Source organism: Spinacia oleracea, chromosome 3 (assembly GCF_020520425.1).
Source record: "Spinacia oleracea cultivar Varoflay chromosome 3, BTI_SOV_V1, whole genome shotgun sequence".
NCBI lineage: Eukaryota > Viridiplantae > Streptophyta > Magnoliopsida > Caryophyllales > Amaranthaceae > Spinacia > Spinacia oleracea.
In genome coordinates, this window is record NC_079489.1 from 159,466,433 (window position 1) to 159,538,521 (window position 72,089).

The window sequence follows — 72,089 nt, forward strand, 5'->3', positions numbered from 1 at the left end:
GGGAAGAGAGGGCGGGGAGCCGGCTGGGCAAGGCAACAACCGCGACACCAGTGGTGCAGCGCGGGGTGGTCTCGGCTAAGCGACGGACTGCGCAGGTGGCGGTTGCGGCTCGGTGGTGGCTGCCGAGTAAATAGAACAGCCAAGAAAAACACGGTGAGGAGGAGAGAACAACAAGAAAGAAAAAGAAAAACTAAAGAGAAGAGGGAGGAGGAGAGAGTACCGGAAAAGGGGGAGCACGTCGACGGTGGTCGACGACGGCGTCCGGGCGGCAGCAAGTAGTAAGCAGCAAGTACAGCAAAGGGTTGAGGGTGTTCACGTGAATAGTGATGGAGAAAGAGGGTTTGCTGTGATTTTTGTTTCACGTGAGATAGAAAATAGAGGATTGAGTTTTGGGTTTTAGTGTTTGGGCTTTGTCAAATGGGCTAGGATTAGAATTGAGTTTGTTTGAATCCAAAAATGGTTAGGATTGTTTTCTAAATTCAATTGTGTTTTCATAATCCAAATTCTTTTCGACATAGAATTCTAAAATTATTTTAGATTGCATAAATCGTTAAAATATTTCAAATGTAATAAAATAAATATACGTTTAATTATATATTTATTTCTAAAATTCGCGAATTCTATTTAAACATAATTAACTATACGTTAAAATATATTAATAAAATTTATAAAATTACGGGGGATTACATGCGTGCTGGGCGATGGCCCGGCTTCGTGCTGGGCCTTCGTCCGCCAGGCCTCGTCCGATGCTAATTCGTACGATACGCTTCCGATTAAGTTCCCGGTTCCGGAATTCATTTCCGATACGAACAATATTTAATATTTCCGATTCCGGAATTAATTTCCGTTTCGAACAAATATTCAATATTTCCGTTTCCGGAATTATTTTCCGATTCCGATAATATTTCCGATTCTGACAATATTTCCGTATCCGGCAATATTTCCGATTCCGGCAATATTTCCATTTCCGATAATATTTTCCGATACGTACCATGTTTCCGTTTCCGGCAACATCTACGACTTGGATAATATTTATATTTCCGATGAGATCCATATTTCCGTTTCCGGCAATATCATCGTTTCCGGAGTATTCATTTCTTGCTTGTGACGATCTCAAATCCCACTGAAACCAAGATCCGTCGATTCCGAATATCCATAGATAGAGTATTTAATGCCATTAAATACTTGATCCGTTTACGTACTATTTGTGTGACCCTACGGGTTCAGTCAAGAGTAAGCTGTGGATTAATATCATTAATTCCACTTGAACTGAAGCGGCCTCTAGCTAGGCATTCAACTCACTTGATCTCACTGAATTATTAACTTGTTAATTAATACTGAACCGCATTTATTAGACTTAATATTATATGCATACTTGGACCAAGGGCATCATTTCCTTCAGCTTTTTGGTTAGCTGAAAATCCAACTTATTCGCCAAAAATAAAAATCTAGTCATACTAGCTTTTTTGTATGGCTTTTGGCTTTTCAATCTCCAAATTACTTTTCAATCCTTAATTTTTCACTAATTAACAATGAATAATGATATTAATAAGTACTCCCTCCGTTCCATAATGTTCCTCACTTTTCCATTATGCGTGGTCTCCAATGCACTACTTTGACCATTAATAATTTTAATTTCGTATTAGTAAAAATTATAAAAAATTGATACTTAAAAAATTTATATTGGAACGAATCCAATGATATCCCACAAGTTAACATTTATACTCTTAATCATACTATTTAATTACGGTTGAAGTTTTTAAACTTTGACCATATGAATAGTAAACATGAGGAACATTATGGAACAGAGGGAGTAATTAGCAATTAAAAAATTAATACGGACTAATCAGTTATTAATTATTTAATTATGCATTAGAACTATTAATTACTAACTCATATTTTTAATTACTACTAATTTATTAGAGTGGGATTAATTACTACTAATTAAGAACTAATTAATCAGTGCTTATTTAAAATACAACTAATTAATTAATTAATTTAAATAGTAATTTTAATTAATATTTTTTATGAATAAATTATTTTTTACCACCTAAAAAAATCGAAATTATCTTTTTTACCACCTACAGTAAATAACTAAAACTTTTATTTTACCACCTAAAAAAAATTAAATTTTGTTTTTTACCACCTGAAAAATGGAAAAATAGAAGAAAATGTTATGTAGGGGGCATATATTCTATTCTTTCATGATTTCATATATTTAACTCTCTTATTTTCCTTTACTTCCTTATCTTCCATGAATTTTACATAATTTTTCACCATCATTACTTCACAAAATTGACAAATTCAATGGAAGTAAAGGGAGAAGGGTGAAAGAGTTTAAGAAAATCACACAAAGAGTGTAAAAAATTGAAGTGAAATTGAATTAGGTAGCCATACATAGAGGTTTCATCTATTTTTTCGTATTCACGTGGTAAAAAACAAGACCTAATAATTTTTTAGGTGGTAAAATACAAGTTTTAATTTTTTAGGTGGTAAAAAACAATTTTTCGATATTTGTAGGTGGTAAAAACAATTTGTCCATTTTTTATTTACTAATTAAATTATTTAATAATTTATTAAAGAATTTATATAGAGTATTCAATGTTTAACCATGCATTAACAATGATTAATTAATAACTCATAATTTTAATTAATACTAATTACTCCCTCCGTCCCAGAATAGTTGTTACACTCTCCTGGGCACACAGTTTAATGCGATAAGTAGTAGTGTGTTATCAATTGTTATTTTATTGAAAAAGTAGATGTGATAGGAGTTAGTGGGGGATTTTTTTTAATTCAATGAGAGAGGGGGTGGGGACAAAAACAAATTTAGTGGGAAAAGAGAGACATTATTATAATTGTGGGGTCATTCCTAATTTAGAAGTGTAACAACTAATCTGGGACGGACGAAAAAGGAAAGTGTAACAACTAATCTGGGACGGAGGGAGCAATAAATATTTAAGTTAATAATTCTTTGAACTAGAAGTAAATAATAGTTATTTTTGTTATTCATTTATTTTATTACTAATTTTATTATTTATTAATTAGATTATGTAATAATTTATTATATTATTAATTTAAACTAATTAACTTGGTTAATTAATTACTAAGAATGTAATAAATGGTTAATAAAACATAATAGTGTCCATAAGTATCAATTTACATAGTCACAACCAACCGCCAACAAATGAGTTTCCCAAACATCTTTATAAGTCAAACAACCAACTGAAAAGCCACAACCAACAGCCAGTCAAACCAGCCAAGAAAAACAGCCGACAGCTAACCGCCAACAGCCAATTGCCAAACAGCCCCATTATCCTTTCGAATTAATTGTAACACCGACTTAATCGTAAATTTACCTTTAGGGGAGTTACCTCAATAATTCCTATAACGTATTATATACACCCTGGTGCACGGTGTACACTTTTAAATTTACTTCTTACATGAAAAAAATGTGATAGGGACCAACAATTGACATAAAAATACCATTAGATATCAGTGCACCCGTATACATCTAATAATTTTAGAATAGTTCAGGTTCCGCCTTTAGCTCTTGGGCTTGAATTAATTTGAGGACATATGATATGATTATATGAATGAAGAAACGGGCCGGGAAAAAATTTCTATGGGTCGGGAGCTAATGATAACTGATAAATGAAGTAGGTGGTATTCTCTATACTTAACTACTCGAATGCCATATATAGGCCCATAGTAGAGTAACAAACTAACAAGTAAGATATTTCTTATATAATAATAGGAATATTTGTCAGAAAGGACATTTTATAATCAAAAAATTGTGATAAAGGATCCTTTTAAAAAAAAGTTGTGAGATAGGACCCAAATCAGATTTTTTGTTGTGAATAGGGACCAAGACCCATTTTCCGGCGGTCAAAGCCATTTTTCGGCGTTGACCTCCACGTGCACGGCACGTGTCCCATATAAAGATATATTTTTTCAGGTTTTCCCCCTTATTCCCCCTTTAACTAATTGAGAAACATTAAAATAAAAAAATTGGATTCTCTCTCCTCTTAACTGTTTCTTCGCCATTTTTACCTCAATTTTTTTCTTCCATTCGTTTTCTGTAGTGTAACAAAAAAAAATTCGCTCAATCCCCTTTGATTTTCGTGGATATTCGTATAAAGTAACCATGAAAGCCCCAAATTTTTGGGTCCAATTTCTCCAATTTGTGAACTCTTGAAATTAGGGTTCATATGCTAATTATTTTCTTGATGATTCTTTTATACAAGATGAATTTCTTGTTGATTCTTTTATACAGGAGTAAGTCAGAGTATGAAACGGGTGGAAGATCTTATGCATTCTCAACTCATGACTCGTTAAATCCTGAGGGTTACTTTGTCCCCGCTGCCTAACTTTGGAGCAAACTTTTACATTCATTACTTGCAAGTTTTATAGAATAGGAATTTGCTATCTCTGTCAATTTGAATTAGGCGAAAGGTTTTGGAAATTGTTTCCATGAGCTTTATTGAAATTGTATAAAAGAATCAGCAAGGTAGTGTCCTAGTAAGCGCATGAAATGCCACGAAAATCAAAGGGGATTGAGCAATTTTTTTAATTATACTATAGGGAACGAATTGAAGAAAAAATGGAAGAAGAAAACTGGTGAAGAAGACAGAGTTAAGAGGAGAGAGAGTAAGTTTTTTTTTTATGTTTCTTAGTTAATAAATGGGGAACAGGGGGAAATTCTTGGAGGGAAAAACTGGAAGAAAAAAAAAACGTTAAATGGGGTCACGTACCGTGCACGTGGAGGTCAACGCCGAAAAGTTGGCTTTGACCGCCGGAAAATGGGTCTTGGTCCCTATTCACAACTTAAAACCTGATTTGGGTCCTATCTCACAACTTTTTTTTTAAAAGGTCCTTTATCACAATTTTTGGATTATAAAAGATCATTTCTGGCAAAAACTCCATAATAATATTAACCATCATTAAATAAATGGTTGTTATAAGATGGATGTAAGTATGTAACACTTTGATGTTACTCTACGAATTAAAGCATCTTTATATACACTATATACTGTAACTTTCTACTTATATGATATGTTACGTTATGAGTAAGATAATAATATTAAATGGATATTTATTGACCGATCCACCCACAACTGTTAAAATGATGGACACCCGAATTAAATGGATGAGATGCGTGTGATGGGTGAAGCTGGTGACTGATCGTGTTAGATTCGGACGACAATTCACTCCATCCTGTTTAGTACATCTCTTCGTCCAAAAAGTTAATAAAAATATTCAAAATTCAAGAAAATAGATTATTGGTATGCTCGTTGGTACAATGTGCATCAGATGCCAACTAAGTTCACTCAGGCACACCCGACTAACAGGGGTACCATAGTCCCTTTACCTTCTACAACGACTATTTGAATGGACATTTGTGTTATATTATATGATATGGAGCTTAGAATAGTTAAACCAACAAAGTCGGGGTAGGTTAGGTGCTTCAAGACCCATCATCTTCTTCTATTATACCTCTTTACTTTGCTATATTATTCAAGTAGAATTAACAATTTGTTGGTTGGGCATACGGATGACAATCAGACAAATTATCACTAGGAACCTTATTCAAATTGACTCTAGTAAAACCTAAATTATACTTCAGGACCATCTTTCTCCTCCAAATGATGTCAAATGGTTGCTATCACAACTCAAAAGCTTTATCTTGTCTTCATAATTTGTTCGGGTGTTAAAAGTGTTTAGGACTAGAATTCATGTATCTCACAACTAGCTTTTTATGCGAGTGACAAAAAACTTATGTCGTACCATTTAATTTTTATTCTTATTTTATTTATTTGTCCTTGAATGAGATTTGATAATTTTGTATGGCCCAAAAAATAAAAAAGAGTGGCCACGAGGGGGAGGACGAAAACGTGTAGAATAAAAAGGGGGGGGGGGGGTTTGCTTATAATAGGAAAAAGGGAAACGAAACTTAAAAAAACGGACATCAATCAATCAGTGATATATAAATAAACCCAGCACCTCTGCACCTGGCATACCTCTCCTCATTCGTCGGCACAGACTCTTTTCTCCGTTTCTTCACCTCTCCTCTCTGCTTGTCCTCCTTCTTCTTCTTCTTCTTCTTCTTCATTCAATCTCTCAGATCTGTTCTCTTTCCTCTTCTCACCTTTATTTTCTTCTCTCTTTTCAATCACTTTGCAACTCTGAAACATAAGGTAATCTTTTTACTTCTTCAATAGCATTTGTTTTTTTTTTTTTATCTCTTTCACTCCCCTTTTGCTTAATTTTCGCTTTCAATTTCATCGATTTATCTGTTTTTCTATTTCTTTGGGTAATGCTTCAATTTGATCATCAATGTCTTAATTTTTCTGGGTGTCGGTTATTTTTCCTAGCATTGTTGGAATTTTGGCGATTGATCTGAATTTTGGCAGTGAAAATGACTGGTTTTAATTTGTTTATGATACCCAGATCTGGTGGTTGCGTAACTTTTTGTTGATTGTTATTGCATAATTGTGTTAATGACTTATTGGTTGTCGTGATTATGGCTTTCATGAGATGATGGTAAAAAATTGCACCCATTTCATAAAAAAAATGATATTTTTATTTGTTTGTTTCACATTTAGATCCTTGGATCTGGAATTACGATGAATCTGGTGGGAATTCTTTTCTTAGATCTGATTCCATTTTGTTTAACGCATTCAGCTTTACTTCAATAGTAAGATTTTATCTAACATTGGGTGTAGAAAAAGTTAAAGGATCAACTTTTTGTACTCCATTTAAAGGCAAAAGACAAAAGGCAAAAGAAATGAAGAACATTTTGTTGTTGTGAATTCAAGGCAAATCAATGTTCCACTTTGGTCATCATATCAAATCGTGTTATTACATAACTTTTATAGTGAGATTTGTAGCTAAAATGGTGCTTACATATTACACCCCTTAACTTTATTAATGTATTTGCAAATATTAAAGGTTCAACTTTGACAAGTACTAGAGTTTTCACTCCTCGACGGATGATGGGAGTATTGTTGCTTGATACAATTAAAGTTTTTGGTTGTTGTGCATCTTAACTTGTGTTGTATATTACTACAATTTTGTTATCATCGTTTCGCATCGAGAACTAGTTCTTTTGTGAAAGATTTGTATTGTGATAGGTATAAAATGAGATGAAATATGGTCATTTATAAGTAAATTTGAAGCATGTCCTTGATCTTTCTCTGATGCAGCATCAGGCTATTTGTTTTCTTCTGTTAGTTTATTTATATTGCTGTTGAAATGAAATTCACTCCTAACTATGATTAGAGAATTATATGATACGCAGACTTGACTTACGTAAGCAATATAAAAGATGGTGAAGAAACTGAAGATTTGCTGCATTGGTGCCGGCTATGTTGGTGGGCCTACAATGGCTGTGATTGCACTCAAGTGCCCTGAAATTGAAGTTGCTGTTGTGGACATATCTGTCCCTAGGATCAATGCTTGGAACAGCGAACAGCTCCCCATCTACGAACCTGGTTTGGATGATGTAGTGAAGCATTGCAGAGGGAAGAACCTCTTCTTTTCCACTGAAGTGGAAAAGCATGTTTGTGAGGCTGATATTGTCTTTGTTTCTGTCAACACCCCTACCAAAACTCGGGGTCTTGGAGCCGGAAAAGCAGCTGATTTGACCTACTGGGAGAGTGCTGCCCGAATGATTGCTGACGTGTCCAAGTCAAGCAAAATCGTTGTTGAAAAATCAACTGTCCCTGTTAAAACAGCTGAGGCCATAGAGAAGATCCTGTCACACAATAGCAAAGGCATCAATTTCCAGATCCTGTCAAACCCAGAATTCCTTGCTGAGGGAACTGCCATTGAGGATCTTTTCAAACCTGACAGGGTTCTTATCGGAGGACGAGAAACCCCCGAAGGTGCTAAGGCAGTCAAAACACTGAAAGATGTTTATGCTCATTGGGTTCCTGAAGATCGAATAATTTGCACCAATCTGTGGTCAGCTGAGCTCTCAAAACTTGCTGCAAATGCTTTCTTGGCTCAGAGGATATCCTCTGTGAATGCCATGTCAGCACTTTGTGAGGCAACTGGAGCTGATGTGACAGAAGTATCTCATGCTGTTGGTAAGGACACGAGAATTGGATCGAAGTTCCTGAATGCTAGTGTAGGGTTTGGTGGGTCTTGCTTCCAGAAGGATATATTGAACTTGGTTTACATATGTGAATGCAATGGACTACCAGAAGTGGCTCACTACTGGAAACAGGTAATCTTGATGAATGATTACCAGAAGACACGTTTTGTTAACAGGGTAGTTGCTTCAATGTTTAACACAGTAGCAAACAAGAAGGTGGCTATACTTGGATTTGCATTCAAGAAAGACACAGGTGACACTAGGGAAACACCAGCAATTGATGTATGCAAGGGGCTATTGGGTGACAAAGCAAAGTTGAGCATATATGATCCACAAGTATCAGAAGATCAGATAAGGAAGGATCTATCAATGAATAAGTTTGATTGGGATCATCCAGCTCATCTTCAGCAACCTTCAAGCCCAACTGCAATAAAAAAGCAGCTTAGTGTTGTATGGGATGCTTATGAAGCAACTAAGGATGCTCATGCTGTTTGCATTCTAACAGAGTGGGATGAATTCAGAAACCTTGATTACCAGAAGATGTTTGACAACATGCAGAAGCCTGCATTTGTGTTTGATGGCAGGAATATCGTCGATGCAGAGAAGCTCAGGAGCATCGGTTTTATTGTCTACTCCATTGGTAAGCCGCTTGATGCTTGGCTTAAGGACATGCCTGCCGTAGCTTAAAAACAAAAGTAATTCTTTATTGGCTTTCTCAGAGTCTTATTAGTATGGGGTCGTATCGTAGAACAGGAAGATTTTGATGTTCTATATGTTATGGTTTTTTTTTATTAGCTTCTCTATCGTATCTGTGTTGGCGGTTTACCGTTAAATTTAAAAATGTACTCTGGGATCACAGTATTGTATGTAGTTCAGAATCTGAAATTTGTTATTTAGTTCTGCTAGTCATGATATTAATAAATTTAAGCTCTAGTTGAATTTAATATAATCAGGGTTTGACCTGGTTTTTTCTTTATATTTTGCTGCATTTTGATACTATATTCTAGTAAGTTGGTAAAAGGGTATGGCTGCTTGTTTTTCTGGTTAATAATTCAAGTAGATTATTGTTTGTGTAATTTCAGTTTTTGGTTTGCATTTTGGCTTGGCTTGGCTTGTTGTCATCCCATAACAACATAATCAATCACAAACCAAAGTGATTAATGATCTGATGACATTTACGCCACATAATAATATTACTAAGATTTGATGTTCTTCATTTTACTACCTCAAATATCGACACGACACTTCATATTGGACCAAAATGGTTCAGTTTTTTTCCACAAAATAGATGTGTCGAACACTTAGCTTAGACATGATACATGCACCCCCAGCCAAAGCGATATTTTTAAAAAATGTATTCTTTCTACACAAACAGCAACTTAATTGCAGGTTTCCAATCAAATGGAATGTTGGTGATATAACCAAAACTAACTAATTTGAAGTTTTGAACTTGTATTAATCTATTAGTTAGGACTTAATTAGGAGTGTCTGTGTCTCTTCCAAATGCCACGCTGACATGACTATATGTTACTATACAAGTTGGTGTAGCAGAATATCGGCTTACAACAAACTAACACTGAGTATGTATACAGTATACTCCTATCACATTCACATATGCTTAATTAAATAGAACAACATAGTGCTCCTCTCCAGTTGAGTGCTTTTGTGCAACATTGCTTTCAACACCACATACTCTAGCTATAGACTATAATAGACTATAGACTATAGTTGTTGAACGTTTCTCATTATACATTCTTCACATCCAATATCGACACGTAAACCCGAGCTCATTATATAGATAAGTATCATTTCTTTGACAATAACAAATGGCTAAACATTCTTACACTTTTCCATTCCTATACCAACAAGCAAGAGTGCAACCAAAATTCATTGAGCTCTTTTTTGTGGGGTAGAACAAATAACGTAGGTAGGTATAGGGACTAGGGAGGGGTGTCTGCCTCAGACCAAGAACTCCGTGTCTGATACTTCGAGTACTTTATGAAACCCAATAGGGTTTACACCTTGTCTGAATGCATTGCTTTCAATATACCTGCATAAATAATGCATCACGCAGCAAATGGTTATAGCCTTACTTACCAGGTTCCTTATAGTAAGTACATTATATGGTTTTAATCATTTCATTACAAAGGTAAGGTTTTAGAGAACCCACATTTCTTTCAAGAATGAGTGCTTATAGAATGCATCAGGAATTCTCCCACTAAATTGATTGTGGTCCAAGTACCTGAAAATTACAGACAACGATTTTAATGATACAATTCATAGCCTCATACGATCTATAATATATTATAACTCAGCATGCCAAAAACTCAATCCAGAAATAGAATATAAAAATTATCAAACAGCTATGACAGAACAGTATCACCCCTCCTCCCCTGACCACAAGGTAAGGGGTTCATTCATGTCCCCTCTTCTGCAATGACCACATGAAAATACTATGTCTCGTTAGGCTTCAGATCTTCCGCAAACTATGCTTAAAGATAGACAAAATTGGTTTTAGTCGACTACATCAGAATCCTAGACCCGGCTCAAGAGTTGAGTTAAAATTAAGATCCATAATACTCAGAAGCATGAGTTCACAAAGATAAGTCTCAAAATTCAGGCGAAGATTACAAATTTACCACTACCAAGGATTTCCTTTCCATAATTTTGTGTTCCATATTAGGCAAGTCAGTCACATCTATCTAGGTGACAATGTCCAACATATTTTTTGTCTTTTGAACAAGGGATAACAAAATTGCATTCATTTATAGAGAATTCAGCGGCTTACATCTCCGAGTATATAGGTAGTTAAAGTTAGAGACTTACAAATATGTCAATCTAAGAAGACGAGCAACGGCAGATGGAATTATTCCAGTCATTTTGTTGTGAGACAGATGCCTGTGACAAATGCAGCACATGAAATTTCTCACATGATTCAACAGAAAAAGAATTCAGCTTAAGGGAAAAGCCTATGCATCATATCAAGGGGGGAAAGGGTTACTTACAAGATCTCTAAGTTCGTTAAGTTTGCTAGCTGAGCAGGAATTCCTCCAGTCAAATAGTTATTATTCAGATAGCTAGATGGCACGTCAAAGAAGTTAGTAGAGTTAACAACACAAACAAATGATGCAGGCAACTGCTATAGAGTAGCTTACAGGTTACGAAGGGCAGGAAAGCATCCTTCAATGCGTATGAGTTCCCTGATTGTACCCACTAGATGATTGTTACCAACATCCCTAAAAATTATGTGAATAATGTCATTTGAAGGGTTGACATTCATAATAACATTATTGATCGCGAAAGCTCTATAAGAGCAATGGAGATTCGAGAACACAAAAACTAACACTTGGATTTAAAATCTTACAAATGTCGAAGATTCTGCAGAGTGCCCAATTCTGCAGGAATGCGCCCAGTGAAACGGTTTTCATGTAAGTATAAATATCGCAGAGCAGGAAGATTTGCCAGTTCCCTGGGGATTTCCCCCTTGAAACTATTGAAGCTCAGATATCTGTGGAAGTAGAGTTTAACATCTTCCATTCAGAAATAATACAAAGACCAAGCAACAAACACAGGAAATCTACTTTATTAGTCAAGATTGCTTACAGGTGTGTCAAGCTTTTCAGTTCACCTATTTCAGGGGGTAGGACATCCTGTAGTTTATTCCATCGCAGATTCCTACGTACAAGGCAGAAACACCAAGTTAAAGAACAATCTTGAATTGATGATAAATGTCGGAAAATAAATTTTGATTAGGTAGTATTATATTGGTAATAAGGCCAAGAACCCAAGACTCTCCGCAAAGGTAGCATTTTGATTTGATTTTCTCTTTAAACACTATATGATAGAAAAATAGAAAAAAAATCAGAATTTTGTTTGTTGTAGTTGCTTTCCACGCAATTTGTTCCTAAAGGGAAAGTTGCTGTCTGAAATTCTGAATGAATGGCAATTGTATTACTCTTTCTAGTTTCTATTAAGAGGTACCACAACTTGCTTACAGGGGTTGATTTTTCTGTAGAAAATATATGGAGATCTCAGACTCCTTCTAAAGCCCATTTCTTATCTTGGAAAGGGGATGAAGGAAGTTCATACTCCCTTCGTTTTTATAATGATGTTCCAATTTAGACTTTGACACTATTCATAATTGAAAAAGGATCTTCTAAATTATTTCCAATACATAAGAAAAAACATATTCATATGGGGTCTTGTTTGATTCATCTCAATGGATACTTTAATAATATCAACGTTTTATATTTTTGTTAATGTATAATTAGAGATATAAATGATACAAAATGTGCATTGGCAAGTATGAAAATTAGAAATTGGAACAGCATTATGGAACGGAGGGAGTAGAATGTTATTCAGTGGGTTGTCACCTTGGTTGATTGAAGACCCTAGTATTTGTTAATTACAGCAAAGGGGAAGATTCCGATGAAGGAATCTCATAGGGTAAGAATTTTCTGAGTGTGTAGACTAGGTATAGTGATTCCTAAAATTCGCAATAAAAGGAAAAACCAGTTGACTAATATGCTTCTTTGTCTTTAAATACTCTCCTTGACGTATCAGAGCTTATACTTATTTATTTGGGGTTTGATCAGTTTAACGGTGATGCGTCAATTGTGTGTTGTATTCTTGAAAGATAAGGTTAAAACTGAAAAGGATGCGTGAATTAGTGAGGTGTGGAAGCTGGATTCTTCAGCAATTTAGTGACACGGAAGGAAAGGAGCAGCAGACATGGAAGCTTGCTAACACAATGATTCCATATCTCCTTCGTGATGCTTTTGTGTAATGGACCCTAGAGCTTCATGTACACCATTTCTTATATATTTCATGTGTGTTTAGGTGACTTGTCGAAGTTAGCAGCAGGAACGTTGGATTTTTTTGTTGTTAGCTCTTTAACTGTAAACGGTAACACCCACTTGGTGGCGATTTAAAATAATTCCTTTTATATGTCATCATAATGACTTAAGTTGCATAAATAAGTTATGTAAAGGGTAACAGATGATAGAAAACACAGGCAGAAACATATAGACGCAATGACTTTATACAAAGGGGGGAAAAAAGGTTAGATCGACACGACTTGAAGAGCCTTCCACTATAACAATTGTAGCAATATCAGCGTCGCAAAAAGTCCTATGAAGGGTCATGTTCTAGTTCATATGTAAGTGGGCTAAGGACAACTTGAAATAACCACAAATTCTTCTGGCTCCCTCTAATTCTGGTGGGTATCTAATACTCGACATCTCCTCATGTAGCATTAGGGCATCACATCTATACGTTCCAAGACCTTTAAATTTTGCTTCCCTCAACTTTCCTTCAATTGAGGTCATGCCCATATCAAATATCAATTCATGTTTGTACCCATGTTCTTAGTATCAGGTGAAGCATCTTCATCTAATTATCTTGTGTCAAGTTGACTTGCCAATTCCCTTGCCTACTAATATTTCTCTTAAAATGTACTCTTTAAGTAGAATATTTCCTTGCAAAACAAAATTCATGAGACACCCTTCTTCCCCCCCCCCCCCCCCCCCCAAACACACACACACACACATTTTGCTACCAAAACTTTGTAGGAGGGGCTAAATAGTTTTCAATGTCTCCATAAACTAATACTTCTACACTAATGTTCACTTCATTACAGCTTGACATGCAAATCTACAGCATCCCTCATATTTTGCTTTCAACTTTTTTGTTTCTACTTTACATAAAATGAAGCCTCCTACTCTACTCCCAAATTTCCAACAAAGTGTAAACACAACCACAAACCACTTTGAAAGATTATCATGATTGTCACCCAAATCACTTTTAATAGTTTTCATGATTGTCTGCTAGTATTACCTAGTTCACAGCACATTGTGATACATGCAACGGGTACGAGAATGCAATTCTTCAACTTGTTTTGTTAAACTAATCCAAAAGTGTACCACTTTGCCATTTTCATATCATAGTTTGCAGCAGGAACTAGCAAATTAGGTAACACTGCCTACAACAGCAAAAGAATTGAAGTCGAAATCTGAACACTGCTAGGGAAACCAAAAGGATAGTTACACTCTTAGTTTAAAAAAGCGCGCCCAAGGCGCGCCTAGGCGCAAGGCTCACCTAGGCTCAGCCTTCGGCGCCTTGAGCTCTCCAGGCTCACTGATGTCAACCAGGCGCGCGCCTTCGTGCGCCTTAGGTAAGGCGCAAGGCGCAGCGCCTTGTGCGCCTTCAGTTTTCAGGCGCAATAGGATGACGTGGATCTTTTATTTACATTTTTTTTCTTTTTTAATGATATAAACACACCCCATGTGACCTATTAACAGTCATATCTCTACAACCTTAGCTTTTTGGGTAGTGGAAGTAGCATAATATGAGTTAATTTTCATATTTCTAGCTTGTAATTCCATGGAAGGTTCTAATTCTGGCACTCATTGACGGGATCACGCAATACTTGTGAACCGGCAAGAAAATATGGCACTCCAATAGAAATATGTTGTTTTGAGTATAAATTGTGTTAATTTTTTTCTATACCGAATTTAAGGTTTATTAGAAAATTATGTGCGCCTTGTATCCAAAAGGCACGCGCCTGAGCCTTGCGCCTTGCGCCTAGGCTCCATGACCCTTGTGCGCTTTAGTGCGCCTTGCGCCTTTTTAAACTAAGGTTACACTTCGTATGACAGTGTAAACCATCAAGTAAATTGAAGTCTTCTCATCTAGAAGTCATGTAATTCTTAATTCATACACTCACATAACATCAAAACAATCGGAAACCAAAATTATTAAATTAGGACATAAGGATCGTACAGAATTTTCAGACGCTTCAGTCGTCCGATTTGAGGAGGAATAGGTCCTGTCAACTTATTGTTGTGGAGATCCCTGGCATGCAGGTATGTTCATATTAATCAAAGTTCCAAAGTATCAACACCAAGGGATGCTAAATTGCTAGTACTGTAAACCAACGCATTAAAGACACTTACAGCCTCTGAAGATCCAACAGATTAGTAACAGCAATGGGAAATGGCCCAACAATTGACACTGCATAAACTTCCCTGCCAGTTGAATAAGCAATGCAAATCCGTAAAATAATCAATTCATCCCTCTACCTTTATTGTAAAATAAAAACATTGCATAACCCTAAAAGTAAAATACGATAAAGCAGGAGAAGTTTGACATACAGTCCAGTAACAACTCTATAATCCCCTTGAACAGAACAAGTGACACCAGACCAAGGAGGCAAATCACCATCTCCACATGGATCATCACCAACCCACGAATAAACGACTCTCCATCCAAGCGATGACTTTATTTCATTTAATGCTTTCACTGCAAAACATAACTCATAAGTTAACCTCTGGATCCAGAAACCTTAAACAAACAACCCAATTTGACCAGGCAAGCATATAATAAAAAATGCAAATACGGTGCCTTTTGAATCAAGAGTCTAACATATTAGGTTCACTGTGGTAGTACAATACTAAGAAAGCCTCTTTGCCAATGTATATTCTAACCCCCTATCTTACCCTAAGCAGAAGCCTCATTATAAGCATTGGGAATTTTGGGATAATCATACATGTCCGTATGGTAATGTAATAATAGGTGTTCCAAATTAACCCGGAGCGAATTTCAAACACGCCATGTTGTTATTACATTGATAATTCGGTATCACCGTGTTCCAAATCAACACTAAACGGTAACTCAAGAACATGGAAACCACAACTAAACAACAACCACTACACTGGATTTCAACATTTTATCCCTAATTAGTAAAGAGTAACACAAACGTACATCTCAAATGTAAAGAAGGGGATTAGTTTGAAATATCAAATTGCAAATCCAACTGATTAAATACTTCATTTCCACACAAAAAAAAAGCATTATCTTGGAATTCTATCACCCAAAAATGATAAAATCCCTTTCCACAAACCTTCAAATATAGATCAAACAGGCAATAAAAAGGAGATCTTTCCAATTCAGTAAGCATCAAACAGTTTATTTTGTTGCATATTAGATTCCCAATAAAAAGGATAGGTAAAATAACCATAATGAGCAATTGTAAAACAAATTACAGATCAAAACCTAGAAATTAAAAACCCAGAAAAGAGAAAAAAATACCATCACGTTTGAGGGTTTTAGAGAAAGCGGCATTGAAGATCAGCGGAATTAACAGGCCCAGGAGAAGAATTGCAGGAGGTGAATGTGCCATTTTTCCCGATAATCAAAAAATTGATTAAAGAAGAAGGTGTAGATCTTAGGGGAATTAATTGGAAAAAAAAAATGGTAAAAAAGTTGGGAATTTGTGCTACTGCTGTAGCTTCTTGTACTTCCGCAATCTCGACGCTCAGAATGGAGTGAGGGGCTGTCGGTGTGGTGACTGTGGTCTCTCTTCAGTGTCCACTCTGCATCTCCACCCTGTGTGCAAAGTGTTATGGGCATTCACATAAATTTCTAAACAATTCCGTTGATTGACATATGGAATTTTTGTGTGAGACCGCTTCACAGGAAAGACCGCATTGTTGGCAGTCTTGTTGGCAGCCCCGTTGGCAGCCATGTGGGCGCATGTGCTGACGTCAGCATATATATTTTTTTTTAAAAACAAATTTAATTTTTTTTTTTTGAATTTTTTTTTTTGAATTTTGTTTTTCAGGCTTAACTAATTGGACTTCATGTTTAACTAATTGGACTTCAGGCTTAACTAATTGGACTTCAAATTTAGCTAATTGGATTTCAGGCTTAAATTATTATTTTTTCGATTCGAATTTTTTTTTCGAATTTTTTTTGGAAATTAAAATTTTCAATTTTTTGGATATTAACTAAACTAGTGTAAAACATAACTAAAAGTAATAAATGTCATAACTAATTGAATAACAAAATAGTTAAACTTATGAGTCGATTAGTTATTATTTTTAAACAAACTTCTTATTAACTAAAACTCATAAAATCTTAACTAATTAATTTCATTGCTTAACTACTTAATTTCTGCTTAACTAATTGATTTCATTGCTTAACTAATTAATTCCATTGCATAACTAATTGAATTCAAGCTTAACAATACTTTCTTTATATAAACTTATTGGTTCTATTAGTTAACTAATTGGTTCTATTGCTTAACTAATTGGTTTCAATGCTAATTAATTGATTTCAAAAAAAAAAAGCTTTATCAATTATTAGATTAGTTTCATTCCTTAACTAATTAGTTTTATTACTTAACTAATTGATTCTATTTCTTAACTAATTGGTTCTATTGCTGAACTATTTAGTTTCATTGTTTAAAAATTGTGGTCTTAACTAAAACTGGTCTGAAACACAAAAATACGTAAATCAAACTCAAAAAATCTTAACTATATCCGAGATAAGCGTAACTAAAATTCAAAAATTCTTAACTAAAACAAAATTATTCACAACTAAAACAAATTTAACCACAACTAAAAAGATAATATTCTTAACTAAAACAAAAAAAATCTTAACTAAAACAGCAATATTCTTAACTAAAATGAAATCAAACATAACTAAAACAAAATTGTTCTTAACTAAAAGAGAATAAATGTTAACTAAACAATAATTGACTTAAATTCAGAAAAAATCAACTAAAACCATTTATTTCGTAACTAAATCCAACAAAAGCATTACTAAAAGATTACAGTTCTTAACTGAAACTAAAAAAAATTAAATCACCAACATCAACAACTCCCTTCGTTTGCCTCGCAGCCATGGCAAGACTGAGCACCTTCAGCATCAGGCGGCGGCTCATTCTTTCTCCACCTCAGCCACCACAGGCCAGACGCCGTTCCATTCCGCTCTCCTCCCATCTTCGACGGCGACGCGCAACCACAGCCACCAGCATCCCCGCGACTCTCTCTATCTCCTTCGCCGCTTATTATTTCTCCACCTCAGCCACCGCCACTCGGTCCGCCACTAGGTCCTCCATTCCATTTCTCTCTTTTCCCATCTTCGACGGCTGTTGCGACAAGGCGATCACCGGCGCCACCTTCATCACAGCACCACCTGCTAGAAAAATAAAAAAAATCAAACAAAAACCTAAATTGTAAAATCAACAGAATTAATTAAAAAGATGAAAAATCAAAAACCTAAAACTATTGATGAAGAATGGAGGAGAGATGAACGAGTTACGCTACCTCATTTCGAAGCTCCGCCATCAAAGATCTGTCAAGCTTATGCGCCGCCGCATCACCGAAGGAACAGATCTTGCGGTGGATGCTCCCGCTCACCTTCGATCGACAAAATTAATCAAATACAAAAACTAGAATCAACAAAGTTTAAAAAAAAATTAAAAAACCCTAAAAGATCAAAAACCTGAATCAATCGAAAAAATCAATCGAAAATCGATCGAAAATCCAAGTCAAGATTTCGAAATTAAAACTACATGAGGAAGAAGAATGGAGGAGAGACGAAGAAGAGAGGTGGAAATTACCTTAACCACCACCCTGGCCATGTAACCATTAACGCGACCATTGATGGGCTGATGGCTCCTCGCGCAACCACGAACTCATCACAACGGTCAACGACGACGCTAAATTTGTTCACTTCGCTGGCGTCGATCGCGGCGGAGATTCACTTTCTTGCCTCCGACAACCGTCATTAGGTATGGAGAGGAGAGAGAGGATCAGAGTGTTTAAGAGAGAGAAAGGAGGCAAAGTTTAGGGGAGGGAAAAAAATGAATTAGGGTTTGCAAAAGGGAAGAAAATTGTCTTTATATATTGCTGACATAAGCAGTATGTCAGTAATTACGTGTCACTATCAGTGCCATCAAGGCGGTCTTTCCTGTAAGACCGCCTTAATTAAAAGTTTGTAAAAGTGTTATGGGCATTCACATAAATTTCTAAACAATTCTGTTGATTGACATATGGAATTGCATTCTCGTAATTATAAAGTATAAATATATAATTAGTTTGTGGCCTGGGTGTTGCTCCGGGTTTTACTTTTAGTGGGATTTACTTATTTTAAATATGTGTGTATGTGGTATCTGATTTCCATGCAAGATCAGTGGGCGATCAAGGAAGGCGATCAACAAACTTCCTTCCCATATCCGAAAATCAAAAGAAAATCGAGTTCTCTTCTTCATGATTAGTTGATTATTATACTCTTGTCAATGTTTTCTCTTCCGCACTCATAATTACACTCTATAACCCTAACTTTTTTATTTTTTAAGATTAAGTTGAGAAGAGAAGAGTTGTACATTTATAAGTTAAGTAATTAATTCCATTTTGTTTTTTTTCCCTTTAATTCATTATTATTCATTTTAAAAATGTTGTATTTATTATTTAAATAGAAAGATATAACATCATTGTGGCTAGCTAAGATGGTAAGAATGGTAACTTTTAATTCAAGAGGTTTAGTGTTCAATCCTTGCTACATGCTTTTTGGTTGTCAACTACATGTCATGATACAGAGTAGTACGTGGTGATGTGGCGTAATAAGGAGGGATCTACGTGGCACATATACGTTCTTATAAACGCCTTTTAATATATTAGTATATATTTAAAAATTATAATGATCTATTTGATACATTAAAAGAATAAAAGAATAATAAAAAAATAGTTTTAAGATAAAAAGATATTGTATATTTAATATTTAGATGGTATACTTAGACATTTTATACACGAAAATATCCCTTAATATGCTTTGATTGCCAATCATGAAGATGACTGTGTGGAGCTCTGCGCATTCTTTCGACATAACATTAATAAGTAGTTAAGTTTGGTATCCAACCCGTAATCTTCTAAACAAAGGTGTCATCAGACCTGCCACAAGCCAGTACCCACTAGGCACTAGCCAGTACCAGTAGGCATGTCAATGATGCATGGGCGTGTTGGATGTGGACGTGGTCACGTAGGTTTTGAGTGGGTATGTCTCATTATACACTTGGTTGCTTGTTGGTTTAAAATCGACATTAAATCTCGATTCTCAAAAAACATATATTTTTTTTTTGACGGAAAAAAAAATCACTCTAAAATAAACATGTATCTTGAAACAAAATAACATAAAAATATGTTAATTTGTGACCATTAGATAATTTTTTGTATAGAATAGATGGTTAAGATTGCACCAATATTATGAAACTCTGCAATAAATCACTCTAAATTATTTGATCCAGTTACCATTGCACCTATTAAAAATAGGTCTTGCACGTACCCATACTTTTTGGTAACTTTTACTAACATGTTTTGATTAACTTTATACTATGAATGTAATTTTATGGATAAACTCTTTGAAGTTATATTGTCACTCTAAGCATTACATAATTTCGTTTACTAACATGTTTTGATTAACTTTATACTATGAATGTAATTTTATGGATAAACTCTTTGAAGTTACATTGTCACTCTACGCATTACATAATTTTGAAGTGATCTTATTTGTTAAAAAGATAAACTTTATCACTAAAAAGTAAATAAGTTTTGCATTATATTGGGGTTATTTTTAAACATCTTAGAGTAACTCTTACTACAACTTATAATATTTATTGTACATCAAGTGTAATTAATATTTTTTGTTCTTTGAGATTCCGGAGAAGATCGATTTAGCGTTTATGATATGGACCCGTGTACCATGTAGGGAAAAAAGAAGAACAATAGAACAATCTAGAAATAGCTAAAACCATATTTATACACCGTTATATTCAACTTATTTTGTCCGAACTATTATCTGAAATAAACTTATTTTTGTGTGAAAATATATGAAAAAACTTATTTTTTCTTATTGAAACTTATATGCACTTATTTTATCTGAAATAAGTCAAACACAACAGAGCCTTATTTCTCAACTGAATTAGGTACCATGCATACACATGTATTCTAAAATTATTTCACTAATTTCTAATAATAAGTATTGACTGAAATATTTCTCTTTAACATACTTATTTAATCATCTAATACGGAGCATGCAATTCCCGTCCTACCACGTTTTACATATTTTTTATGTTTGACATGTTCAATTTAACCAAATATTGAGTAAATATATTTCTCATTACGGAGTATTAGAATATTATCGAAAATAATTTTTATAGCAAATTATTAGTATGTGGTATGTATTATTTACATAATCAACTAGCAATTTTTTTTTCATACGTAAACAGTAAATAGAATATAGGATAGGGTAAGAACTTCAATTTTTATTTTATTTAATGCAATATTAAAATATAGAATTGCTAATCTTAGTAGCGATTTAAAATATAGAACCGTAAGCATCACGAGCGGCTTAAAAGTAGCAAATATAAAAACCGCTAATATCAGTACTCAGCAGTGTTTTAAAATATAAAACCGCTACTAACAGGTTTATTAAACGAAGAAGTCAAAATTCTAGAATAATTACAAAACCATTTATTATTAATTTTTATTTTTTATTTTTTATTTTTTATTAAAAAAAAGACGTGATCAATCATATATTGGGTTCTGGACTTCTGGTACAAGTTGATCCTTAACAAGCTCATCAGACCGACCCCAATTCCTCAAAATTTCCAAACTCATCATCGCCTTTCTTCCTCTTTCCTCTTTCCTCTCTCCTCAATTCCCACCTCCAGGTATGTTTCTGTTCTACTCACTTCTGCAAAATCATCAACTTGTTAATTTTTAGCAGTTTAATCATAACGAATTTCAGGTCAAATGGTTGCAAATTGAGTATTAATCTTGCTGATAATAATACTAATAATCTCTCCTAATTAACCTTGATGCTGCCACAATAGTTACTACCAATCTTTGTGTTGGGATTAATTTTTCTACTTTGATTTCGTTTGCTCACACAATAGTTACTACCAATCTACCATCAATTTTGTCACCATTCTTATTTGGGTTTTCGTTTCAAATTTGTATGTAATCTAGATGCAATTCAAATTTTGCGAAACTAGTTGATTTTGTGCTGTTAAAAGTATGGATTTGTATTGGGTCAATTGCTCAAACAAACCCTTTACATCGAAGTTGAATTGTTAATTTCGGCAATGCTGAACAAACTCTTTTTGTGGAATGTGATTCTGCGTTAGGTGGGCAGGACAATGAGGTGTTAGTTTATTTGAGTGAAAATTTTGATTGAGGGGAGATATGTATCGATCAATGCCGACTGAACCCACTGGGGACGGGTCGCCTGCTGATACCGGCGATTCTGTGGTGACTTTGGATCAAGTTCCTCGGTGGAGCGATACTGAGGTTCGTTGGTCTTTGGAACGTGATAATGAAGACTCCATTTTCCCTAGTGCTCATTTCCCTGATCCTCTTGCACCAGCTTCCACTTCAGAGAATGGAAGTAATGGGATAGTGTCTAGATTCCCGGTTGACCATGAAATTAACTCCAAGGTTTATCTCTGGAGGGGGAACCCTTGGAATATTGAAGTACATGCTGTTGTTAATTCCACGAACGAGGTAACCTACAGTTCCCCTTCTACTTGTTTTTTTCCTTGTCAAGTTCCTGTATGTAATGCATGAATTCTGGTTAAATGTTAGGTAATCAGATGATTTGCTTCACTATATTCTCATTATTACGCTACTGATAAATACAATGAACTGGATCATGAGTATGATCATGATGGGCAAATGAGGCTGCATTCTTTATTTGAATAGAAATTGAGAGAACCTATAGAATATAGCGTGGTTAGTCATAAACTCATGATCCAAGTCACTTTGCTGTATGTCCTTGTATAGTTGAATCTCAGGCTTCCAATCAAAAGTCTAGAAAATAATGAATCATACGTTGTAGGTGCAGAAGGATGTATAGTTCAGCTAAAATACTCTGCTCAAAATCGCCTTTGAGGCGAATGCATTTATGCGCATTTTATTTTTGTCTTTGCAAATATTGAAGCAAGCTGACCTGGTGACTGTTGATCTCAATGAAATTACTCTGGACAGAATATGGATGAAGCACATAGCAGTCCCGGTTTACATGCTGCTGCTGGTCCTGGCCTGGCTGAAGAATGTGCTACACTGGTAGGCCTTTCCGCTCTCCAAGACTAAATCAAATTTTTATTTTAATTGATGTATTTACCAGTTACCGTGGCAGCTCGTAAAAACATTTGGCTTTAGTTGTTTACCCCCTCCGTTTCTAAATATTTGTTCTTTTCTGTTTTTGGAGGTCAACGTGTGACTATAAATTTCTCTCAAATATAATCATTAAGACTATTTGAAGTGTGAAAGCATATTCAAATACTAATCTAGCAAGTTTTTGGAGGTCAATGTGTGACTATAAATTTCTCTCAAATATAATCATTAAGACTATTAGAAGTGTGAAAGCATATTCAAATACTAATCTAGCAACTTAATTAGGGGTCATTCCTTCTATATTTCCTTGTTTGGCCATTTCTTTTGTTGTGGTTGATGTTTCCCAGTAGTCCTAATATCATTGGTGGAGCTAATCGTGTATTTGCTAGGATTTTTTGTATGAAGGGAGGAGTTGAAATTTATTATTTGGCCATGTCTTTGGCAGGGTGGATGCAGAACTGGGATGGCAAAGATGACAAGTGCGTATGACCTTCCGGCTAGGTAGGTGGACTTCATTCCAACATGATTTACTATTCTGATTTTAATTGACAAATACCGTTTCATGTTAATAACGTTAAGGTGTAATATTTTAACTGTCGTGGCATCTCAGAGCAGTTTTTCGAGTGCTGAATAGTAAGTATGATGCTTTATCGATTTGTTAAATCATCCAGTCCACCCACCCATGACGTTCATTGCTGTTCAAGACAATTGAATGATTATTCTGAAGGAGCCCGATTCTGTCATGTTTGAGTGTATGCAATTGGTAGATCAAGGTTGTAACACACTGTTTGATTCTTGTTGTGATATTTCTCATCTTGAAGAGAAAAGTAAAACAAAAAGAATCTAGGGAACTTTAATGTGGAAGTTCTATATTCATAGAGTTCCAGGATCTGTTTTTTTGTTTTGGAGAGTTGGACTGTTGAAGCATTCTCATATGTCGACTCTACAACTTTTTTGTCTGTGAACTTTTTTTTTCCTGCTCTTGATGCTTTATTTCCTAGCTGACTTGTGTCCATTCTATTTTCTTAGGAAGGTTATTCATACTGTTGGCCCTAAGTATGCAGTCAAATATCACACAGCTGCAGAGAATGCCCTTAGTCATTGTTATCGGTCGTGCCTTGAGCTGCTTATAGAAAATGGGCTTCAGAGGTTTAAAGCATCTTTGTTTACTTGTTTATATTTACTACTCTGGTATTAATTTTTGTTGTCATAATCCTCATAATCCATTTGATTTTGCTTGTGCAGCATAGCAATGGGCTGTATTTATACAGAGTCAAAAAACTATCCTCGTGAACCCGCAGCACATGTGGCCATTAGTAAGATAATTCACAATTCTTTTCATCACTTTTAGAGAATAGTGACTTCCTTGATGGGCACCTTCCAAAATATAATACCACTAATTAAATGGAACAGTGGAAAGCCACAAAGAGGCAAATAAAATGTTCGCCAGTGTGCCCTAATTTCTCACTTTTATGCAATTGGTGTTCTAATATTCTTGCTTGTTATATAGCTGAATAGCTCTTGACCTTCCAGCCTCCTCGTTTGGGGGGGGGGGGGGGGGGGGGTTACTCTGAGTCTCTAGTGCCCTTGATTTTATTCTCGACAATCCGACAATGGATACATGATGCTTCATTTTAGACCAAGAAATCAAGAACATGGAAAAAATATATAAAATAACCGTCTGTCTCTTGGATTCTTACCCTACTTTGACATGAGTCTGCAAGTTCAAGTGACGTAGATTTTTTTTTGGGGGGTGGGGGTGGGTGGGGGGTGGGTGGGGTGTCGAGTATTTAAAGCGGATGGTTTTTCTTATTTTCAGGTCTGTAAAAATCTGGTCAAAAAAATGTCTGAGTAGTTCTTTTTTTATTTGATAGGGACTGTAAGGCGATTTCTTGAGAAACAAAAGGAAAAAATTACTGCCATAGTGTTTTGCACAACCACATCAACGGATACCGAGATATATAAAAGGTAAAGCACTCTTGTTCATTACCCTTTATTCTTATTCGTATATAATCATGCGCTGGATGCTTCTGTTTAATTTCTGCATTTATGTACTTGTATCTGAATCATTTTTTTGTGGGAATCATTTGTGTGTTCTTTACGTTTAGATTGCTTCCCCTCTATTTTCCTCGTGATAAACACGAAGAAGAAGTTGCTGTGTCAAAGCTTCCTGCTGATGTTGGGGACGAGAATGGTGAAACAGTTATAGATGAGCGTAAAATCAGAATAAAGCCACTTCCAAATGCTAGGATGACGGAGCCCAAACCTGCTCAAGCCTCAAATGACCTTCCTCTCAGCGAGGTTGGGTTGGTTAGGAGGTCAGTTTTTCGGAAGTTTGTGTTTATAATTGAAGCTGGTCGGGAAACTGTTTAAACTGTTTTATTTAATGTTTAACACCGTACATGCCGAGAGGAATTTGGCTTAATGCCTTTTCTGAATTCACTATAGTAACTTGTTTCATGCACTTCTTCAGTTTGCTCATAGAGCCTCGCACTCCACATCTTACCTGTTTCAACATTCAAAAAACAGAGAAATTTATGCTTTTTTCGTCTTAACTCATTTGTGAATCAAAATATCGAAAGTGTGTATGCAAAGTCCTTTTGAAAGTATGAATATTTGATAAAATTAATGGAATTATTCACATAAGACATGTTATCATATTGAATAAAGGGAGAAGGTATATGTTTGTGTTATGTCAAATTTATATGAGAGGCGATGACTAGTTGGTAAAAGTTGTATGGAAAGCAAAGCTCAAAGAAAGACAGACTCTAGGTTCTGGCAGTCGCTACTCTGTTTATCTTGTATATTATTAGAAGCTTTATTGGATTGGAATTTGTGGCTGCTTCTGGTAATATATTGTATGAAGATATGGTTGCACAGCCCAGGTTCTCTCATAAATTTGTTCTTAAACCTGTGTGATGGACCAAAGGATTTATTGGGGGATTACCTCGACTTTAGTTGTGAAAGATACTTGACATAAACAGGATAAAAATAATAGCAACATTAGATTGTTAAGTTTAACATTCGATACTTGATTACTCTTTGGGTTCAAGAACGATGTTTGAGAGGGGAGCAACCATTTGGTGTTTGTCTTCCCTAATTGTATAACGTTGCACCATGTATCCGCTTTCCATGATGTTAGTGTGTAGGATCTTTTCTTACAGAGGCATCCCCATGACAGGGTGATTAGATGAGCTCACCTTGACATTTGAAGTTCTATTGTTTTATCTACTCAATTATTGAGGTAGAGGATTCTGGGAAATGGGCGGGTGATTCTTCTGAATTTTTTTCATGTAAGTCCTTTTTCTGGTTTGTTTGTCTTTGCGTACAACAGTCCAAGATTCCCATTTTCCTGGTTGACAGTTTTATTTGGAACGGTGGGGTTCCTCTTAAGGTGAGATCCTTTGTGTGGTCTTTGACATTGGGTAGGGTCAACACTAGTGATGTGTTCCAAGGGGAAGACCAAGAATGGCTATTTCACCTGGTATGTGCATGAATTTTCTTGCCAAAAGCGAGTCTTGCTTGTATGTCTTAACTTTATGGTGAGATGGCGTGTAATATTCTAAGGGAAGTGCCGGGTTTCCCTTATATTGTTTGGAGTATTGCTGCAGATTTTGTGGATTTTGGAACGACCAAGGAGAAGATGTTGTTTGGTGGAATGCATTTGCGGCAGTTCTGTGGTGTTTGTAGTTAAAGCAGAAATGCAGGATTTTTAGGAATCGTTTCTAAATTTCTAGATAGAATAACTTACTAAGCATCTTTGTGGGCCAAGATGACCGGGTTTTAAGTTTTGATAGTCACTCTATTGTTGAATGTCAAAGGAACTGGGTTAATTTGTAATGTGTTTGATGTTCTGCTGACCTCTTGTCCTCTTTGTATATTCTCTGTTGACAGTTCATGTACAAAAGAATTTGTTAATAAAAATAAAATGTGGTTTGCTGATTTAGCTCAATCACATGGCCCTCGTCAACTGATACTTGATAGCTTTAGCATTAACAATGAACACTCGTTAAAGTACATACACATTCCATCTCAAACTCCTGCCAGTAATGTCTGATTGTACCCTTAAGCGAACTCGATTCGTCCTCACAATTATCAATGACAACCCGATTTGGCATTTTTATGAATGCAGAAGATGTCAAAATCCTCACTTGTATATCATTGCATGTTTTCCTCTCTCTACCCCTCCCCCAGCTCCTAGGGGCTTGTTCTTGCCTGAGACACACATGCTGTTCAAATTGCCTTAATTATAGATTTCTCACAATATTGTAGTTGTACAAGATCTAGAGAACTCCGTAATTTGTCCTTCTAAATTTCTTAGAACTGAATTTTGGGTTATGTAAATCGCTAAGTGGGGCCTAACTAATTTTTCTTGTACAACTGGACAGGAATTCAGCCTATTTGGACACATATTTGGATCCTGCATTTATGTCACTAATTAAGGATCCAGATCAAAGACGCAAAGAACAGTGGGAAAAGGCAGCTCAAGCTCAAAGTGGATGGAATTGTGCGAAAATGTTTGGATATGGTGATCTTGGTGGCCCTCCACTGTCTCCTGCTGAAGAATATTCTCTCCATTCAAGATACCTTGCAAAAGGGAATTCTACTAATCTTTCCGAGATTGCAGAGATGAAAATCGTGTAAGCATTACCCCAACCCCCCCCCACACACACACAATGTTGCTTATTGCTCCACCTCTGTCCCTAGATAAGCTTGCATCCCAAGCTATGATAATAGATGGGAATCTACTGTTTTTTAAGCCATGCTACTGGTTCTCTTCAGATATCGTGGTGGGGTAGACAGTGAAGGGCGTCCGGTTATGGTAGTAGTTGGAGCTCATTTCTTATTGCGGTGCCTTGATCTTGAGCGTTTTATTCAGTATGTAGTGAAGGTAAAGGTCTTGTTTAAATTGCAATGTCAAGTATTGATAGACTAGCATTATATTACTTTGATGCTATTTCTTCACAATGTAGACTTGTTGATTTTGTGCTTATCTGATTATATATACGCTCATGGTTGTTTTTTTGTAGGAGTTTGAGCCTATAAGTCAGAAGCCATATTCTATTGTCTACTTCCACTCTGCTGCCTCTTTACAACCGTAAGGACTAAGGATATTGTCTCTTCCTAATTTTTATTCTATCGATATATGTAGCAACATTTAATGTATTTATTCTTTTTTCTGTGTATAGTCAACCAGACTTGGGGTGGATGAGAAGATTACAGCAAATTCTTGGTCGCAAACACCAACGTAATCTGCAGGTATGCTACTGGATGATACAAGATAATCTAGCCAAAAAAAAAGGAGATTAATTCTAGGACTTATGGTCTAATTTTTGATTGATACAGGGAATCTATGTTCTACATCCAACATTTGGATTGAAAGCGGCCATTTTTGCCCTACAAATGTTTGTGGATAATATGGTATGCGTCCATCATGGTTGCTGGTTAATGAGTCATTTTTGTTCTCACTGAATTCTTCTTAAAGTTTTTACTGTAACAAATGTGTGTGTATGTCTATTGTCTAGGTCTGGAAGAAAGTGGTATATGTTGATCGGCTACTACAGCTGTTCAGATACGTCCCTCGTGAGCAGTTAACAATCCCTGATTTTGTATTCCAGTTGAGTATTCACTTTCAGTGTTTTTACTATCCGACTTTGACATCGATCTGTTGACTTATTAGATTTATTAATTATTATAATATGCAGGCACGATCTTGAAGTGAACGGAGGAAAAGGTCTTATTGTAGATCCTAGAACCAAGTATGTGTATCAACGACCATAGGCTGGATATCGGTGGCATATGCAGTAGGTTGCTGTGTATTCTTTATTTTCTTTTCTCTGAACCAAAATCTGTTTGAAATTATCATTCCTTTTTGTTTTTCTTTTTGGATAGAATATAATCATCAGTGTTGTATACTAGGTCTACATTCTTTTTTTTTCTTTATTTCTCTCTGTTTTCCTTGATTTGTCTGTTCTATGATAACAATAATAATTTTCTCATTATTATTCAGTGTATATATCTTGGTTTTGATGTAAATTTGTAGCATAGACGGGGTTTCAATATACGTTTCAGGTATCGATCTCTTTAAACTGCTTACATCTATTTCCTTGTAGTGGATGCTTGAAGGGGAGTATTATCTGTTCAAATAGGTAAATTTCTGCCTGATGGGAAATGTAAATTTTGTCAGATTTTAACTTTAAACGAAACAGTGAAGCACCTTTGATATAGGAGTATGTATTTACTTCTTCTTCTTCTTCTTCTTCTTCTTCTTCTTCTTCTTCTTCTTCTTCTTCTTCTTTTAACAGAAGTGTATACAATTTTTTTCTTCTCACTGTATCTGATATACACTTCGATGTGAACAGAAAAGAATGAAGACAAATGTGACACGTTGGTAAAGGTAGAAAAAATAAAATTAATAAAGGGACACTAAGGTGACTTTTTTGGTTGACAATTAGAAATGGTGAATTGGAAATTTCATGGGAATTTATAGATAGTGTAGTACTTTAGTTGTTTGGTTGACATAAAAAGTGGAGGATGTTGGAATTCCTACAAAACATGGAAAGTAAATCATCTAGCCCTCCATTGGTCAAGCAAAATTCATGAGATTTTTTTTTTTTGACAACTAATAATCATGTTGTCAACCAAACAACTTGAGAAAATTCTCATGAATCTAACAAGAGAAGTAATTTCCCTTGAATTACCACTTATTATGAGAATTAAATTCCCATGTCAACCAAACAAGCCCTAAATCCTTAAGAGTTAGCTTAATTAATACTCACTCCGTTTCTTTTGTTCTTTATGAATTCTGTTTAGGATGTCATATTTTGTTATTTACATTGAGAATCTTTCCTTTATAAATGTCTTAATATTCTGTCAAAAGTTGTGCCAATTTTTTTTTTTTTAACCAATTAAGTTGATTGGTTCATTCAACTTCTCACACTTTTCCATTGATGCATTAAATCTTTCACATTTCCCCAATGTCAGATTTAGGTACAATAAAAACATTAAAAATTAACGCAATTTGCATTGTTTTAAAAAAATAAAAAGAATCTCAATTCACATTAGTCGTTAAAACGCGTGTATAGTACCAAACGTAAAAAACAAAAAGGACGGAGGAAGTAGAAATACTTATGATTACGGGTTATTCATGAAATACCCCTGAATTTAAAGGACTCCAAATTTCCCTTTCGATTTCAAAAATTCACCAACCCCAAATATTCAATAAAAATTCACCACATACGCTTAATGACGTCATCAACCTTATAGTTCACCCATTTTTTTCCTCTTTTCTTTTCTCTCCCTCTTCTTCCCTTTCCTTCATGTCTACCATGGAAACCACCTTGTTGATGCCTCCAGTGCGCATCCCGCCCCCACCTCCTCCTTGCCCCTTTAGTTGTCGCCGAAGTCACTCCCCAACCATCAGAGACGAATGAGGTTTGGGCTTCGAGTTCGACGAGGACGAAGGAGAGAGGTAGGGGGGGGGGGGATGCTGGAGCATTAGGGTAGTTTTCAAAAAAGAAAAGACAAAATGGGGTTAATTAGGAGTGAGTGGGATAATTAAATGTTGATTGGTTGATTTTGGGGTAGATGACATCATTAAGGATATTTGGTGAATTTTTAAAACCCGGTGGTTATTTGATGATTTCCTTAAAACACAAGGTCATTTCATGAAATACCAAACGCGTGTATAGTACCAAACGTAAAAAAACAAAAAGGACGGAGGAAGTAGAAATACTTATGATTATGGTTTTTTCATGAAATACCCCCGAGTTTAAAGGACTCCAAATTTCCCTTTCGGTTTCAAAAATTCACCAACCCCAAATATTCAATAAAACTTCACCACATACGCTTAATGACGTCATCAACCCTATAGTTCACCCATTTTTTTCCTCTTTTCTTTTCTTTTCCCTCCCCCTTCCTTCTTCCCGTTCCTTCATGTCTACCATGGAAACCACCTTGTTGATGCCTCTAGTGCGCATCCCACCACCACCTCCTCCTTGCCCCTTTAGTTGTCGCCGAAGTCACTCCCCAACCATCAGAGACGAATGAGGTTTGAGCTTAGAGTTCGACGAGGACAAAGGAAAGAGGTAGTGGAGGGGGGGGGGGGGTGCTGGATCATTAGGGTAGTTTTCAAAAAAGAAAAGACAAAATGGGGTTAATTAGGGGTGAGTGGGATAATTAAATGTTAATTGGTTGATTTAGGGGTAGATGAGATCATTAAGAACATTTGGTGAATTTTTAAAACCCGATGGTTATTTGATGATTTCCTTAAAAGACAAGGTCATTTCATGAAAAAACCGTTTTAATTACTGTGTGTTTGGGCTCCCAATTGAATATCAATTGGGCCACTAAGTCCAAAGCCCAATGGCTCAAAACAGCAACATCAAACCTGCCACAAACCCACATGGCTATTCAGCCATCAACCAAGGCCCAAGGCCCAATAGCAATAAATGACCTATGAGCATTTATTATACAAACACTATAAATAGGCCGCCAAGGCTCACACCTCAAGGTACGTCCAATTTATCGCCTTAAGACTACTCTTCTAGAGAACTTCTCTCTAGAATCCGAGCATCGTTCTTACTTAGGCATCGGAGGGTATTTCCTCGGAAACACCCCCGAGGCTAGTGATTTTACTCTTGTGCAGGTGAATTCGGACTCGACTCATTCAAGCAAGCAAGATCTTCAACACACACGAAAGGGCCTTCATTCGAAGCCCATTGTTTCCACCTTTTCAACACCGGAACAATTTGGCGCCGTCTGTGGGGAAGAACACTTCAAATCCTTGAAAAACACGAACCATCTCTTTCTGCAAAATGGTTAATGATGTTGTCAACAACAATGATGACGATATGATAGTGCGATCAGATTCAGAATCTGATGAGGAGGCGCATCCTCAATCAGTGGCGAGGTCACAACCTAGCAGGGCTACGACCGCCACAAACGCAGGACCTCCGATTCCATCCAGGGAAGAACTCAATGCGGCCATGACCATCATGCAAAACTTCCTCTTCAACGAGAAACAACAAGGATTGACAAAAGATCGCAGAGAGGAGAGGAGGACCAAGCAACGGCTGAACGAGCCGCTCAGTGTAGAGGTGTCCAGACCCGAACGAGAACTCCCTCCCTTGACAAGAACACACCTAACGTCGAGATGGATGGAAAGCACGTGGGACACCCAAAAAAGGGCACAACTGAAGGAAATAATGCCCTTGGTCCAAGTATGCATTCTATGTTAAGTCTAATAAATGCGGTTCAGTATTAATTAACAAGTTAATAATTCAGTGAGATCAAGTGAGCTGAATGCCTAGCTAGAGGCCGCTTCAGTTCAAGTGGAATTAATGATATTAATCCACAGCTTACTCTTGACTGAACCCGTAGGGTCACACAAATAGTACGTAAACGGATCAAGTATTTAATGGCATTAAATACTCCATCTATGAATATTCGGAACCGACGGATCTTGGTTTCAGTGGGAGCTAAGATCGTCACAGGCAAGAAATGAATACTCCGGAAACGATGATATTGCCGGAAACGGAAATATGGATCGTATCGGAAATATGAATATTATCCAAGTCGTAGATGTTGCCGGAAACGGAAACATGGTACGTATCGGAAAATATTATTGGAAATGGAAATATTACCAGAATCGGAAATATTGCCGGAAACGGAAATATTGTCAGAATCGGAAATATTGCCGGAATCGGAAAATAATTCCGGAAACGGAAATATTAAATATTTGTTCGAAACGGAAATTAATTCCGGAATCGGAAATATTAAATATTGTTCGTATCGGAAATAGATTCCGGAAATGGAAATTTAATCGGAAGCGTATCGTACGAATTAGCATCGGACGAGGCTTGCCGGACGAAGGCCCAGCACGAAGCCGGGGCCATCGCCCAGCAAGCATGCGCGCCACAAGCCCAGCCAAGGCAGCGCCCAGGCCTACCGCAAGGCAGGCCCAGCGCGCGCCAAGGGCCACGGCTGCGTGGGCCGTGATGCGCGGGCTGCTGCTCGCACGCGCATGGGCAGCCCTTGTGGCTGCCGTGTGTGTGTGAGTTTGTGCTCATGCGTGATTCCTGAATCTGCAAGAGTCAGTGTATGATTAAATGTCTATTCCTAATTGGATAAATTAATTAAATAGAATTCATGTAGGATTCTAATTCCAATTAATTCGCATCCTACTAGGATTACGATTCCTTTTCCATAACTCTATAAATAAAGGCCTAGGGGTCATAATTTATACACAAGTTTAAAAGTATTCAAAAGTGAGTTTTTTTGAGAAAAAATTAAAACACATCTTGCTCATAAAAGTGCCGAATTTTCTAGTACCTTAAGGGCGATTCTAGTTGGTCAATCTTAAGGCGGATCCGGACGTGCTGTGGACTATCTACGGAGGGACGACACTTGGAGTCCTAAAAGACTTGTTCTTGTTCGGTTCGGGCGCAGCTAGGGAAGGCACGCAACAAAGAGTATGCATCTAATTATGCTATATGATTATGTGTAAATAATATGTTTCCTGGGTTAATGGTTGTTTCCGCATGATTTATGTAAATGTCATATGTATCATAACCTAACAGTGGTATCAAGAGCCCCTTATTATTTTCATAATCTAAAATTGCATGAACATGGTTAAATATTACAAATTTGCAAGAATTAAAAGGGGTGATTAATTTTCGTAATTGTTAATTAATTGCAAATTGCGTTTATTTAATTATATGTACGCAGTTTTTCGGCAGTTTCTTCATTACTCATCCGAATTGAGTGATTTTTGTGTCAATTCCGCATGTAAAAGGCATTCTAAAATTTTGACAAAATTAGTATTTTTCTGCCGAACCCAGAATTCTCAAATTCGAAGCCTAACTATGACTTTTCGAAGGTTTTAGTTTTTCGAATGCAAAATTTCGTAAATTTAAGATGTTAAATTAAATATTTGCGATTCCTGTTGATAAATCTTGAATTTTTGATTGACCTACTGCATATGTTTAACAAGTTTGAATGCCTAGTCTTGTTAATTATGCAATCTAATTTGTAATTATGATTAATTTGTTGAAAATTAGAATAATTTAGAATTAATTTGATTTTCATAATTAATTGTAATTTAATTAGAAACCTATGATTAAAAACCACCATAAAAATTGTAAATTTACGATAAATTTTAAATTTTTATGACCTAGACTTGAATCCATATCAATCGGAAATCAATTGGATAATAAATTTTCGATTTTTCGCCCTAAAATTATGAAATTAATATTATTTATTAATTTGTCATTAATTTTAAATATAAATTTTAAATTTTTATGCGATTCGTTCAAATAACTTGCACGCACGAAGCAATGGACGCTTCGTGTTACCCTTAAGGGGTGTTGTATAATGCGGGCATGCGACGACGAGCAAGGGAGCTCGTCGCCCGTGCGGCACGAATGCAATGAGCAAGGGCGTAGTGCACGAGCACAAGGCAGCAGCCCTGCCTTGTGTCGTGTGCCACGAGCAATGAACGAATGGGCATGGGCGAAGGGCGAGCCAAGGCAGTCGCGTGTGGGCAGCAAGCGAGCTGCGCCACAACGCGCGCTGCCTCGCACAAGTGCGCGCAGCCTCGCGCGCAGCGAGCGCAAGCTCGCGTGCCACGAGCGCTGCGCCCAGCACTGCTCGCGCGCGCAGCGCGCGATGTCGCTCGCCCAGCGAGCGATGTCGCGCACCAGCGAGCGATGGCTCGCGCGCGCAGCGCGCGATGTCGCTCGCCCAGCGAGCGATGTCGCGCCCCAGCGAGCGATGGCTCGCGCGCACAGCGAGCGAGCCAGCGCGCCCAGCGAGCGATCTCGCGCGCGCACTGCGAGCGATAGCTCGCGTGCGATGGGGCGCTGTGCGGAGGCTTGCGATGAGACAGCAGCAGCTATGCGACGAGCGCATGGGCTGCGCGCACATGGCCAGCAATGGCTGTGTGCGTACGGCCCATGGGCGTGCAACGCATAGGGTGTTTGCGTTACGATTAGATCGTTTTGAATGTTTAATTTGAAAATTTCAGTTCACGTAATTTTAATTAATTTTAAAATTAATAATTTGAATTAATTTCTTGGATTTTAATTTTGAATATTATAATTATAATAAATGGAATTTATTCTAATTATTTTACTAAAATTAAAATCATGAATTAATTTAAATGCGACTGAAATTAAATTAAATTTTTGGATTCAATTATAAATTTATATGAGCTTTAAATTTTAATTAAATTTGTATGTTTCCGGTTAGACTAGAAATACAATTTTATGTTTAAAATTAGTAAAGCATATGAATTTATTGGTTTGAGTGGGAGCGCTTTTTAGTCATAAACTCTTGATTAGGTCTACAAATCCTTAAGGTTAAAACAACTCGATTAGAATTAATAAGGACTGAATAATTGGTAGATTATTGGTGCCCTTAATTAATTGCTGCAAATGTTTACGTGATGCATAATGTGTTTTACTAACCAGCTATGTGGGCCATTCATGATAATGAATGGGTGAATGGTATATATTGTATATGTACTGTTTTGCAGGTTATGAAGTGACTAGTATGGCCCAAATAGGATAGAAAATATGGTCTGCGTACCATTAATTTGAATGTAATTGGTCTAAAGTACCAAAGTTATTTTTCAATTCAAATATGGTCTGCGAACCATCAAATAGTTGTAATTAGTTATAGCTTATCCTATTCGAAGAAAATGGTGCCTCCCACGGAGATTTTCAAGACGGACTTTGAAGTCAAAGCTTCAAGATGAAGTCGGGCCATACTAGATCACAAATATCTTATGCATGTTTTAAGTTATTTATTGCTTTAAATATGTCTTAAAATGCATGAGATCAAAAGCTTGATTATGTTGCATGATTAAGGATTTTAGTTCACTTAAAATCTAACCAACATAGTAAGAGCCTTAAGTTCCAAACTTAAAAATTGAGTTAAAAGGTGCCATGCCAAAATATACACTTGCTTGGATATCCTTTACATCAATCTAGTAATAGTTTTCGCTCAGCGAGGTGTTACTTATTGGTCCTAAAGGGGCAAGGTACACAAATAATTGTGAGTACATGTTAGTTTTGGTGAAACTCAACGATATAAGTAAGGAGTCCTTTTATGTCGTGGCAAATTCGATAGGTTTACCTAATAAGTTCTTAGACGTACCTATCAACCAAGAATAGTTTCTAGACTATTAGCAAAAGGCTTTTGCTTACCTAAGATGTTCTAGGATTAAGTCGACAAACTGTGCTTAGTTCTTCAATGATTTTAGGATCTTGGAATCATTTTATTCACACCTGCCGGAACAATAAAATCGAATAAAATGCTAATAACTTGTTTGAATTGCATGGTTGCTTTAATTTCAAGTTATTATTCATGATAAATGTTTAGACTTTGCATGCTTCAATGTATGTTTTAATTATTGTTTATAATTAAATATCTTGCACTGCAATAAATCCTTTTAGAAAGGTAACAGTAAATTTCCTCGATTGGTAGTGAATCCAAGAACGATTCACGGAAATGAGAGAAAGTGAGCAATTTAAAATGTACATTTCTTATATCGACTTTTATGGTTGTTTTCGAATATCAAAATCGAATGGCAAACCAATTGGTGCTTGTGAATTCAAAATACAATGTAGTTTTGAGATTATAAAGCATTGAGTTTAAACGCTCAGCCTTACCAATGGTTAACAACCTAAAATCCTTTTTCCATTTAATTCTCGAATGAGTCTAGTTCCTAGACATTCGAATAGATCGATGCTTAGAGAACTTTAGAAGCTTCTGGTAAGATCATCTAGTTGAAACAGAATATTCAACATAAATTAAAATGGTAAAGAACCTTGTTGGTGACATTGGACATGTCTAACAAAGTATAAAAGTCAACACTAAAGAATTCAATTCTTAAGACTATAAGAAAGGGTACAAGAAATAGGAAAACGAGGAACAAATGAAAGGAATTTATGATTCCGGTTCTACCTATAAGTTTAAAGAGAAGTGACCTAGCAATCAAACTTCCTTGGTATCATATACCGCTTGAGGTTCTTACTTCGGTAATAACTCAAACAATGGAAGCTAGGATACACTAATGACCTACAAGTGGGAAATGAAGCATGGCAATGCTACATTAGTTGTAGGGTCATCTAGTTTGTTTTAAGTCCTTTCAAAGGCTAGAACTTAATGGCTATTTTGTTCCATAATCAGCATACCTAAATTTCTGCTTCAAACACAGAAAGACTCACATTCAGAAGAACAAAAACAATGCTTGTTTGTTTGTTTATTTGAATGAAATGGTCAATTACTGGTTGAGTCAATATGCTTGATTAAAACAAACAACTCTTTAAAGAACTTTACTAGGTTCAAATCAAACCCTTGATTTGAGTTCCATTAAATCTTTGGCATTGTTGCTTAGACCATATCAACAATTTAACATTCATAAGCTCTATTTTGATGGACTTTTGAAAGTTGGTTGATTTCTAGATCAACTTAAGACAAGCTAGTCTTACTTGTTGAAAGTAACAAAAGAAATGAACTATTGTTAGAACGCCTAGACGATAGAGTTCAAAGTTAAAGAAAGATTTTATGACTTTATTATTTCACATGGATTTGAGTGAATATAGGTTTATTTACTCAAATGTGATATAAGTTGAATCTGTTTGGCTAGTTCAAAGATTCAGAAGTATAAAATCCACTCGGCAAGAAATCATAAAGATCTAGGTTAGATCATGTTGATGATTACTTGAGACCAAATATGATCATCAATGATTGTGTGTTGTAATTTCACAATCTAGCTCCATAAGATATGGCATATCTACGTTGGAATGATCGAAGTCAATTAGTACTTGATTCGATCAATGATGAATCATAAAGACTTTTCCTATAATTTCTAAAACAAAATGCTCAACTACCACCAAACTAAACCAAATTCGTCAAAGCTATTGAAAAGAAATTTCAGGATATCTTTTCAATTATATATATCTAAAGAGTTGCTAAACTCAGTGGGAGCTTAGTGTTTGTTATTCAACAAACTAAGGCCCAAGTCTAGATATATGTTTCATTGTGATTTATTCAAATGAGACACAAGGGTATTGTTTCTACCACGAATTTTTGAGAACATAATGTTTGTTTGCTCGAAATAATGTCCTTTTGGAGATTCGTTTCCAAAATGACAAGTGGGAGAAAATAGACCTCGAAAGTTTTCGAGGCGAACAACAAACATAAACGGACATCCCGGAGGCTTTTCGAAGTGCTTCAGAAAATCCGAACTTATTCTTAAGGACTTTAGAAGTGGCTTTAAAGAATAGACATCTCTTAGAAGACTTTACAAGTGCTTCAAGGAGAACAGAATATTCAAAGGACTTTCAAGTGGCTATTGATATTCTAATGTTTGATGTTCTATACCCATGTAGGCATAGAATTCAAGTCACTGAAACTATGAGATTCTTCTATTAGATAGTAAAGAAACATAGAGATCAGGTCAATGAAACTATGAGATTCTTCTATTAAATAGTGAAGAAACCTACAACTTGCAGTCAAACTATTATCATGTAGATTAATGAGTTTGTGACTTGTAAGAAAGCTATGACGAAACCTAGATTCCCTAAAATGGTTAGAGGCCATATATAGACTCAAATGTTTTAAATGGTTAGAGGCCATAAAACATACTCAATGTTTTGATGACAAAATTGAAATTTTGTTGATTTGCAAGAATGGGTTCACACCTATTGGTTGCAAGTTTGTTTAAGGATAAAAACCATCAAACATGGAATTGTGTTCACACACAAAGCTAGATTAGTTGCTAAAGGTTACAAGCAAATTCATGGTGTAAATTGTGTTGAAACCTCATGCATAATCGTAATGCTCAAGTCTATAATTCAAGCAATGATTGCATATTGGTACATATAGCAATTGGATGACAAAACGTATTCCTCAATCAAATGTTGGAATAAAATATGTACATGGTATGTCATAGAATTTGTGGATCCAAATAAATGCTTGAAAAGAAAGCTAGCTTACGAAATCTAAGTACAGATTTAAGCAAGCAATTGGGAATTAGAAATGTATTTTAGTGAAGCTAATAAGTATTTTAGTTTCATAAAATGTACATGATTCTTATAGATATATAAGAAGTTTAGTGGGAGTACTTAAAACTTAATTGGTCCTATGTGTATTACACACATATCTCTCTATTGTGAAATAACATTCAAATGCTAATGACTTAGATTTGAAATAATTCATCAATGATGGACCATGGCGAAACTTAGTACATACTGGGTATTAAGATCTATTTGCAAAAAATCTTATGATATTGTTTTGGATTAAGTAATGGCATTTACTAAATCAAACACGAAAGTCTCCATTGGAGATATTCGACCCATGTGAATAAATCTAAGAAAAGGATGTTTGAACTATGTATAAGCATTTACTAAGTTAAACATCAAAGAGTCTAAATGAGATTCTTAACCTATATTATATGTCAAAGAATTTAGCTGGATTCAGTATCTGCTGAAATTGAATAAGCTAAAGTTACATGAATAGAATTCAATTGGGAATTATTCTGCAAAAGAATTTATCATGTATGATATAATATGAGGATCGCCAAAAACGTATCGTATGACTTTAGCCATGACGAACATATACCAATCTCTATTGATCTAAGTGAAGATCAACTAGATTGAGATCAAGAATACTTATGGTACTTGAAAAGGTACATAGGAATAGTTCTTGATTCAAGGAAATAAAGATACGCTAAATATTGATGCTACACGCATAAACACTGGCAAAGGATCAAGCAAGACCCTTTGGAGTTAACCATTGATAAGGACGAGCTATAGAGCATCGTGTTTTGAAATGGCAACATGGATTGGAGACCATGAGTTGTTGCGTGGGAAATTAAAATATTAATTTCTATGTTCTAAGATATAGTTGGAGAGTCTTCCACATATCTATGAACTGCTTGGATAGGTAAATCCAAACAAAGCATCACTAGCAACCTATGCAGTTGAAGTAAAAGTAATTATTGCCTAAGAAGCAATAAAACAGGGTTGTTTAAAGTTCTTCACTGAACTTGGGTAGATCACCTATCTGCTGGCTTGATGGTTCTTCATTGAAAAATGCGTGGAACCACTCTTGAAGCAAGAAAAACGTCTGCTAACTTAATGGTTCTTCATTGCAAAATGCGTAGAACCACTAATGTAGTAAGAAAGACTAGATCACATAATAAACAAACTCGAAAAGATCTTATCATCATATCTCAAAGAACATTCGATGAAAAGGATGTTAAGATTGGCAAAGCATGATAACTAAACCTATGCAACAAGTGAGAAGCAACACTCACATTGTCGCACTGGAAATCAAGCATAGCTTTGAATTCCATGAATTGTTTTAGAAAATGGGTTTGAGGCCCATGGTTGTAAAACATTGGGGTTGAACATTTATCATATATGAAATGTATTTTCATATTCCATTTAATCTTGGTTTAGTATTAAATGATGAGTCCCTTCAAATTTGACGAAATATTCAAGATAGACTGTCAGGACCAGTCCTGTGACTAAGAAATGTCTATCAAGTGAACTTGAATGTCAAAGGTTGAAAATGGTCCCTAATCGGAGTTTTCTATAAAATTGGACGCATAGAAAACGTTAGACGATTAGAATGCAAGATGACTAGTAGTTCTGTTTCTTGAACTATGTGGACATGGCAATGTCATAATCATTTGCATAGATACTTACTTTGGGAAGACTAGTATCGGACAAGACCTATGAAACTTTACTGTAAGAGATGAAAGTCTGTCATAAGTAAATTTCATTAAATTATTAGACACTAAATCCTCAATACCTGAGTGATTTGAGATTACTTGTTTGAGAACTGGTTGCTTTGACGTTGACCAACCGTCGCACCGTAAAAGGAGGCTATAAAGGCAACGCTCAGGTAATCACCTATCAAACGAAGTCTAATCTCAAGATCGCAAGATTGGGATTGTCCTCCCATAAATCGGGAAGAGATGCTTAAAAGTTGTACAAGGCCACTCGGAGAGCTAGAAACTGTGAAATGCATGGCCGTGCTCGGATGAATCATAGGCTATGATTATCTGTTTATTTGATCAGTTGAACTCTGAAACCGAGGAACACCTCTGGACATAATAAGGATGACAACTCTTACCTTATGTTCAAGAGCAAGCATCGAGCGACAAAGGAATTAGGAAATGCACACTTGTCCCTAAGGACAAGTGGGAGACTGAAGGAAATAATGCCCTTGGTCCAAGTATGCATTCTATGTTAAGTCTAATAAATGCGGTTCAGTATTAATTAACAAGTTAATAATTCAGTGAGATCAAGTGAGCTGAATGCCTAGCTAGAGGCCGCTTCAGTTCAAGTGGAATTAATGATATTAATCCACAGCTTACTCTTGACTGAACCCGTAGGGTCACACAAATAGTACGTAAACGGATCAAGTATTTAATGGCATTAAATACTCCATCTATGAATATTCGGAACCGACGGATCTTGGTTTCAGTGGGAGCTAAGATCGTCACAGGCAAGAAATGAATACTCCGGAAACGATGATATTGCCGGAAACGGAAATATGGATCGTATCGGAAATATGAATATTATCCAAGTCGTAGATGTTGCCGGAAACGGAAACATGGTACGTATCGGAAAATATTATTGGAAATGGAAATATTACCAGAATCGGAAATATTGCCGGAAACGGAAATATTGTCAGAATCGGAAATATTGCCGGAATCGGAAAATAATTCCGGAAACGGAAATATTAAATATTTGTTCGAAACGGAAATTAATTCCGGAATCGGAAATATTAAATATTGTTCGTATCGGAAATAGATTCCGGAAATGGAAATTTAATCGGAAGCGTATCGTACGAATTAGCATCGGACGAGGCTTGCCGGACGAAGGCCCAGCACGAAGCCGGGGCCATCGCCCAGCAAGCATGCGCGCCACAAGCCCAGCCAAGGCAGCGCCCAGGCCTACCGCAAGGCAGGCCCAGCGCGCGCCAAGGGCCACGGCTGCGTGGGCCGTGATGCGCGGGCTGCTGCTCGCACGCGCATGGGCAGCCCTTGTGGCTGCCGTGTGTGTGTGAGTTTGTGCTCATGCGTGATTCCTGAATCTGCAAGAGTCAGTGTATGATTAAATGTCTATTCCTAATTGGATAAATTAATTAAATAGAATTCATGTAGGATTCTAATTCCAATTAATTCGCATCCTACTAGGATTACGATTCCTTTTCCATAACTCTATAAATAAAGGCCTAGGGGTCATAATTTATACACAAGTTTAAAAGTATTCAAAAGTGAGTTTTTTTGAGAAAAAATTAAAACACATCTTGCTCATAAAAGTGCCGAATTTTCTAGTACCTTAAGGGCGATTCTAGTTGGTCAATCTTAAGGCGGATCCGGACGTGCTGTGGACTATCTACGGAGGGACGACACTTGGAGTCCTAAAAGACTTGTTCTTGTTCGGTTCGGGCGCAGCTAGGGAAGGCACGCAACAAAGAGTATGCATCTAATTATGCTATATGATTATGTGTAAATAATATGTTTCCTGGGTTAATGGTTGTTTCCGCATGATTTATGTAAATGTCATATGTATCATAACCTAACAACAACAACAACTAAATTGGTTTGCAAAACCAACACCTACCCCAACAGCTCTCCAAAGCGGATCGACTGCTCCTAACACTCGGATCCGAAACTCGGTACTCAGCAGGTTGAGGCCCTCGGTCCATTCGAGGTTAAGACCTTCGATCCATTCAAGGCTTGGGGTAGGCGAATCAAGTAGATCCAGCGAACGGCCCGAGGTCAGTAGCCGAGAAAGAAGAAGAGACAGGAGGCATGATCGAACCCCTAGCCCCCGTCGTACGCCCGAGCGTTCTAACCACAGAACCCCGGCAAGCGAAGGCATCAGGGCTAGACTCTGGAAAAGAATCATGACTCCAACGTCATCCCCTTTCTCGGATGAGCTGATCATGGAAGAAATCCCAAAGGTCAGACTGCCAGCACACCTGACATATAGCGGAACCACGGATCCGAGGGATCACATCATCTCCTACGAGCAACAAATGTTCTTGAGCCCCTACTCCGAGGCATGTTGGTGCAAATATTTCCCAACCACGCTAACCGGAGTGGCGGGAGAGTGGTTCAGATCGCTGCCGAAGGGATCGATCAAAAGCTGGAAGAAGTTGAAGAAGAGATTCTGCACGCAGTTCGTGAGCAACAATCGCCCCGAACGAACCACCGCAGAATTAACCTTAATCCAACAAGAAAGAGACGAAAGTCTAAGAGAATTCATGGCCAGATTCATGAAGGAATCAACAAACATACCAAACTTGCAGCTAGACGTGGCCATCTTCGCTTTAAAGCACGCACTCCAGGAGGGGAAATTCCGTGACAAACTTTCGATGAAAAACCCCTCCAAAATAGCCGACGTGCTCCAGATGGCTGATGCATTCATCAGAACCGAAGAGTTCAACAAAGCTGCTGCAAGGTTGAAAGGATCGTCGGATCCGAGAGATACGAAAAACAACCAGAGCAAGCCCGAGGGCAGCTCAAGGAAAAGGAAAGAGAAAGTGGGAGTTAGAGATATGAGCCCGAAGAAAGACGGGAGAAGGGGTGAACTTCAACCCAAATACACTAACTACACTCCACTAGCTCTGCCCCGAAAGGAAATTTTTAGCCTCAACAGAAATGATGAGAAGTGGAAGCTACCAGGGAAGCTCAAGTCCAACCCAGCTCGGAGAAACAAGAACAAATGGTGCGAGTTTCACGATGACTTCGGTCACCACACCAAGGAATGAAACTCGCTGAAAGATAACATTGAGGACCTCGTTCGCCGAGGCTACCTGAAACAATACTTGTTAGACCGAAGGGAGGAAAAAGACAAGGCCGCAAGCGGCAAACCGCACGAGCAATCCCAGAAAAGGGTTTACGAAGCAACAGGCAGAAGAAGAATGACATCCTGGTGGTGTTCGGGGGGCAGAGGTCTGGCCAGGCCAGCAAGAAACACCTAAGAGCTCTCTCCCATCGAGTCAACTTCAGCGCCGTGGGAGACAGCCGACCACACCCCCCGAACATGACTTTCACTGCCGATGATTGCTTCGGGGTCCAATACAAACATGACGATCCCTTGGTAATTTTCATGGATCTCAATAACCACAACGTACACCGAGTGTTGGTCGACGGAGGAAGTGCCTGAAGGAAATAATGCCCTTGGTCCAAGTATGCATTCTATGTTAAGTCTAATAAATGCGGTTCAGTATTAATTAACAAGTTAATAATTCAGTGAGATCAAGTGAGCTGAATGCCTAGCTAGAGGCCGCTTCAGTTCAAGTGGAATTAATGATATTAATCCACAGCTTACTCTTGACTGAACCCGTAGGGTCACACAAATAGTACGTAAACGGATCAAGTATTTAATAGCATTAAATACTCCATCTATGAATATTCGGAACCGACGGATCTTGGTTTCAGTGGGAGCTAAGATCGTCACAGGCAAGGAATGAATACTCCGGAAACGATGATATTGCCGGAAACGGAAATATGGATCGTATCGGAAATATAAATATTATCCAAGTCGTAGATGTTGCCGGAAACGGAAACATGGTACGTGTCGGAAAATATTATCGGAAATGGAAATATTGCCAGAATCGGAAATATTGCCGGAAACGGAAATATTGTCAGAATCGGAAATATTACCGGAATCGGAAAATAATTCCGGAAACGGAAATATTAAATATTTGTTCGAAACGGAAATTAATTCCGGAATCGGAAATATTAAATATTGTTCGTATCGGAAATGAATTCCGGAATCGGAAAATTTAATCGGAAGCGCATCGTACGAATAAGCATCGGACGAGGCCTGCCGGACGAGGCCCAGCACGAAGCCAGGCCATCGCCCAGCAAGCCAAGCGCGCCGCACAAACAGCCACGCCAGGCCCAGCGCAAGGCCAGGCCCAGCAGGCTGCGCGCAGCGCGCAGCGCGCACAGCGCGCACAGCACGCGCAGCGCGCGCGGGCGCTGAGTGGGTTGCTGCTCGCGCGCACGCATGGGGCCCATCGTGGCTGCCGTGCATGTGTGTGCAAGTGTTTGTGTTCGTGCACGTTTCCTAAAACATGCAGAGTTCGGTTAATGATTAAATTCCTAATTCTATTTGATAAATTAATTAAATTAGAGTTCTTGTAGGATTCTAGGTTTAATTAATTTGTATCTGAATAGGATTTCGATTCCCTTTCCATACCGCTATAAATATGAGGCTAGGGCTCACAATTTATAACACAAGTTTCAAAGTATTCAAAGTGAGTTTTTGAGAGAAAAATTCAGTCACACATTTGCCTATAAAGTGCCGAAAATAATAGTACCTTAAGGGCGATTCTAGTTGGTCAATCTTAAGGCGGATCCGGACGTGCTGTGGACTATCTACGGAGGGACGACACTTGGAGTCCTAAAGACTTGTTCTTGTTCGGTTCGGGCGCAGCTAGGGAAGGCACGCAACAAAGAGTATGCATCTAATTATGCTATATGATTATGTGTAAATAATATGTTTCCTGGGTTAATGGTTGTTTCCGCATGATTTATGTAAATGTCATATGTATCATAACCTAACAGTGGTATCACGAGCCCCTTATTATTTTCATAATCTAAAATTGCATGAACATGGTTAAATATTACAAATTTGCAAGAATTAAAAGGGGTGATTAATTTTCGTAATTGTTAATTAATTGCAAATTGCGCTTATTTAATTATACGTACGCAGTTTTTCGGCAGTTTCTTCGTTACTCATCCGAATTGAGTGATTTTTGTGTCAATTCCGCCGAACCCAGAATTCTCAAATTCGAAGCCTAACTATGACTTTTCGAAGGTTTTAGTTTTTCGAATGCAAAATTTCGTAAATTTAAGATGTTAAATTAAATATTTGCGATTCTTGTTGATAAATCTTGAATTTTTGATTGACCTACTGCATATGTTTAACAAGTTTGAATGCCTAGTCTTGTTAATTATGCAATCTAATTATTAATTATGATTAATTTGTTGAAAATTAGAATAATTTAGAATTAATTTGATTTTCATAATTAATTGTAATTTAATTAGAAACCTATGATTAAAAACCACCATAAAAATTGTAAATTTACGATAAATTTTAAATTTTTATGACCTAGACTTGAATCCATAACAATCGGAAATCAATTGGATAATAAATTTTCGATTTTTTCGCCCTAAAATTATGAAATTAATATTATTTATTAATTTGTCATTAATTTTAAATATAAATTTTAAATTTTTATGCGATTCGTTCATATAACTTGCACGCACGAAGCAATGGACGCTTCGTGTTACCCTTAAGGGGTGTTGTATAATGCGGGCATGCGACGACGAGCAAGGGAGCTCGTCGCCCGTGCGGCACGAATGCAATGAGCAAGGGCGTAGTGCACGAGCACAAGGCAGCAGCCCTGCCTTGTGTCGTGTGCCACGACCAATGGACGAATGGGCATGGGCGTAGGGCGAGCCAAGGCAGTCGCGTGTGGGCAGCAAGCGAGCTGCGCCACAACGCGCGCTGCCTCGCACAAGAGCGCGCAGCCTCGCGCGCAGCGAGCGCAAGCTCGCGTGCCACGAGCGCTGCGCCTAGCATTGCTCGCGCGCACAGCGAGCGATGTCGCCCGCCCAGCGAGCGATGTCGCGCGCCCAGCGAGCGATGTCGCGCGCCCAGCGAGCGATGTCGCGCGCCCAGCGAGCGATGGCTCGCGCGCCCAGCGAGCGATGTCGCGCGCCCAGCGAGCGATGTCGCGCGCCCAGCGAGCGATGTCGCGCGCCCAACGAGCGATGTCGCGCGCGCACTGCGAGCGATAGCCCGCGTGCGATGAGCGCTGGCGCGCGCAGCGAGCACCAATGCGTGCGGAGGCTTGCGATAGGGATGCAGCAGCTATGCGACGAGCGCATGGGCTGCGCGCACATGGCTAGCAATGGCTGTGTGCGTGCGGCCCATGGGCATGCAACGCGTAGGGTGTTTGCGTTACGATTAGATCGTTTTGAATGTTTAATTTGAAAATTTCAGTTCACGTAATTTTAATTAATTTTAAAATTAATAATTTAAATTATTTTCTTGGATTTTAATTTTGAATATTATAATTATAATAAATGTTATTTATTCTAATTATTTTACTAAAATTAAAATCATGAATTAATTTAAATACGACTGAAATTAAATTAAACTTTTTGGATTCAATTATAAATTTATATGAGCTTTAAATTTTAATTAAATTTGTATGTTTCCGGTTAGACTAGAAATACATTTTTATGTTTAAAATTAGTAAAGCATATGAATTTATTGGTTTAAGTGGGAGCGCTTTTAGTCATAAACTCTTGATTAGGTCTACAAATCCTTAAGGTTAAAACAACTTGATTAGAATTAATAAGGACTGAATAATTGGTAGATTATTGGTGCCCTTGATTAATTGCTGCAAATGTTTACGTGATGCATAATGTGTTTTACTAACCAGCTATGTGGGCCATTCATGATAATGAATGGGTGAATGGTATATATTGTATATGTACTGTTTTGCAGGTTATGAAGTGACTAGTATGGCCCAAATAGGATAGAAAATATGGTCTGCGTACCATTAATTTGAATGTAATTGGTCTAAAGTACCAAAGTTATTTTTCAATTCAAATATGGTCTGCGAACCATCAAATAGTTGTAATTAGTTATAGCTTATCCTATTTGAAGAAAATGGTGCCTCCCACGGAGATTTTCAAGACGGACTTTGAAGTCAAAGCTTCAAGATGAAGTCGGGCCATACTAGATCACAAATATCTTATGCATGTTTTAAGTTATTTATTGTTTTAAATATGTCTTAAGATGCATGAGATCAAAAGCTTGATTATGTTGCATGATTAAGGATTTTAGTTCACTTAAAATCTAACCAACATAGTAAGAGCCTTAAGTTCCAAACTTAAAAATTGAGTTAAAAGGTGCCATGCCAAAATATACACTTGCTTGGATATCCTTTACATCAATCTAGTAATAGTTTTCGCTCAGCGAGGTGTTACTTATTGGTCCTAAAGGGGCAAGGTACACAAATAATTGTGAGTACATGTTAGTTTTGGTGAAACTCAACGATATAAGTAAGGAGTCCTTTTATGTCGTGGCAAATTCGATAGGTTTACCTAATAAGTTCTTAGACGTACCTATCAACCAAGAATAGTTTCTAGACTATTAGCAAAAGGCTTTTGCTTACCTAAGATGTTCTAGGATTAAGTCGACAAACTGTGCTTAGTTCTTCAATGATTTTAGGATCTTGGAATCATTTTATTCACACCTGCCGGAACACATAAATTGAATAAAATGCTTAATAAACATTGAATTATGCATGTATGCTAGAATTTAAGTTTATTAAGAGAAACTGTGAATGGTTATTTATTTGTTTATTCTTTTCAATTGTAGTTTTTAATATGGCAAACAACAATTCATTCAACATTCGATCAATTCTCGAAAAGGAGAAGTTGAACGGGAAAAACTTCCTTGACTGGCAAAGGAACTTGCAAATAGTTCTTATGCAGGAAGAAAAGGAGTATGTCCAAGATGAGGCGATGCCCGAAGCTGCAGGCGACGGGGTCACTCAGGCAGCCCTCAATCGTTGGATTGATGCCAACAAGGATGTGAAATGTCTAATGCTCGCCACCATGAGTGCGGATCTGCAGAAAACGTTCATCAACTCAGATGCTTTCACAATCATTAGTGAGTTGAAGAACATGTTCCAAGATCTGGCTCGAGTCGAAAGATTCGAGACTCATAGGCAAATTCTTGAGACCAAGCTTAAGAAAGGCGAGCCCGTAAGTCCACATGTTCTCAAAATGATTGGACTCATTGAGAATATGAGTCGGCTGGATCAGCAATTTTCTCAGGAAATGGCTATAGACACCATCCTCCATTCTCTTCATAGCGGGTATGATCAGTTCAAACTGAACTACAGTATGAATAGTCTGGACAAAACGCTCACTGAGCTTCACGGTATGCTGAAGACCGCTGAAAAGACGCTCAAAAGTGATAAGCAGGATGTGCTTATGGTGCGTGGGGGCAAGTTCAAGAAATCTGGAAAGAAGAGGAATGCTAAGAAAGGTGGCAACAAGGCCAGCCCAACTAAGCAAACTGGCGCCAAATCTGCAAAGAGGAAGGTCAGTCAACCCACTTCTGAATCCGAATGCTTCTACTGCAAGAAGAAGGGGCATTGGAAGAGAGATTGCTTGAAGCTAAAGGAAGATCAGAAGAACGGAACAGTCGTTCCATCTTCAGGTATTTTCGTTATAGACTGTATACTTGCTAATTCAACTTCTTGGGTATTAGATACAGGTTGTGGCTCACACTTATGTTCCAATCCACAGGGACTAAGAAGAAGTAGAAAGTTAAGCAAGGGTGAAGTCGACCTACGAGTGGGAAATGGAGCACGGATTGCTGCATTAGCTGTAGGAACTTACTATTTGTCGTTGCCCTCCGGGCTAGTTTTGGAACTGGAAGAATGTTTCCATGTTCCAAGTCTTACTAAAAACATCATTTCAGTTTCTTGCTTAGATGCTAAGGGATTTTCCTTTATAATAAAAGACAATAGTTGTTCGTTTTATTTTAAAGAGATGTTTTATGGATCTGCTAGATTAGTCAATGGACTTTATTTATTAGATCACGACAAACAAGTATATAACATAAATACCAAAAAGGCCAAAAAGGATGATTCAGATCTCACCTATCTGTGGCATTGTCGATTAGGCCATATAAACTTGAAACACTTAGAAAGACTTCAAAGAGAAGGAATTCTAGAACCATTTGACTTAGAGGATTATGGTAAATGCGAATCATGTTTACTTGGCAAAATGACAAAGCAACCTTTCTCTAAAGTTGGAGAAAGAGCAAATGAACTATTGGGTTTAATCCATACAGATGTATGTGGACCAATGAGTACAAATGCTAGAGGTGGTTTCAGCTACTTTATCACTTTCACTGATGACTTCAGTAGGTATGGTTATGTATACCTAATGAAGCATAAGTCTGAATCCTTTGACAAATTCAAGGAATTTCAGAGTGAAGTAGAGAATCAATTAGGCAAGAAGATTAAGGCACTGCGGTCTGATAGAGGCGGTGAATATCTGAGCTATGAATTTGATGACCATCTGAAAGAATGTGGAATTCTATCAGAATTGACTCCTCCTGGAACACCACAATGGAACGGTGTGTCAGAACGGAGGAACAGAACCTTGCTAGACATGGTCAGGTCAATGATGGGTCAGGCCGAACTTCCATTAGAATTTTGGGGACATGCACTAAATACAGCTGCACTCACTATAAATAGAGCTCCGTCTAAAGCTGTCGAAAAGACTCCATACGAATTATGGTTTGGAAAGCCTCCAAATGTGTCTTTTCTTAAGATTTGGGGATGTGAAGTATACGTCAAACGATTAATTTCAGACAAACTTCATCCAAAATCTGACAAATGTATCCTTGTGGGCTATCCAAAGGAAACAAAGGGGTATTACTTCTACAATACATCTGAGAACAAAGTGTTTGTTGCTCGAGATAGTGTCTTTTTGGAGAAGGATCACATTTCCAAAATGACAAGTGGGAGAAAAGTAGACCTCGAAGAAATTCGAGTCGAACAACAAACTCTAGAGAATGCTCAAGATGACATTCAGGATGAAACTCAGAGATCTTTAGAAGAATCTGGTGAGAATCATGGGCAATCTAGAAATGTTACCCCGCGTAGATCGCAAAGATATAGATCTCAACCGGAAAGGTACTTAGGTATTTTGACGAACGAGAGCTATGACGTTCTATTACTTGAAAGTGATGAACCTGCGACTTACAAGCAAGCTATGATGAGCCCTAGCTCCAAGCAATGGCAAGAAGCCATGCAATCTGAATTAGACTCCATGTCTGAAAACCAAGTATGGGATTTGGTCGATTTGCCAGATGGCTACCAAGCCATTGGAAGCAAATGGGTTTTCAAACTGAAAAAGGACAAGGATGGGAAACTTGAAGTTTTCAAAGCTAGATTGGTTGCAAAAGGTTACAGGCAAGTCCACGGTGTGGATTACGATGAAACCTTTTCACCAGTTGCAATGCTAAAGTCTATTCGAATAATGTTAGCAATCGCTGCATATTACGATTACGAAATATGGCAGATGGATGTCAAAACTGCTTTCTTAAACGGCGTTTTAACAGAAACTGTGTTTATGACACAGCCTGAAGGTTTTGAGGATCCAAAGAATGCTAAAAAGGTATGCAAGCTAAAGAAGTCAATCTACGGATTGAAGCAGGCATCCAGGAGCTGGAATATACGTTTTGATGATCAAGAACGCGGACGAATCTTGTGTATACAAGAAGGTCAGTGGGAGCAAAATTGCTTTCCTAGTATTATATGTCGACGACATATTGCTTATCGGAAATGACATTCCTATGTTGAACTCTGTCAAGATTTGGCTTGGGAAATGTTTTTCGATGAAGGATCTAGGAGAAGCACAGTACATATTGGGCATCAAGATTTACAGAGATAGATCTAAAAGGATGATTGGACTTAGTCAAAGCACTTATATCAATAAGGTGCTTGATAGGTTCAAGATGGCGGACTCCAAGCGAGGCTACCTACCCATGTCTCATGGAATGACTCTAAGCAAGACTCAGTGCCCAAAAACACTTGATGAGCGTAGACGAATGAATGGGATTCCATATGCATCATTGATTGGTTCAATAATGTATGCTATGATATGTACACGCCCGGATGTTGCGTACGCACTCAGTGCTACGAGCAGATACCAGTCAGACCCAGGAGAGGCGCATTGGACTGCTGCCAAGAATATTCTAAAGTACCTGAAAAGGCACAAAGATGACTTCCTGGTCTATGGTGGAGATGATGAATTAATTGTTAAAGGCTATACGGACGCAAGTTTCCAAACCGACAAAGATGATTTCAGATCACAGTCTGGGTTTGTCTTCTGCCTCAACGGAGGAGCAGTAAGCTGGAAAAGTGCTAAGCAAAGCACCATTGCGGATTCTACAACTGAAGCGGAGTACATTGCTGCACATGAAGCAGCAAAGGAAGCTATATGGCTAAGGAAGTTCATAGGAGAACTTGGTGTAGTCCCCTCCATTAAAGGACCAATAGCCCTGTATTGTGATAATAACGGAGCTATTGCACAGGCAAAAGAGCCTAGACACCACCAGAGAGTCAAGCATGTACTTCGTAGATTTCACCTTCTACGAGAGTTCGTTAAAAGAAAAGAAGTCGAGATAAGCAAAATTGGAACTGATGACAACATATCAGATCCATTAACTAAACCTCTGCCGCAGGCGAAGCACAACTCGCACACTGCAGCTATGGGAATCAAGCATATTGGAGAATGGCTTTGATGTCTCTGTTTAATGTTTTAAAGTTTTAGAGTTTAAATCTTTGTAAAACATTATCGGTTAATCATTCACAATAAATGAAAAGAATTCATTTTTCCATTTAATTTGTGGTTTATTAAATGATGAGTCCCTTCAATTTGACGATATATTCAAGATAGACTGTCAGGACCAGTCCTGTGACTAAGAAATGTCTATCAAGTGAACTTGAATGTCAAAGGTTGAAAATGGTCCCTAATCGGAGTTTTCTATAAAATTGGACGCATAGAAAACGTTAGACGATTAGAATGCAAAATGACTAGTAGTTCTGTTTCTTGAACTATGTGGACATGGCAATGTCATAATCATTTGCATAGATACTTACTTTGGGAAGACTAGTATCGGACGAGACCTATGAAACTTTACTGTAAGAGATGAAAGTCTGTCATAAGTAAATTTCATTAAATTATTAGACACTAAATCCTCAATACCTGAGTGATTTGAGATTACTTGTTTGAGAACTGGTTGCTTTGACGTTGACCAACCGTCGCACCGTAAAAGGAGGCTATAAAGGCAACGCTCAGGTAATCACCTATCAAACGAAGTCTAATCTCAAGATCGCAAGATTGGGATTGTCCTCCCATAAATCGGGATGAGATGCTTAAAAGTTGTACAAGGCCACTCGGAGAGCTAGAAACTGTGAAATGCATGGCCGTGCTCGGATGAATCATAGGCTATGATTATCTGTTTATTTGATCAGTTGAACTCTGAAACCGAGGAACACCTCTGGACATAATAAGGATGACAACTCTTACCTTATGTTCAAGAGCAAGCATCGAGCGACAAAGGAATTAGGAAATGCACACTTGTCCCTAAGGACAAGTGGGAGACTGAAGGAAATAATGCCCTTGGTCCAAGTATGCATTCTATGTTAAGTCTAATAAATGCGGTTCAGTATTAATTAACAAGTTAATAATTCAGTGAGATCAAGTGAGCTGAATGCCTAGCTAGAGGCCGCTTCAGTTCAAGTGGAATTAATGATATTAATCCACAGCTTACTCTTGACTGAACCCGTAGGGTCACACAAATAGTACGTAAACGGATCAAGTATTTAATAGCATTAAATACTCCATCTATGAATATTCGGAACCGACGGATCTTGGTTTCAGTGGGAGCTAAGATCGTCACAGGCAAGGAATGAATACTCCGGAAACGATGATATTGCCGGAAACGGAAATATGGATCGTATCGGAAATATAAATATTATCCAAGTCGTAGATGTTGCCGGAAACGGAAACATGGTACGTGTCGGAAAATATTATCGGAAATGGAAATATTGCCAGAATCGGAAATATTGCCGGAAACGGAAATATTGTCAGAATCGGAAATATTACCGGAATCGGAAAATAATTCCGGAAACGGAAATATTAAATATTTGTTCGAAACGGAAATTAATTCCGGAATCGGAAATATTAAATATTGTTCGTATCGGAAATGAATTCCGGAATCGGAAAATTTAATCGGAAGCGCATCGTACGAATAAGCATCGGACGAGGCCTGCCGGACGAGGCCCAGCACGAAGCCAGGCCATCGCCCAGCAAGCCAAGCGCGCCGCACAAACAGCCACGCCAGGCCCAGCGCAAGGCCAGGCCCAGCAGGCTGCGCGCAGCGCGCAGCGCGCACAGCGCGCACAGCACGCAGCGCGCACAGCACGCGCAGTGCGCGCGGGCGCTGAGTGGGTTGCTGCTCGCGCGCACGCATGGGGCCCATCGTGGCTGCCGTGCGTGTGTGTGCAAGTGTTTGTGTTCGTGCACGTTTCCTAAAACATGCAGAGTTCGGTTAATGATTAAATTCCTAATTCTATTTGATAAATTAATTAAATTAGAGTTCTTGTAGGATTCTAGGTTTAATTAATTTGTATCTGAATAGGATTTCGATTCCCTTTCCATACCGCTATAAATATGAGGCTAGGGCTCACAATTTATAACACAAGTTTCAAAGTATTCAAAGTGAGTTTTTGAGAGAAAAATTCAGTCACACATTTGCCTATAAAGTGCCGAAAATAATAGTACCTTAAGGGCGATTCTAGTTGGTCAATCTTAAGGCGGATCCGGACGTGCTGTGGACTATCTACGGAGGGACGACACTTGGAGTCCTAAAGACTTGTTCTTGTTCGGTTCGGGCGCAGCTAGGGAAGGCACGCAACAAAGAGTATGCATCTAATCTATGCTAAATGATTATGTGTAAATAATATGTTTTCCTGGGTTTATGGTTTTTCCGCATGATTTATGAATTGTCATATGTATCATAACCTAACAGTGCCGTCAACATCATCTTCAGAAATTGCTTCGAGCAGCTGATCCTCGAGGAGTCAGAAGAATCGCTGACGAAATTTAACTACCCCCTGATCGGATTCAACGGATCTGCAGCTATCCCTCGGGGAAAGATCACCCTACCAGTTACGGTTGACGAGGGCCAAGCAGCGAAAACCCTCCGAGACGAATTCCTCACTAGTAGAAAAAATGCAATTTGCAGCAACCCATTTACAACCCATGTGATAACCAATCGCTGCGAAAAGCCAATGGTCAACGCGGGTCAACCGTTTAATGATTTTTTAACAACCTATGGTGGGCTCCCAACGCTGCAAAATAGTTAAAAAAAAAATTAAAACTTAAATCGCAGCGCGTGTGGTTAGTGGAGGTTGCGAATTTTCCGTCTCGCCCATTTTCATACTCCCTCAAACCCTAGCATACCCCCTCTCTCTCTCTCTCTCCCTCTCCCTCTCCCTCTCCCTCTCTGTCTCTCTTTCTCTTCATCAGATTTAACATCGCCAAGGTTGGAATTCCGCCGTTTTCACCGGTGTTCGAAGGTATGTCGGCGTTATCATCAGATTTTGAGCAAATTCCAGTGCCGATTTACGCCTCACCAAGAATTCCAGAAATTAGGTCACAGATTTGTTAGGTTATGATACATATGACAATTCATAAATCATGCGGAAACAACCATTAAGCCAGGAATACATATTATTTACACATAATCATTTAGCATAGTTTAGATGCATACTCTTTGTTGCGTGCCTTCCCTAGCTGCGCCCGAACCGAACAAGAACAAGTCTTTAGGACTCCAAGTGTCGTCCCTCCGTAGATAGTCCACAGCACGTCCGGATCCGCCTTAAGATTGACCAACTAGAATCGCCCTTAAGGTACTATTATTTTCGGCACTTTTAGGCAAATGTGTGACTGAATTTTTCTCTCAAAAACTCACTTTGAATACTTGAAAACTCGTTGTAAATATGTGACCCTAGGCACTTATTTATAGAGTTTATGGAAAGGAATTATAATCCTATTAGAATACAAATCTATTTAATTATAACCCTACTAGGATTCTAATTAAACAAAGTTTATCTATTAGGATTAGATTTAATCATATTACGAATCCCGGTAGCCTTAGGATTCCGAGTAACACACACGAGTGGCGCACAAGCACCGCACGCCCGCACGCAGGCCTTGCGGCCCACGCCGAGCGCACAACGCAAGGCCCACTGTCGTAGCCTTGTCCGCGCGCGCCCAAGCTTCGGCTGGGCCTGGCTTTTGCGCTGGGCCTGGTCGTATGCTTGGCGTGTGGTTGTTGCGCTTGGCTTGCTGGGCGATGGCCCGGCTTCGTGCTGGGCCTTCGTCTGGCAGGCCTCGTCCGATGCTAATTCGTACGATACGCTTCCGATTAAATTCTCGATTCCGGAATTCATTTCCGATACGAACAATATTTAATATTTCCGATTCCGGAATTAATTTCCGTTTTGAACAAATATTTAATATTTCCGTTTCCGGAATTATTTTCCGATTCCGATAATATTTCCGATTCTGACAATATTTCCGTTTCCGGCAATATTTTCGATTTCGGCAATATTTCCATTTCCGATAATATTTTCCGATACGTACCATGTTTCCGTTTCCGGCAACATCTACGACTTGGATAATATTTATATTTCCGATACGATCCATATTTCCGTTTCCGGCAATATCATCGTTTCCGGAGTATTCATTTCTTGCCTGTGACGATCTCAGCTCCCACTGAAACCAAGATCCGTCGATTCCGAATGTCCATAGATGGAGTATTTAATGCCATTAAATACTTGATCCGTTTACGTACTATTTGTGTGACCCTACGGGTTCAGTCAAGAGTAAGTTGTGGATTAATATCATTAATTCCACTTGAACTGAAGCGGCCTCTAGCTAGGCATTCAGCTCACTTGATCTCACTTAATTATTAACTTGTTAATTAATACTGAACCGCATTTATTAGACTTAACATTGAATGCATACTTGGACCAAGGGCATTATTTCCTTCAGTCTCCCACTTGTCCTTAGGGACAAGTGTGCATTTCCTAATTCCTTTGTCGCTCGATGCTTGCTCTTGAACATAAGGTAAGAGTTGTCATCCTTATTATGTCCAGAGGTGTTCCTCGGTTTCAGAGTTCAACTGATCAAATAAACAGATAATCATAGCCTATGATTCATCCGAGCACGGCCATGCATTTCACAGTTTCTAGCTCTCCGAGTGGCCTTGTACAACTTTTAAGCATCTCATCCCGATTTATGGGAGGACAATCCCAATCTTGCGATCTTGAGATTAGACTTCGTTTGATAGGTGATTACTTGAGCGTTGCCTTTATAGCCTCCTTTTACGGTGCGACGGTTGGTCAACGTCAAAGTAACCAGTTCTCAAACAAGTAATCTCAAATCACTCAGGTATTGAGGATTTAGTGTCTAATAATTTTAATGAAATTTACTTATGACAGATTTTCATCTCTTACAGTAAAGTTTCATAGGTCTTGTCCGATACTAGTCTTCCCAAAGTAAGTATCTATGCAAATGATTATGACATTGCCATGTCCACATAGTTCAAGAAACAGAACTACTAGTCATCTTGCATTCTAGTCGTCTAACATTTTCTATGCGTCCAATTTTATAGAAGACTCCGACTAGGGACCATTTTCAACCTTTGACATTCAAGTTCACTTGATAGACATTTCTTAGTCACAGGACTGGTCCTGACAGTCTATCTTGAATATATCGTCAAATTGAAGGGACTCATCATTTAATAAACCACAAATTAAATGGAAAAATGAATTCTTTTCATTTATTGTGAATGATTAACCAATAATGTTTTACAAAGATTTAAACTCTAAAACTTTAAAACATTAAACAGGGTCATCAAAGCCATTCTCCAATATGCTTGATTCCCATAGCTGCAGTGTGCGAGTTGTGCTTCGCCTGCGGCAGAGGTTTAGTCAATGGATCTGATATGTTGTCATCAGTTCCAATCTTGCTTATCTCGACTTCTTTTCTTTCAACGAACTCTCGTAGAAGGTGAAATCTACGAAGTACATGCTTGACTCTCTGGTGGTGTCTAGGCTCATTTGCCTGTGCAATAGCTCCGTTATTATCACAATACAGGGCTATTGGTCCTTTAATGGAGGGGACTACACCAAGTTCACCTATGAACTTCCTTAGCCATATAGCTTCCTTTGCTGCTTCATGTGCAGCAATGTACTCCGCTTCAGTTGTAGAATCCGCAATGGTGCTTTGCTTAGCACTTTTCCAGCTTACTGCTCCTCCGTTGAGGCAGAAGACAAACCCAGACTGTGATCTGAAATCATCTTTGTCGGTTTGGAAACTTGCGTCCGTATAGCCTTTAACAATTAATTCATCATCTCCACCATAGACCAGGAAGTCATCTTTGTGCCTTTTCAGGTACTTCAGAATATTCTTGGCAGCAGTCCAATGCGCCTCTCCTGGGTCTGACTGGTATCTGCTCGTAGCACTGAGTGCATACGCAACATCCGGGCGTGTACATATCATAGCATACATTATTGAACCAATCAATGATGCATATGGAATCCCATTCATTCGTCTACGCTCATCAAGTGTTTTTGGGCACTGATTCTTGCTTAGAGTCATTCCATGAGACATGGGTAGGTAGCCTCGCTTGGAGTCCGCCATCTTGAACCTATCAAGCACCTTATTGATATAAGTGCTTTGACTAAGTCCAATCATCCTTTTAGATCTATCTCTGTAAATCTTGATGCCCAATATGTACTGTGCTTCTCCTAGATCTTTCATCGAAAAACATTTCCCAAGCCAAATCTTGACAGAGTTCAACATAGGAATGTCATTTCCGATAAGTAATATGTCGTCGACATATAATACTAGGAAAGCAATTTTGCTCCCACTGACCTTCTTATATACACAAGATTCGTCTGCGTTCTTGATGAAACCAAAGTCACTGACTGCTTCATCAAAACGTATATTCCAGCTCCTGGATGCCTGCTTCAATCCGTAGATTGACTTCTTTAGCTTGCATACCTTTTTAGCATTCTTTGGATCCTCAAAACCTTCAGGCTGTGTCATAAACACAGTTTCTGTTAAAACACCGTTTAAGAAAGCAGTTTTGACATCCATCTGCCATATTTCGTAATCGTAATATGCAGCGATTGCTAACATTATCCGAATAGATTTTAGCATTGCAACTGGTGAAAAGGTTTCATCGTAATCCACACCGTGGACTTGCCTGTAACCTTTTGCAACCAATCTAGCTTTGAAAACTTCAAGTTTCCCATCCTTGTCCTTTTTCAGTTTGAAAAACCATTTGCTTCCAATGGCTTGGTAGCCATCTGGCAAATCGACCAAATCCCATACTTGGTTTTCAGACATGGAGTCTAATTCAGATTGCATGGCTTCTTGCCATTGCTTGGAGCTAGGGCTCGTCATAGCTTGTTTGTAAGTCGCAGGTTCATCACTTTCAAGTAATAGAACGTCATAGCTCTCGTTCGTCAAAATACCTAAGTACCTTTCCGGTTGAGATCTATATCTCTGCGATCTACGCGGGGTAACATTTCTAGATTGACCATGATTCTCACCAGATTCTTCTAAAGATCTCTGAGTTTCATCCTGAATGTCATCTTGAGCATTCTCTAGAGTTTGTTGTTCGACTCGAATTTCTTCGAGGTCTACTTTTCTCCCACTTGTCATTTTGGAAATGTGATCTTTCTCCAAAAAGACACCATCTCGAGCAACAAACACCTTGTTCTCAGATGTATTGTAGAAGTAATACCCCTTTGTTTCCTTTGGATAGCCCACAAGGATACATTTGTCAGATTTTGGATGAAGTTTGTCTGAAATTAATCGTTTGACGTATACTCCACATCCCCAAATCTTAAGAAAAGACACATTTGGAGGCTTTCCAAACCATAACTCATATGGAGTCTTTTCGACAGCTTTAGACGGAGCTCTATTTATAGTGAGTGCAGCTGTATTTAGTGCATGTCCCCAAAATTCTAATGGAAGTTTGGCCTGACCCATCATTGACCTGACCATGTCTAGCAAGGTTCTGTTCCTCCGTTCCGACACACCGTTCCATTGTGGTGTTCCAGGAGGAGTCAATTCTGATAGAATTCCACATTCTTTCAGATGGTCATCAAATTCATAGCTCAGATATTCACCGCCTCTATCAGACCGCAGTGCCTTAATCTTCTTGCCTAATTGATTCTCTACTTCACTCTGAAATTCCTTGAATTTGTCAAAGGATTCAGACTTATGCTTCATTAGGTAGACATAACCATACCTACTGAAGTCATCAGTGAAAGTGATAAAGTAGCTGAAACCACCTCTAGCATTTGTACTCATTGGTCCACATACATCTGTATGGATTAAACCCAATAGTTCATTTGCTCTTTCTCCAACTTTAGAGAAAGGTTGCTTTGTCATTTTGCCAAGTAAACATGATTCGCATTTACCATAATCCTCTAAGTCAAATGGTTCTAGAATTCCTTCCTTTTGAAGTCTTTCTAAGCGTTTCAAGTTTATATGGCCTAATCGACAATGCCACAGATAGGTGAGATCTGAATCATCCTTTTTGGCCTTTTTGGTATTTATGTTATATACTTGTTTGTCGTGATCTAATAAATAAAGTCCATTGACTAATCTAGCAGATCCATAAAACATCTCTTTAAAATAAAACGAACAACTATTGTCTTTTATTAAAAAGGAAAATCCCTTAGCATCTAAGCAAGAAACTGAAATGATGTTTTTAGTAAGACTTGGAACATGGAAACATTCTTCCAGTTCCAAAACTAGCCCGGAGGGCAACGACAAATAGTAAGTTCCTACAGCTAATGCAGCAATCCGTGCTCCATTTCCCACTCGTAGGTCGACTTCACCCTTGCTTAACTTTCTACTTCTTCTTAGTCCCTGTGGATTGGAACATAAGTGTGAGCCACAACCTGTATCTAATACCCAAGAAGTTGAATTAGCAAGTATACAGTCTATAACGAAAATACCTGAAGATGGAACGACTGTTCCGTTCTTCTGATCTTCCTTTAGCTTCAAGCAATCTCTCTTCCAATGCCCCTTCTTCTTGCAGTAGAAGCATTCGGATTCAGAAGTGGGTTGACTGACCTTCCTCTTTATAGATTTGGCGCCAGTTTGCTTAGTTGGGCTGGCCTTGTTGCCACCTTTCTTAGCATTCCTCTTCTTTCCAGATTTCTTGAACTTGCCCCCACGCACCATAAGCACATCCTGCTTATCACTTTTGAGCGTCTTTTCAGCGGTCTTCAGCATACCGTGAGCGTTTTGTCCAGACTATTCATACTGTAGTTCAGTTTGAACTGATCATACCCGCTATGAAGAGAATGGAGGATGGTGTCTATAGCCATTTCCTGAGAAAATTGCTGATCCAGCCGACTCATATTCTCAATGAGTCCAATCATTTTGAGAACATGTGGACTTACGGGCTCGCCTTTCTTAAGCTTGGTCTCAAGAATTTGCCTATGAGTCTCGAATCTTTCGACTCGAGCCAGATCTTGGAACATGTTCTTCAACTCACTGATGATTGTGAAAGCATCTGAGTTGATGAACGTTTTCTGCAGATCCGCACTCATGGTGGCGAGCATTAGACATTTCACATCCTTGTTAGCATCAATCCAACGATTGAGGGCTGCCTGAGTGACCCCGTCGCCTGCGGCTTCGGGCATCGCCTCTTCTAGGACATACTCCTTTTCTTCCTGCATAAGAACTATTTGCAAGTTCCTTTGCCAGTCAAGGAAGTTTTTCCCGTTCAACTTCTCCTTTTCGAGAATTGATCGAATGTTGAATGAATTGTTGTTTGACATATTAAAAACTACAATTGAAAAGAATAAACAAATAAATAACCATTCACAGTTTCTCTTAATAAACTTAAATTCTAGCATACATGCATAATTCAATGTTTATTAAGCATTTTATTCAAGTTATGTGTTCCGGCAGGTGTGAATAAAATGATTCCAAGATCCTAAAATCATTGAAGAACTAAGCACAGTTTGTCGACTTAATCCTAAAACATCTTAGGTAAGCAAAAGCCTTTTGCTAATAGTCTAGAAACTATTCTTGGTTGATAGGTACGTCTAAGAACTTATTAGGTAAACCTATCGATTTTGCCACGACATAAAAGGACTCCTTACTTATATCGTTGAGTTTCACCAAAACCAACATGTACTCACAATTATTTGTGTACCTTGCCCCTTTAGGACCAATAAGTAACACCTCGCTGAGCGAAAACTATTACTAGATTGATGTAAAGGATATCCAAGCAAGTGTATATTTTGGCATGGCACCTTTTAACTCAATTTTTAAGTTTGGAACTTAAGGCTCTTACTATGTTGGTTAGATTTTAAGTGAACTAAAATCCTTAATCATGCAACATAATCAAGCTTTTGATCTCATGCATTTTAAGACATATTTAAAAGCAATAAATAACTTAAAACATGCATAAGACAAATGTGATCTAGTATGGCCCGACTTCATCTTGAAGCTTTAACTTCAAAGTCCGTCTTGAAAATCTCCGTGGGAGGCACCATTTTCTTCAAATAGGATAAGCTATAATTAAAACTAATTACAACTATTTGATGGTACGCAGACCATATTTGAATTGAAAAACAACTTTGGTACTTTAGACCAATTACATTCAAATTAATGGTACGCAGACCATATTTTCTATCCTATTTGGGCCATACTAGTCACTTCATAACCTGCAAAACAGTACATATACAATATATACCATTCACCCATTCATTATCATGAATGGCCCACATAGCTGGTTAGTAAAACACATTATGCATCACGTAAACATTTGCAGCAATTAATCAAGGGCACCAATAATCTACCAATTATTCAGTCCTTATTAATTCTAATCAAGTTGTTTTAACCTTAAGGATTTGTAGACCTAATCAAGAGTTTATGACTAAAAGGGCTCCCACTTAAACCAATAAATTCATATGCTTTACTAATTTTAATCATAAAAATGTATTTCTAGTCTAACCGGAAACATACAAATTTAATTAAAATTTAAAGCTCATATAAATTTATAATTGAATCCAAAAAGTTTAATTTAATTTCAGTCGTATTTAAATTAATTCATGATTTTAATTTTAGTAAAATAATTAGAATAAATAAAATTTATTATAATTACAATATTCAAAATTAAAATCCAAGAAAATAAATTAAATTATTAATTTTAAAATTAATTAAAATTACGTAAACTGAAAATTTCAAATTAAAATTTCAAAACGATCTAATCGTAACGCAACAACCCCACGCAACGTACGCCCATGGGCCACACGCACACAGCCATCGCTGGCCATGTGCGCGCAGCCCATGCGCTGCGTCGCATAGCTAGGGTTGAGCACGGATCGGATATCCGATCCGAAATCACATTACGGATCGGATATCCGTATCTGAAAAACCTAAAATATGATATCCGTATCTGATCCTAAATTTTCGGATATTTGATATCCGATATCCGAAAATTTTCGGATCAGATATTGACGGATATCCGATATCCAACAAAGCTGTTGAGAAATGCTTTGCTAGTTTTCTTCCTTTTCAAAGAGTACCAATTTAACATTAAAATTCTGATGATTAATTCAAAATTTACAATCAATGCTTGAGAAAATGTGCAAGTAATACAACTAAAACCCTTAACAAATGAAACCCACAAAAAATCGATTCATTTACAACAAGATGTCAGCAACAACAAATAACAAAAAAAACGTAGATCTATATATGTTGCTGCTACTCTGCTAGTGCTTGGAATCTTAATTTCATTTTTTTTCCCAAAATGTGATCTTATCTTGATCAATCTTTAGATCGCCAATCATTAATTATGAGAAGGGAAAGTAAGAAAATAAAACTTAAAAGATAGTAACCTGTTAATGCTTGACAGGCTAAATCGCACTCCTATCAAAGACAAACCTAACGTTCACCAACTAAAAATATAGCAAGGGAAGCAAGGATCGTATCCACAGGGAAACAATGTTCTTTCTACTATTAATCGGCAATTCTAGACTATTGGAAAACAAGAATATAAGTTGATTTGTATAATGAAACTAGGATGATGGTAAAATAGGGAAAAATCAGATATTAAAAGGTCTAGGGCACAGGTTCATCGATGAACAACATTCCAGGATGACAACAATCGATAATAATCAATAAAACAGTTAATTAGACTAGCATGCTCTCTCGAATCGATACTAATCATAGACTTAGAATTAACGGGCTCTCGCTACGTATTAATCCCAATTCTACCTATTGAAACAAGCCTAAACATCAAATTGCATCTCTCGAATCTTAATTTGATATTGCGAAACTAATACAATCAAACCTGCGCAAATCTAATTGCAAAGTAGATAAGGGCAATCAATAGGAATTAACAGCTAAACCAACAATCAACAACAATTAATCATCCTTTCACATTCGTTCATGGATTCCCAAAACCCTAGAAAATCAACTACTCACACATATTAACAATAAGCAAAGCAATTGGCATGATTGAAAACATAATTAAAGCTTAAACAAAGAATTGAAATAAGGAATAATACCTAATTGAAGAACAATGGCAAATGAAAGCTTCGATTTTTTTTGATTGAAAATAAACTAAGTGTTTAGAACAAATTAGAGAGAGAAAATTAAACTTAGGAAAATAAACTAAGGGTTTAGTGCTGGAAAATCAGATGTCCCTAAAAAATAAAATAAGTTTGCTTATATAGTTTTGCCAAAATAAGGCCTAAAAACGGAATTAAAAACGCGAAAAACTGCTGGAGGTTGGCGTCGCCCGATCGGGCGAATCACTCGATAGTCGGCCCGATCGGGCCAAAATCCGCTCGATCGGGCGGGTTGCAAAATCTCCACAAAGCCTCCAGATTGACCGCCCGATCCGGATCGGGCGAGCTGCGCCCGATCGGGCGCGCGTTGATGAACTTGGCTTGCTTATACTTCCGCCCGATGGTTGCATTTCGCCCTCAGCTTCCAGGGCGATTTGCAATCTTCAATGTATCTCGCCCGTATCACCAAGTCTAACTCCCGGGGCTCAACCATAAGCATCTCAGGCTCCCGAAAGTCGACGATGGAGGTCCCGAACTTCTCGGACTCATATAGTGGCCTTGATCAACAATGAAACGGGTCTAAAACGACCAATTTCTCATAATCAAACCTGAAACTCAAGGCACACTCAATAACACACATTAGTACTAGAAACGGCTCCTAAGAGCACGTTTGATACATAAAAGTACTAAGGGACGGGGGTAAAAATTCTATATAAAACGCATATATCAAACTCCCCCAAGCTAGATCTTTGCTTGCCCCTAAGCAAAGAAATCATCGATGAATACATAAATCAACTTCACCCCAAACACATCTTAAAACAATGGATACGATTCAAGGCAAAATCCAACAAGCATGCATCAATGTCAACCAATCAAATCCATCCAACCGCTAATCCGCCTTAACAATCGTCACGCAAAGCGAACCAAAAATGCACATTGGAATTCAAGACTAGTGCTCACATACTTGTCACTCATTTATGTGGCGGATAAAAGATGTACCCGTTCGCTCTCCTCCCAACATATGAGTGAACAATGCCCTCCCAAACTCACAACACTCGTGTGTCTAGAAAAACATACACTCAACCTAATAGTCGACTCGAAATGTGTCATGTCATAACTTGCATTGATAAACAACTACTTTCACATTAATACAACTCTATGCACAAAGGTCGGAAGGTCTTTCAAGCTTGTAATGTTAGGCTTAGGTAAGGGTGCGGTAAATTTGGGAAAAATGTGAGCTTAAAGCCTTGGCTTTGGGGAGCATAAATCCTAGCAAAACCATGGTCAACCACAAATGATGACCACAACCACAACTTCCCACTCAACACATGATGAAACAACAAACAAACCACACTATATTTTCTTGTCTTTCTTTCACAATTAAAATCAATCACTCATAAGGATAAGAAATTACAATACTTGAGTGAAACAATGCTTTGAAATTTCTTGAGAATAACGATTTTTCCTTCTTTTTTTTTTTTTTTTTTTTTTTTTTTTTTTTTTTTTTGGAACCTTCACACGATTTTTTTCTTTTATTCTCCTCATCTCATTCATTTTTTTTCAACAACAATCATGATAAGAAGAATTTCCCTTTTCAATACTCGATATGCTCAAAATGTACCACACTGCAACTCCCTCACCTCACTACTATTAGCTCCCCCAAGCTAGGCTTGGGACTAGTAACCAATGGGGAATTTACGGGCTTGTAATGTGGTTAGTCACCGAATAAATGGCACAGGCACAACATGGGTAGAAAAAGAGGGAACAAACGTATCTAATTTCATCTGAAGGCTACCTAAATAGAAAAATGCCTTCGTCCTCCACAACGTGCATGTATATGAGTCATAAAACATTACTAATAGTTGCAAACCAATACTCAAAATCAATGGCACACCAGGAAGCTATCACACATCCTAACCAAGTCAACTAGTCAAGCACCAAGTCCACAAGTAGTTGGTCAGAGTTGACTCATGTCAAGGCATCAAAGTAATCGGATCTCAAATCATGGTTAACAAATCAACAATGCTCGTCATCAAAAACCAAGAATCAAAACAGTTTACAATCAAGGGGCACAGGGAAGCATGGTTTTGTATTCATCGGAACGTATTTTTGTATATTTTTTTTTTTTTTTTTTTTTTTTTTTTTTTTTTTTCAAAGCAATAAACTAATCTAGAATGCATTAAACACACCAAAATAAACACACCAAAATAAAGAAATGCAATACTAAAAGAAAGACATACCTACAATGTACAAGTAGTGTGAAACCCCCCCCCAAACCAAATCAGACAATGTCCTCATTGGCTCAAGGGTATCGAACCTCATCATCAACATCATCTCGGCATCACTGATGGCCTTGGCCATCATTACCAGCATCATCACCATCATCTCGGCCAGCATGCCCACTAGGACCCGCTCCCCACCCTCCGTACTGGGTGGGTGTGAAGGTGCCCATAGAACCCGGAGCTCCATATCCCTCCGCGGGATAGGTAAACCAGGTAGGGTGCTCGTAATCTGGGGCAATATAGCCCTGCCTGGCATACTGATCATAAAATGGGAACATGGTCCTCTAGTGATCAGCTGCGAACTCCCGGAACCCGAGCTCAAGTCTGCTCAACCTCTCATCAATGGACCCCTGATCCTCATGAACTACCGGGCCACTCTGGGGCCTCCCCGTGTCTCGACGCCCCCTCCTGAAGTAGGTGCGAGGCTCTGGCTGGTACTGATGGGGCTCTGGCTGAGGGTCAGGCTGGGGCTGGGGGTCAGGCTGAGGCTCTCGCTCAAATCCAACAAATAGATAATGAGCCTGACCGGGGCTGAAATTGGTGCGGCCCTGAGGGTCAGGCAAGGTGAAAAGCCTGTTTCCCTCGAACATCCAGTACATGGCTCCCGGCCTAAATAACCCATGCTCCCCCTGCAGCCTACGGAGTCCAGCAAAATAAGCCAAATCAAGCAAGTTGCTACCCAGAACTGGAATCTGGTTAGCCTCAGTAAAATTGGCCGTAGCCATGGCTATGTGGGTGATCAACCCACCAATGGTAATCTTGGTAGTATGTGTGGAGGTGGCTATGGAGTAAAATTGAGAGGCCATGTGATGGGCAAGGTTCATTTTGTAGCTCTCCTCTCCTTCGGAAACGTAGCCACCTAGGATTTCTAGCTCCGTACTTCTAATGTTCTGGGTCTCATCCCTACCAAAGATAGTAAATCCTAGGAACCTGTAAAAGACAATGGGTACCGGTGTTGTATCTTGGAAGCATGCAAATGTTGCATACTCCCGGGATTATCATTGCCCGTAAGCTTTCCCCACATGGTGCAGTTATTGTGAGTCTCCTTGGGTTTCCTACTATATGTGGTAGACAATCCAAAAATCCTACCAAAATCAGATAAGCTCATGGTGTAGGTCCGGTTCATCACACGAAATTGAACCGATGACACGGTTCGATAACCATCCCTACGAACATTAAAACTACTCAAGAATTCTAGAGTCAACCGCCTAAATGTGAGACGGAGCATACCATACATGCTACTCATACCAACACCAACAAAAACACGTTTTACATCACGCTCAATTCCCATATCATGCAATGATTTTTGACATATAAAGCGAGTAGGGATTACCTCCCTCAATTTGAGGTGCATGAATCGTGCTCGTTGCTCCTCCGTAATAAAGATGACATCCGGAAAATCCGTGTCGGGCTCGAATTGCGGTGGTGGAGGTGGTGGTGTCGGTTCCCGAGCTCGGCTTGTGGAAGCCTCATGTTGATTTCTTGGTACCCTCGTGCATTTTCTTTGTGGTCTATTTGCCATTGATGAAAAATCTGAATTTTTGAGGTTTTTTGAGCTTTTTGGGTGAATTTGGGGATTTTGTGGGGATGAGAGAAAAATTAAATCGGTTAGGTGTAGGTTGTAGAGGATGATGAGAGGATGATTTTGATGAAAGAATTGTTGAATTTGGTGGAGATTTGAGGGAGATATGGTGGTTTGAAGTTTTTGGAAGTTGGGGTTTAATGGAGGAGTGAGAGAAAGTTAGGTTGAAGATGAAGAGGAAGTGAAGAAAGATTGGGGAAACCGTGAGTTTATCGCTGAAATCGCGTCTCGCCCGATCGGGCGACTTTCCGCCCGATCGGGCGGGATGCGATCCTTTTCTTTTCATGCGTGCGCGCCCGATCGGGCGCACCTCGCCCGATGCGAATCGGGCGATTTGCGAAAGCTCATTTTCTTGACTTTTTCCTGCCCAGAATCATCCTTGACTTTTCCTCGAAAATTTCATCAACCGCCCGATCGGGCAAAATAATTTCGCCCGATCGGGCCTTCCACTCGTCTTTTGCGCTCGATCGGGCAAACACACGCCCGACTCGGGCGTTCCACTCGCCAAAGCGCCCGATCGGGCAAAATTATTTCGCCCGATCGAGCATTCCACTCGCTGGATCGCCCGATCGGGCATGCTGCGCCCGATCGGGCGGAAATAAACTGCAAGAAACTCATCCGTGCGCGCCCGATCGGGCGCACCTCGCCCGATACGGATCGGGCGGTTTGCAGCGTGCTTGGCCTTGTGCGTAATTTCACTTTCTCGAACTTGGAGCTTTAGGCCTGCACATTATTAAACACCCAAACAGCGTAATGCCCTCTTCTCGCCTCACTAACACCAAAAAAACAATACTTAAACACACTTAGGTATGGAAATACTAACTAAACTCACAAAAATAGAATGGAAAATGACAAAAATCAAACTTATACTACTTAAAGCGATAAAATACGGGTTGCCTCCCGCAAAGCGCTGGTTTATTTCTAGGTCCCGCTCGACCTTGTTACCTTGAATATGCAGCTTATGAGGCGGAGGGATGGAGGTGATGGACCTCAACCACTCCTACAGTAGCCCCATCATGGTACAACTTCAGACGTTGCCCGTTGACCTTGAATCGTTCACCATTCCCATTCTCTACTTCAACAGACCCAAACTTGCTTACCATAATCACAGTGAACGGCCCAGACCACCTAGATTTAAGTTTTCCAGGAAATAACTTAAGCCTAGAGTTAAAAAGTAGAACCTTGTCGCCCACCGCGAACTCTCTATGCAAAATGTGATTGTCGTGCCACTTCTTGGTCTTTTCCTTGTAAATCCGGGCACTATCATAGGCTTGTAGTCGGAATTCATCGAGCTCACATAATTGAAGTAACCGCTTCTCACCGGCTAGCTTTGCATCCATGTTGAGCTGTTTGATTGCCCAATAAGCCTTGTACTCCATTTCTACTGGTAGGTGACACGCCTTGCCATACACCAACCGATACGGGGAGGTACCAATAGGTGTCTTAAAGGCGGTTCTGTATGCCCATAGAGTATCATCTAGCTTATCGCTCCAATCCTTCCTAGACTTTGCCACCACTTTCTCAAGGATAGATTTGATCTCTCGGTTGGAGACCTCAACTTGACCACTCGTCTGAGGGTGGTAGGCTAGTCCAGTGCGGTGATAAACTCCATACTTGCGCAGGAGCGCATCCAGATGCTTCTCATGGAAGTGTGACCCTCCATCACTGATCAAAGCGCGCGGAACCCCAAATCTAGGAAAAATGATCTTCTTGAACAGGGAGATGACTGTCTTAGCATCGTTAGTAGGTGAGGCAACGGCTTCCACCCACTTTGACACATAATCTACAGCAACAAGGATATACAAGTTACCCTTGGACGATGGGAATGGTCCCATATAATCAATTCCCCACACATCGAAAATCTCAACCTCAAGGATCCCGTTCTGTGGCATCTCATACCTCCTCGAAATAGTGCCGGCCCTCTGGCACGCATCACAAGCCATAATAAAAGCCTGTGCATCTTTGAACATAGTAGGCCAGTAAAAACCACATTGCGACAGCTTAGCGTTTGTTTTCGACGGTCCATGGTGGCCACCATAAGGTGAAGAATGACACCTACTGATAACACCTTGAACTTCCCATTCTGGAATACAACGCTTGTATAACCCTTCAGCAGTCTCACGAAACAAGTAAGGATCGTCCCAAAAGTAGAACCGGACATCATGTAGGAATTTCTTCTTCTGTTGATATGAAAGATCGGCCGGAAGAATTCTACCTACAATGTAGTTAGCAAAATCTGCGAACCATGGTGACTGACTGGCAAGTGCAAGTAAATGATCATCCGGAAATGAATCATCAATCGGTGTAGATCCCTTACCATCGTCATACCTCAATCTAGACAAGTGATCTGCAACCACATTCTCAGCCCCTTTCTTGTCGCGGATCTCTAGATCGAACTCCTGTAGCAGTAGTATCCATCGAATAAGCCTTGGCTTGGCTTCCTTCTTAGAGAGCAGATACTTAAGGGCCGCATGGTCAGTATAGACTATCACCTTGGATCCAATCAGATAGGTGCGGAATTTATCCAAGGCATAGACTATAGCTAGAAGCTCCTTCTCAGTAGTTGCATAATTAACTTGAGCTTCATCCAAGGTCTTACTTGCATAATAGATGGCATGTAAAACCTTCTCCTTTCTCTGACCCAGCACTGCCCCAACTGCATAATCACTTGCATCACACATTATCTCAAACGGAATATCCCATTCGGGAGAACGGATGATGGGAGCCGAAATCAGTGCCTGTTTAATCCTGTCAAAGGCTTCAAGACAAGCATCAGTAAACACAAACGGGGCATCCTTGAGAAGGAGCTGGGTAAGTGGTTTAACAATTTTAGAGAAATCCTTGATAAAGCGGCGATAAAACCCCGCATGACCAAGAAAACTTCTAACACCCTTCACATTAACTGGAGGGGGTAATTGTTCAATCACTTGGACCTTAGCTCGATCCACCTGAATGCCCTTATCAGATATCAAATGTCCCAAAACCACCCCTTCAGTAACCATGAAATGACACTTTTCCCAGTTCAAGACTAAATTGCACTCTTCACATCTTTTCAAAACTTTAGTCAGATTTAGCAAGCAAGAATCAAAAGAAGTACCGTAGAAGCCAAAATCATCCATAAACACTTCCATGATAGACTCAATAAAATCAGAAAAAATACTCATCATGCAACGTTGGAAAGTAGCAGGCGCATTACACAGGCCAAAAGGCATCCTACGATATGCAAAGGTACCATAGGGGCAGGTGAAGGTGGTCTTTTCCTGGTCGTCTGGATGTATGGGAATTTGAAAGAAACCAGAATAACCATCCAGATAACAGAAAAACTTGTGACAGGCTAGCCTTTCTAACATTTGATCAATGAAGGGAAGGGGAAAATGGTCCTTTTTAGTAGCAACATTAAGACGCCTATAATCAATGCACATGCGCCAACCTGTGACTACCCTAGTTGGTATCAACTCATTTTTTTCATTTCTCACCACAGTTGTCCCCCCTTTCTTAGGCACTACCTGAACGGGACTCACCCACTTAGAATCAGACACAGCATACACTATACCCGCATCAAGCAATTTCATAACTTCAGCTTTTACAACATCTTGCATGACAGGGTTCAAACGACGCTGGGGTTGAATGCATGGTTTATGATTTTCATCTAGATGTATCCTATGCATACAAAAGTCAGGGCTAATACCCTTTAAATCATCAATACTGTACCCAATGGCCTTTTTGTGCCTTTTCAACACAATAAGAAGTTGGGATAACTGGCCTGCATCAAGTGCAGTACTGACGATCACAGGGCAAAGTTGTTCATTATCTAAAAACGCATACTTAAGGTTAGAAGGAAGAGGTTTAAGTTCGGGTTTCTTTACCTCTTTAACAGAACAAACCGGCCG

The 72,089-nt window shown here is 38.3% G+C and overlaps 3 protein-coding genes and 1 long non-coding RNA gene across 5 annotated transcripts; 2 read left to right on the forward strand and 2 right to left on the reverse strand.

Moving 5' to 3' along the window:
- Nucleotides 1-5,933: 5,933 nt before the first annotated feature.
- On the forward strand, nt 5,934-9,074 carry LOC110778745 (UDP-glucose 6-dehydrogenase 4). Its single transcript, XM_056841119.1, has 2 exons — nt 5,934-6,197; nt 7,301-9,074. The coding sequence occupies exon 2, from the start codon at nt 7,328-7,330 to the stop codon at nt 8,783-8,785; it is 1,458 nt and encodes a 485-aa protein (XP_056697097.1). The 5' UTR covers nt 5,934-6,197; nt 7,301-7,327; the 3' UTR covers nt 8,786-9,074.
- A 609-nt stretch (nt 9,075-9,683) lies between these two features.
- LOC110778746 (probable leucine-rich repeat receptor-like protein kinase At1g35710) lies at nt 9,684-16,505 on the reverse strand. Its single transcript, XM_021983310.2, has 11 exons — nt 16,187-16,505; nt 15,250-15,397; nt 15,052-15,123; nt 14,879-14,950; nt 11,702-11,773; nt 11,463-11,606; nt 11,254-11,334; nt 11,104-11,175; nt 10,925-10,996; nt 10,269-10,340; nt 9,684-10,148 (listed from the first exon to the last, which is right to left on the reverse strand). The coding sequence occupies exons 1-11, from the start codon at nt 16,275-16,277 to the stop codon at nt 10,058-10,060; spliced, it is 987 nt and encodes a 328-aa protein (XP_021839002.1). The 5' UTR covers nt 16,278-16,505; the 3' UTR covers nt 9,684-10,057.
- A 1,072-nt stretch (nt 16,506-17,577) lies between these two features.
- Nucleotides 17,578-18,710, reverse strand: LOC110778747 (uncharacterized). The gene is made up of 3 exons (XR_008931329.1): nt 18,504-18,710; nt 18,208-18,300; nt 17,578-18,076 (listed from the first exon to the last, which is right to left on the reverse strand). It is a non-coding gene; the product is annotated as an uncharacterized lncRNA (long non-coding RNA).
- A 2,747-nt stretch (nt 18,711-21,457) lies between these two features.
- On the forward strand, nt 21,458-29,091 carry LOC110778748 (uncharacterized). Of its 2 annotated transcripts, none has more exons than XM_021983312.2 (15): nt 21,458-21,611; nt 22,068-22,443; nt 22,927-23,004; nt 23,501-23,556; nt 24,085-24,204; nt 24,301-24,371; nt 24,930-25,023; nt 25,164-25,373; nt 27,444-27,695; nt 27,838-27,946; nt 28,086-28,153; nt 28,245-28,314; nt 28,402-28,476; nt 28,581-28,672; nt 28,761-29,091. In XM_021983312.2, exons 2-15 carry the CDS (start codon nt 22,126-22,128, stop codon nt 28,834-28,836), a joined length of 1,689 nt encoding a protein of 562 aa, XP_021839004.1. In that variant the 5' UTR covers nt 21,458-21,611; nt 22,068-22,125; the 3' UTR covers nt 28,837-29,091. The 2 variants fall into 2 exon arrangements, with proteins under 2 accessions (XP_021839004.1, XP_021839005.1); XM_021983313.2 differs by having other exon boundaries at nt 22,076-22,443.
- The last annotated feature ends 42,998 nt before the right edge of the window (nt 29,092-72,089 follow it).

Excerpts from the sequence above, each read along its gene's own strand:
- LOC110778746 (XM_021983310.2), bottom strand. The coding sequence starts at position 16,277 with ATGGCACATTCACCTCCTGCAATTCTTCTCCTGGGCCTGTTAATTCCG. Across the intron at positions 14,951-15,051 it reads CTGTTGGATCTTCAGAGGCT|GGATCTCCACAACAATAAGT; the intron begins GTAAGTGTCTTT and ends CCTGCATGCCAG. Across the intron at positions 11,774-14,878 it reads CTGAAGCGTCTGAAAATTCT|GAATCTGCGATGGAATAAAC; the intron begins GTACGATCCTTA and ends CCTTGTACGTAG.
- LOC110778745 (XM_056841119.1), top strand. The coding sequence starts at position 7,328 with ATGGTGAAGAAACTGAAGATTTGCTGCATTGGTGCCGGCTATGTTGGT.
- LOC110778748 (XM_021983312.2), top strand. The coding sequence starts at position 22,126 with ATGTATCGATCAATGCCGACTGAACCCACTGGGGACGGGTCGCCTGCT. Across the intron at positions 27,696-27,837 it reads ATTGCAGAGATGAAAATCGT|ATATCGTGGTGGGGTAGACA; the intron begins GTAAGCATTACC and ends GGTTCTCTTCAG. Across the intron at positions 28,673-28,760 it reads ATCCCTGATTTTGTATTCCA|GCACGATCTTGAAGTGAACG; the intron begins GTTGAGTATTCA and ends TATAATATGCAG.